General features: G+C 43.4%; 2 protein-coding genes across 2 annotated transcripts; both read left to right on the top strand.

Moving 5' to 3' along the window:
- The first annotated feature begins 846 nt into the window (after positions 1 to 846).
- On the top strand, positions 847 to 31,462 carry LIPA (lipase A, lysosomal acid type). The gene is made up of 10 exons (XM_079794348.1): positions 847 to 1,050; positions 4,093 to 4,204; positions 5,795 to 5,912; positions 13,813 to 14,011; positions 15,128 to 15,237; positions 16,573 to 16,709; positions 22,029 to 22,175; positions 22,866 to 22,937; positions 28,098 to 28,169; positions 29,967 to 31,462. Exons 2-10 carry the CDS (start codon positions 4,094 to 4,096, stop codon positions 30,198 to 30,200), a joined length of 1,200 nt encoding a protein of 399 aa, XP_079650474.1. The 5' UTR covers positions 847 to 1,050; position 4,093; the 3' UTR covers positions 30,201 to 31,462.
- A 7,490-nt stretch (positions 31,463 to 38,952) lies between these two features.
- CH25H (cholesterol 25-hydroxylase) lies at positions 38,953 to 40,341 on the top strand. The gene has a single exon (XM_079794292.1). The coding sequence runs from the start codon at positions 38,970 to 38,972 to the stop codon at positions 39,789 to 39,791; it is 822 nt and encodes a 273-aa protein (XP_079650418.1). The 5' UTR covers positions 38,953 to 38,969; the 3' UTR covers positions 39,792 to 40,341.
- The last annotated feature ends 20,607 nt before the right edge of the window (positions 40,342 to 60,948 follow it).

Genomic DNA, 60,948 nt, shown 5'->3' with positions numbered 1-60,948 from the left:
AATTGGTACAACCATTGAGGGAAATAGTATGGAGGGCCCTCAAAATATTAGAAATAGAACTGCCATATGACCCAGCCAGATTATGTTGCCTTTCTACGGAAAACCTTCCACCAGCTTTTCACCTTGTTCAGAAGAAAAAGCAGTCTTTACCATTGGCCCTTAAGGTGCTAACTACCTCTAGGACTTCATTTTCTACCACTCTCACCACACACATTCTGTTCCAGTGACACTGACCTCATTGCTTTTGCTAGAACCAACCATGGTTATTACTGCCTCAGGGCCTAACATCCTAATTGCACATGCTATTCTCACACCCCAGGATGCTTTTCCTCCGGGATCAACATGGTTCTCAATCACCTTCCTGCTTGTGTTTAGATGCCACTTCATCAGAGAGTCCTTTTCTGATGACCTTATATATAACATTGCATGCTCTTCATTATCCCTTTACTCTGTTGTTCTTCATGGCACTTTCGACTACTTTATATTATATGGTTAGTTACTCATGGTGTGTCTCTTCTCATTCATGAAAGCAGGAGGGCCGGACCTTGTTTGGTTGGCTACTGTACTCCCAGTTTCTCAATAATGCTTGGCATACTTAGTAATAAAAATAAAATGGACAGCAAGATTGCTTTGCATCAGGCACAAAGCTAAATGCTTAATTTGAAGCAGAGGGTGCAGGACCACTGGAGCTCTCGGAGAGACCCGAGGCTGGCTGCCGAGGCCTGGGAGGCGGAGCCTGGCCGCCGCACCTCTAGGGCCCGCCCACAGCGCATGCTCCGCGGGGGCCGCGGCGGGGGCGGGGCCTTCAGCCGGGGCGGGGCCCTCAGCCGGGGCGGAGTCTCCACCGCACTGACCCGCTGCTCCGATTCCCGGCGCTAACAGCCTCAGCTGGTCGTGCACGCCCGCCCTCGGGTCGGCCTGTCTCCGCCCCCGCCCCCGCCGAGCCCCTCCCCGAACCCCTCCCCGAGCCCCTTCCCTACTGCCTTCCCGAGTTACGGGCACTGTGAGCAGTCACTGGGGCTTTGGACTGCGACCGGGAGGACGTCCCAGGTGAGTCCCCGCTGCTCCGCCAGGTGCGGGTGCGGCAGTTCGGGTCCGCCTGGGCCGGTCGGAGGGGAGGGTCGTGCCCGGCTCCCGGGGTCTCAGTGCCGCCATCCCTGAGCCTCTGCAGGCCGGCAGCACCCTCCGCGCTCGGGCCCGGCGCGTCCTGCCTGAGCACCAGCAGGTGGCCTGAGGCACCCCCCAGTGACCAGGAGTGGGGAGCCCTCTGGAGTTGTCCGCCCTCCCCGGGGCCCTCCGACTCCCAGAGCCTCCCGACTGCGGTGATTATTGATTATTGATTCCCAGGCCCCCTTCTTCCTCCTCCTCCTCTGCGCCCCGCTAGCTCCTTCAGGCAGCCTGCCCGACCTAGCTCAGAGCTTGGTCGAGGGTGGACTTTGGCATTGATCCTGGTGAAAATTAAGGCGACACTCCTTAGCCAGTTGTCACTTTGCTCTCAGTACTTAACTTGGGCGAACCTCCGCTTCCTGAGAAAAGGAGGTAAGGGTACTGCATAAAGTTGGTAGAAGAGTAATAATTAACATCGTAAGTCCCAAGACCCTATAGCAAGATATTATTGTTGTTATTATTATTATAAAGCTACACGGCAAGCTGTTTTGGAGCTTTTCTTCAGCCACTGAACTGTTGGACTGCCCCTATTCCATATTGCAAAATTTGTATTGTGCATCTGATATGTTGGTTGGGTCCTAGGGGTTTAAAGTTGAATCAGACACCCACTCTGTCTTCGGGCTGGGGTGAAATGAAGGCAGATCAGCATTTACCTGGATTGCTGCAATATGGAAAGGACTGAGACAAAGGTGCTAAGGGAACCTGGGAAAGCACTCGGTGTCCAGCTCTGGAATGCTCCCTGAAAAGGGCTTTTTTACTCTCCGTTTACACTTGTCAGCCTTCATCCCTGCAAGAGTCACTTGAGAAAGTGATTGAGAAACGTGCTTGGTGTTGTGTTGGCAGGAAAAGTTAGCTGGGCCCCATTTCCTTGAGTGGCTTCAGCTGTTACCTCCTGGGGCCGCCTGTGGACAGCGGGTCCCAGTTTTAGGTGCTGAATGGAGAGCAGCCGCTCCTGCTGGGTGCCGCGCTGTTTTCAATTGCGGTTAGAACCTTTCATTTTTTTCTTTTCAATCTACCCCGTACTCCCTAGTAATAATGGAGTTTGGGGAGGTTGATAAAAGGTAGCCAAGGAGGTACAGCCCTTCTAACCACCACGAAGAAACACAAACTTTTGAGTAAATGCAAGTGGGCTTGCTTTGCCAGTGTAGACCCGGACAGGACATCCCCCCTGTCTACAAGGCGGGGGCCCACCATGGCATGTAGAAATAAGTGCAGCACCGGTAGGAGTTGCATCCACGGAAGGTGTCCGTCCACTTTTGCAATCTCCCGAGAACCAATTTCGTAAGATTCATGGAATACAGGCCTACCTTGAGATACTTCGGGCTTGGTTCCAGACAGCATAAATAAAGCTCTCTTGCCAGACTCACCGAATTGCTGTGGTCTGGAACCAAATGCGCACTGTCACCGAGGTATGCCTGCACTCAAGTTAAGCACAGTCTTTTAAAAGCAGCCGAATGGTATTACTGACATAAAATAAAAAGACATACTTTAAATTATACAATTTAATAAGCTTTGACTATGTACACTCCTGTGAAAAATCAGTACATGCAATATAATAAGCCTATCCATCACTCCCCCTCAAAGCTTCCTTGCCCATAGCCCTTTGTAACCTTTTCTTTCCACCCCCCTTTCCTCACACAGCCATTGATCTGCTTTCTATCAAAATAGGTTAGTTTTATATAAATGGAATCATATGTAGTTTTTTGGGGGGGCCTGGCTTCTTTCACTCACTGTAATTATTTTGAGATGCATCCATGTTATTGTGTTCATTCTTTTGTATTGAATAATATGATTATTCATTCACTCATTTGGGCTTTTCCAGTTTTGGGCTATTATACACAATCTGTTATAAGCATTTTTATACAAGTCTTTGTATGGGCATACACACATAGATCTTTATTATTATTTTTTAATCTTCACCCGAGGATGTTTTCCCATTGATTTTCAGAGAGAGTGGAAGAGAGAGGGAAAGACCGAGAGAAATATCGATGTGAGAGAAACACATCGATTGGTTGCCTCCTGCACAAGCCCCGACCAGGGCCCAGGCTGGGGAGGATCCTGCAACCAAGTATCTGCCCTTCACTGGAATCAAACCTGGGGCCCTTTGGTCTGCAGACTGACGCTCCATCCACTGAGCCAAATCGGCTAGGCCCTAGCTGCTAGGGTGACACATAGATCTTTATAAGTAAGTATATTTATTTTAAAAAAAGCTAGGAGGCCTGGGCCTTGCCTCTAACCATCGGGGTGTCCTTGGGAGAGTCACTTCATGTTGCCTTTAACATCCATCCCCAAGTCTTTGCCATGCTGTGATTTTGTGCCCGTCACCGCCAGAAAGGAGATGGTCTTTGTTGATGGTTGGAGGGTCTCAGAAGGAGAGAGGGGTGGTTTCTTTGCCTCTGCTTCTCTTTCAGGATCTTTTCTTTTACTTCACTTTTTCCCCTGGGGTGACAAATTTGAATGCTGACATATAATTTTGAGCAAGAATGGAAGTGAGTAAATAGGGGTAGGGTGGGGATGAGGGGTGGCAAGAGCTAATATTGGCCAAACTAAAAAATGTTTAAATCACCATTAGGGAGGAAAATGTGGGAGGTTAACAGGCTCGGGACTTTTGAGGATCTTCCTTTTTCTCGGCCTACTTTCTTCCAATTCCTCCATTTCTCCAGGAACAATTTAACCTCATGAAGAAGAGGTGAGTGGGTGTGCTAGGTCACGTATTAACTGGGGGGTAGCTATTGGGGAGGTTTCCTAGTAAAACAGAATTCCTTCTTTTTTTTGGCTTCCAGATATGACTTGTTTCTTATTTACCCTTTACCCAACTTTTACTTGCCCTAAACCTGGTTCTGAACTTTTTATGGGGACATTAATCTATCAGCATAATTATGTGTAATGAAATTTGGACAAATAACAATAGACTGTTTTGTGCAGAATGAAAATGTGGCTCTTGGGTTTGGTGTTCTGTGTGGCCCTTGGGACCCTGCATTCCGAGACATCTAGAGGGAAGCAGGCAATTGTGGATCCTGAAACGAATATGAATGTGGTAAGTTTCTCAAAGTCACCTGCTTTTAAAATGCATGTGACAGATGTTGAATATTTTCCTAAATTCAGTTATGTGGGCTACACGGAGCCACAAACTTGAATCTCTTTCTATCTGATAGTGCTTTTCGTGTTCTCTGAATCTTAGATTCAGTTCACCCCACCTTCCCACCAGGTGATGTGTATTTTGCAGATTGCATCCTATTGTTAAAACTATATACTTCTTACTGAGATAAATGATATTTAAATATCACGCAATTTGCTTAAAGAACAGTAAAAACATGTCAAAACTTTGCAAGAATGTTACTGAGTGCTGCTTTTACAATACACTGAACAAGGATTGTGATCAGCAATGTCCAGGAAGCACAGTTCAATACAAAAATAAAAATGTCTCAAAAACATTTTGTTAGCCCTAACCGGTTTGGCTCATTGGATAGAGCGTCGGCCTGTGGACGGAAGGGTCCCAGGTTCGATTCCGGTCAAGGGCATGTACCTTGGTTGTGGGCACATCCCCAGTAGGGGGTGTGCTGGAGGCAGCTGATCGATGTTTCTCTCTCATCGATGTTTCTAACTCTCTATCCCTCTCCCTTCCTCTCTGTAAAAAATTAATAAAATATATTAAAAACCCCCCACATTTTGTTAGAACAAAAAAGCAAAAATAATCCCTTGAGTAATTAAAACATGTCTAAGTTTTCAATCTTAAGTAAACAATAAAGTCTGGAAATACATATGCATAAAGGATTGGGAAAATAGAGATTCCTAAGCAAAACAAAACAGGATAGGACCTCTTACAATAAGAATAGTGGTAGATCACATAGTTAGAAGGTACATTTATTTCTTTCTTTTTAAAAAATATATTTTTATTGATTTCAGAGAGGAAGGGAGAGGGAGAGAAAGATAGAAACATCAATAAAAAGAGAATCGTTGATCAGCTGCCTCCTGCACATCTCACTCTAGGGATCAAGCCCACAACCTGGGCATGTGCCCTGATTAGCTGGTAGATTTAGAAAAGAAAGAAAGAAGAGTGTTTATTTGTGCCTGGGAGCCAGGATGAAAACAAAGAGGCCCAAAGCTATGATAAAATTAGTCATTGTTGGTGCAGAACATGCCAGAATGATGATGCCAAATTTAACCAAACACCTGTGTGTAGAACACATGGATAAAACAAGTGGAGGATTTACTCTTGTGGTGGGTGTGCTACTAGATTCAGCAGGCTAAAATTTCAATCACAGTTGATTTTGTTACTTAAAAAAATTTTTTTTTTTTAAATTAATTTCAGAGAGGAAAGGAGAGGGAGAGAGAGATAGAAACATCAATGATGAGAGAGAATCATTGATCGGCTGCCTCCTGCATGGCCCCTACTGGGAATCGAGCCCACAACTCGGGCATGTGCCCTTGCCCAGAATCGAACCTGGGACCTTTCAGTCTGCGGTTGGATGCTCTAACCACTGAAACAAACCAGCCAGGGCCACAGGCGGATTTCTTAAGTGATGCCTGGAAAATGTCATTGACATTGTGTCTTCTCCACAATGGGAGATCTTATCAGATTCTGTCCGTAGAATTTCCATTATAATAACTATTTTTTTCTCTGTAGAGTGAAATTATCTCTTACTGGGGATTTCCTAGTGAGGAACACCTAGTTGAGACAGAAGACGGGTACATTCTTTGCCTCCACCGAATCCCTCACGGGAGGAAGAACCATTCTGACGAAGGTATGGGTGTTTTCTGTGTCAAGATAGGAAAGCTTGGAATTTGGCCAGAAATTTAATTTCTACCTCTTGAGATTTTTATGTCTTATGGATACTTACTGTTAATCTTCCTTTTAATAAGCATGCTACAGAAATGAGTAGTGAGCTATAGTGAGGGCTTCTATTTTTTCCTCCTGCTCAAAACACACAAAACATATTTTAATCCAGAGAGATCATATGATCTTGGTTTTCTTCCTTATTTTCTTTTTTAGAAAAGTAGACCCTGTATACTGATTTCAGATTCCATATATAAAGGAAAATATGTGTTCATATGATTTCTCTTAAAAGTGGTGAGTTGACTAATGTAACTAGTAGTGTGAGTCATTGTTAAAAGACCGAGGAATCTTCAGTAAAAACAAGCTTAGAGAATGTGCCTCCTCTTTTTTTTAATCACTACCTCCAGGCCTCTCTGTCCATATGGCAATTAAGCAAGTAGCGCCACATGCCCTACTTGTGTGTATCACGGCTGTTGCGGGGGAAGGTGCTGTGCCCTGGAGTGTGAGGAAAGTGAGCATGATTCTTAATTGCTCCCAGGTGGTAGGAAGTAGAGCTAGGAGACCCCGGTGCCAGGTCTGGGCCAGCCCCTAAGTGCTTGTGTGGTTTCACATCTGTGGGCTTTGGATTCTTCCTCTGTAACAACAGCCGATGGGCTGGAATTATCTCAAAGTACCCCTTCCATCTTTCCCACTCTCTGTTTCTATGGGCTACATGCGATATTCTTTCTGTTTTGTCTTGTTTTGGCAGGTATGTAGAGCAGTGGATACCCTTGGCCTTCTAAATGGGGAACAAAGACGGAAAGTACCCCAAATCTGGCCTTAGCAGGAGGTCCCCAGCTTCTTCCTCTGTTCTGCAGGGGCCTTCCTGTAGGGGATCAGTGGTGTGTACCTAACACCTGCTGTGAGCTAAGCTCAGAGGGCAGGGGAGTTTGGAGGAAATCTGTGGTTTCCCTGAGCACTGCCCCTGCTCCAAGGCCGGGGCTCTTCGTCGTCCTGCAGGAACAATGTGGTCAGTGGTGTTCCTTTGGCTCAGTTAAGCCAAATAGACAAAAAGAATTCATCAGATGCTTCACACAGAGCTTGTTGTCTTCTCATTCATGCAGCTTCCTCTTCCGACTTCCTCCTCTATTAATAACACCATCGCCCTCCTAATGACCTAGACTAGAAACTGCAGAATCATTCCTGACTCCCATCGTCAAGTGGCTGTCAAGTCCTCTCTAGGCTGCTCATGTGATGTGCTTCAGTTTATTCCTTCCTTCGCTTTGGTAGGCTGCCACCCTATCTTCTTTTTTTTTAAAAAAATTTTTATTGATATTTAGAGAGAGAGGAAGAGAGGGGGAGAGAGGAAAAGAGAGATCAATGAGTGAGAGAAACATTGATCGGTTGCCTCCTGTAGGCCTCCAAACTGGGGATTGAAACCACAGCCTGGGTATGTGCCTTGACTTGGCATCAAGGCCACCACCTTTTTGGTGCATGGGATGATGCTCCAGCCAACTGAGCCACCCTTATGTTCTAGTTACCATTTAACTTGACGCCTGAACTAAGTTCAGAACCTGAGAGAGGCTTGAGCCATGTCCATTTTAAAGACTTCCCATATTTTAAAAAAAGAAAGAATTTCGAAACAGGAATATGAAAATTTAGTCTGCTTTATCTTTTAAGAAATCAGTGCTTTTAATACAGAAATAACATCATAGTATAATGACTTATAACATTTATAAGTTGTTACAAGCAACATTGAAACATTCATTTATGGGGCTAAGTGAAACAGTTCCTATTACCCTTTTTAAAGGGTTTTCCCCCCCGTTTTTTTGGCTGTACTGTGGTGCTGCCATGTTTACAGCCATATAGAGACCATCCTTCAGTCCTGTCACAGTGGGCCCCTCTGGTCACATGTAGAGCCTCATCTGGAGATTATTGGAGGTTTTATGATCACAGGGCTTAACCGCTCCTCTACACATGCCACCTGCTCTCTTTTCTGCCAGCCTCTCTATTTTCTCCCCTCTTATGCAGTTTCTCAGGATTAAACATGGTAGAGCCCAGGCATAATTAAGTGATTTTGCCAGTCAGCAATTGACAGGAACCTGCTCAATGAAGATATACACCTTTCCTTCATCCCCTGTCTTGTCTATACTGTTCTCCCCCATTCTGTAAGCAGTAGGCCTTTGACGTTCACCATGGATATGACTCCCCAAATGAGCGAGTGCAGTCCTCAGCTCTGGTGTGTACGGTGGCTTCCCCTGCAGAGCGGGGTAGAATACCTCTTTCACAAGGCTTACGAGGAGTGCTTGAGAACTGTGGGTTGACAGCTGTGTTTACCCATTACTTAAGGAACTTTCATCATTTATCAACTGGACAGGTTTAGATAGGCTTCATAGCCAAATTATGCATGATAACATCGAAGTTGTGATTTTATGTTAAAAGTATCAAAGAACTACTTTTGGACACGCAAATCCAACTGAGTTATTTCCTTTTTTCTAAAGTCCCCTGGAGTTCAGCTGGTGAACACAACCCCTGGAATGCTGCCCACCCTGCCTATTGTCTTCATTTTTATATGTATTTCCAAAGAATTCTTCTCATCCTTCCAAGTCCAGCTTATCTGCCAGCTCTCTGGATTGCTTAAGCAGGAAGGAGACACACACTTGCTCTGGACTGCCAAATGCCTTGCTAACCCCCCTCTGGAGGTGCTTAGCTCATTTTGCTTTGGTTTGACTTAGTTTTGTACCTCTTTCTCCCCATCTTTGCTCCCTCAGCCACTTTCTGAGACTGTGTCTTTGTCATCTTTGTATCCCTCAGAGCAGTGGTCGGCAAACTGCGGCTCACGAGCCACATGCGGCTCTTTGGCCCCTTGAGTTTTTAGCAAAGGCCAGCTTAGGAGTACCCTAATTAAGTTAATAACAATGTACGTACCTATATAGTTTAAGATTAAAAATTTGGCTCTCGAAATAAATTTCAATCGTTGTACTGTTGATATTTGGCTCTGTTGACTAATGAGTTTGCTGACCACTGCCTCAGAGCAACTAGCAGCACCCCAACCGGGGATCAGACCCACAACTAGACGCCTGAATCAACTCTTCACGGTCAGCCTGAGTGGCAGTGATACCAGGGCAGTCTTCAGAATTGGGGTACATAACTGGATGAAGGCGATGGGACTTGTCTCTAGTAAAATAATTTCTGTGTGCACAGAAATTTTGTATGTATTTTTAATGAGTTTATGGACCCAGTAAAGAATCCCCTGGTTTAGACAATCATATGCCTGTCTGGTCAAACCTCTACTAACTAGGCAGCTTGGCACGCTTGTTTAGGAAGCTCTTGGTGATCTGTGAAGTAAGTGCAGGCTGTTGCTCAATGTCTAGCAAACTTCTCTATAGGGTGTTGAGCTCCCCCTGCTTGGCACTAACTCCAGAAGGGAATTGAAATTCAGAAACTCATCATCTATAGGGAAGTGGTTCTGTTTTTATCTGCTCGGCCTTATTTCAGAAGGTCGTGTGGGATGTTAGTGCTGGAAGGATCTCAGAGTCCTGCCTGGGCGAAGGTTTTGGAGAGCCTTCCTGTGGATTCCAAGGTAGAGCCCTGGGGGCTGAGAACCTGTGTTCTAGGTCAGCGTCCTCATTTTACTAGGTGAGACAGCCAAGTTCAAAGAAGGAAAGAGATTTATTTCAGGTCAAAGGGTAGCAGGCCAGCCACTCTGAGATAGTGTTCTTTAAAACTAGAGAACATGGCCTTGTGTAATAAGTCTTGAGCAAGTTAATCTCCTGACAGAATATTTATTTTATTTGGCTAAAAAAAAAGGAAAGACATATAGGCTTTGACTAAAGCAAATAAACAGCAACAAGACATACTTACTCCTTGCCTAATTGGGAAATAAATTGTCCAATAAGGCAATCATCACATGAAGCACCAACAATATCTGAGAAGTTGTGTATCTGATGGTGCCCTGGATATGAACAGCTGCCTTCAGTGGGCACAGACAGGCGCTGTGAACTCTGCCTTGGCAAAGACTCAGGGGCTGCCCTTCGAGGGCTGGACATGTTCCCCTTTAGATGAATCCATTTTGAACACGCCTATGGATGGGCTGTATCAGAAGAGCCGAGAGAATGTATCAAAAATAAATATTTGCAGGCTTCCCTACATCAGAACCAGGGACAGAAATGTGTATCTTCTAAGTCCCGCAGGTGATTTAGATATGCAGGGGAATTAGTGGTTGGCTTGCTTTGAAATGTCAGGAATACATATAAGCATACCTCCTCTCCCCACCATTTTTGGTTTCTGATGAATCTTTAGAAGTTAAAAGCAAGGGCTTTGGAAGGAGACTGACTTGGGTTTCCATTCTGGCTCTCTACTAGGTGAGTCTTCCAAGGTAGGTTTCTTAATTTCTGATTCCAGGAATCAGTTACCTTATCTTTAACATGGGCCGGATCTTATTAGCTCTTTTATAACAGTTTAATTCATGTGAAATGAAGTGCCGTGTGCATAATCGGTAGCTGTTAATCAACCAGGTACCAGAATGTTTGCTAGGATTTATCTCAAGTGGTTGGGCAGGTTCAGGAAGCCCCGAAGCTTTTGGTGAGCTAAAGCCAAAAGGGATGGCTGAACCAGTCCTTGGACTTGGGTTTGTGCAAGCCGAGGACTACTTTGCTGGATGTCGAGCTTCCTTGACTTGTTCAGTCCCAGGGATGACTGCAGAAAGGTCTAAAGTGAGGGGCGGTTCTGACTTTTCATTGCTCACTGTGAAGTGGTGGGAAGGCTTATGTACCATCAGCTAAGTCCTTGGTGCCATTTTGTCTAGAACCTATCTTTGCCAAGGAGAGGGAGCCCTTATGCCACTTACAGCCTATCTTCTAAGAGCTCCTGAAAGGTTGTGGTTACGCAAGCTCCTGCCAGACTAATGAGCCAGGCCTCTCTTCTTTAGGCCCAGGAGGCATACTGCCGCCTCTGAGCCCGAGCTCGGAATTGCTGATTGTGCAACTATGCACAGATTACTTAGTCACACTGTGCCTCAGAGTCCTTATCAGAGAAGTGGGGGTAAAAACTAGTCCCCAACTATATTAGTTCCCTATTGCTGCTGTAGCTAATTCCACAAACATAGTGCCTTAAAACATCACAAACTTATGATCCTATAGTCCTGGAGGTCAGAAGACCTAAGATCAAGGTGTTGGCAGGACTGTGTTCCTTCTGGAGGCTCTAGGGGAGAATCTGTTTTCTTGCCTTTTTCAGCAACTAGAAGCTGCCTGCATTCCTTGGCTTCTGGCCCCATCCTCCATCTTCAAAGCCAGCAGTGCTGCTTCTTCTCCCTTCTTGCTTCCCCCTTCCCCCTTCCCCGTTCCCCCTTCCCCCTCTCCTTTTCCCCTTTCCCCCTCCCCCTCTCCTCCTCCTCCTCCTCCTCCTTCTTCTTCTCCTTCTCTCTCTCTCTCTCTCCCCCCCCTCTTTCCCCCCTTCCCCTTGTGACTTCTGTTCTAATATTATTTTATTAAACCTATACATTCATTATTATTTTTATGAGCCATTATTTATTGAGCTTTACTGTGTATCAGCCACTGTATCATCCCCACTTTAGAAAAGGACCTTGAGTAAATGCTACATGGGTTTCATAGTTAGTAAGAACCAAGGTCTGTTTCACGCCAACGCCTTGATCTTTGTGATTTTCTCCTTGTTCTTCTTTTGGTTCGTCCTTGCACCTCAGCTGATTTCTCACACCATTTTAGAGCCTGACCAGTGGAGCCTGACCAGACACTACCCTGGCAGAGAAGGCCAGTGGCTTGGGAGGCAGGAGGAACTTCCCCATTCACCCGGTCATCTTCCTCTTGGGAGACTGTGGGCTCAGCAGATTGGTTTTTGGAGCCTGAGTAATCCCCTCCTCACTTCCACCCCTGTTTGGGGCTAATCACGGCAGGCAGCACTGTGATGGGTCATCACTGGGCTGCTTCCCTTTGCTGACTCTGTGCTGTTTAGGTGACCATGATAATGTCACCTGCCCTCTCTGGTCCAAGATGCTTTTAGGCCTACCCTTCAGTCCCCAGCCCCCCCAGAGTCGGTTTGGGACAGACAAACTAATTGTAGGGCACAGCTGGGGAAGGCAGCCCTGTTCCGGTCATATTAGTTTGTTGCTCAGACACACCAGGCCTCAGGTGCTGGAGTGCAAGGACCAGGCTGGTCCTTGGAAGCATCGCCTGAGCGGGCAAGGTTGGGTGTCAGGCCCCTGTCTCCCATTCTCTATCTCCTGCACCCACTTCCTTCCAAGCATTTGGTCCAGTTCCCTGCAAAATAGCTTACCCTCTTTGGGCCGTCATCCTCTGAGGGCTTTCTTTGTGGTCTAGAATGACTTCTCTCTGGCTAACCTCCTTTCCCATAGCAAAGAAATGACAGTGATGGACCCTGGTATCAGACACACCTGGGTTCATATCCCAACTCTCCCGCTTACTGGTACTCACTCTCAGTCAACAGCGGTCAAGTTACTTGACTTCTCTTAGCCACAGTTTCCTATCTGCCAAATGGGAATAGTACCAGCGTCACGGGATGTTCACTTAGAGCTTATAAGCACGCAATAGTAGCTAGCTATTATTCCAATGAGCTTTTCTCAGCAAGGTGAAAAGAAATCCAGCTAACAGAAAGAAAAATTTGTCAGTTCACTTCCCATCTGAGTATTCAGTGAATCAGTCTTCTCATTATTCGTTGATATTTTACATTCCTCATTTGCACACATCATTGCTGCAGTACAGAGTAGACTGTAATTTTGTACTTTACTCTTCCCCCCCCACCGCTCTTCAAGGCTATGTTATGAGCTTTCCTGTGCCACCACAGTCCTTGTCGTTGATAGCTTAATTATTGCACCAGTTAGGTTGCAATTAATTATTTGTCCACTCGACCATTAGTTTATTTCAAGTGTTTCACTGTTATAAAGAATGGGCAGAAGGCACAGGGAGTTCTTATGTATTCATTTTGACCCATGTGTCAGTCACTGTACCAGACGCTTAATTATCTAACTTATTCCTCTTAACAGCTCTTTAAGGAACTAAGACTCAGACTGGTTAAGCAACTTAATAATAATTAGAACTAAAGTACCTCATATCTCATTACTCCCTGTAAGGTACATCATACATTGCCGTGCTGCAGGGGTGATATAAATTTCAGGGCGTGTTGAAATGCTGTTCCCAAGCTGCACATCAGAACTAGGAGAGGACAGGTTTGAACCCAGGAGGGTCTGACGCTGAAACTCATGGTCAATATAATGTCAGCTCCATGACAGTGAGGTTTCTCTCTCTCACTTACTTCTCTTCTCTGTAGTGTCCCCAGCATATAGTTGGGTTGCTTGGCACAGAGTTGGTGCTTAATAAATGCTTGTCTAATGAATGACTGGATGCTTTTAACACTGTTAGCAGCCAGAGGTCAGGTTTCTTTGACTCCCAAATCTTTGTTTTTTTTTCTACTATATCACTGTCTCAGTTATGGGTGAGTAGAAGATAAATTTACATATAAATATACATATGTGTTTGTACACACATATGGATATATATGTTTATCTATACTTAGGAATTTGTGTCTGTGTGATATTTTTCTTGCGGTTTGTTTTGTTAGGATGCATTCTGAGAAATCTACTGGAACAAAGTATAGAAACATTACATAAGTTTTTAAAAATACATTAAAAACTTTTTGATGATTAAGTCAATGTGTCTTGTTCCTAGATATGCAAAAATAGTCCCGTGTCACTGTTACCTTGCCAACGCTATTAAAAAAATATTTTTACTAATGTTAATAGGAGTGCATTGCTACCTTAATATTTTAATTTATTTCTATTTCTAATTATTTGCTTTAAGATTCATGCTTGTTTAGAAGCTAGGTGCTGCTAGCTCCCAAACATAAATGTCTTTCAGGTCCCAAACCAGTGGTGTTCCTGCAGCACGGCTTGCTGGCCGATTCAAGTAATTGGGTCACAAACCTACCCAACAGCAGCCTGGGCTTCATTCTGGCAGACGCTGGTTTCGACGTGTGGCTGGGGAACAGCAGGGGAAACACCTGGTCCCGGAAACACAAGACCCTTTCAGTTTTTCAGGATGAATTCTGGGCCTTCAGGTATATTTGGCTTGATTTTGACAGGCATCTAGTTCCTTAGTATCCTTAACGGAGACACCAGGGCGGCTGATAGATGGGTAACTCGAGGTCGTATGAGAGAAGAAACTGGTGGACCGTGAAATAGGTTAAACCTTTCTAGGAATTTAATAAATAGCAGTAAGGTAAATTTTAAATAAGTGATTACATTTAAGAATTAGATTCAAGTAGGAGTATTTAGTTATATTGACATTCCTGGTGGTGTGGGAGCTGCTGGGTAAATTGTGCCCCTGAACCTTCTTCCTCCCTCCAAAAACACACATTCCAAATGTTCACGACTCTATAGCCACACATTTTCCTCTTCTCTCTTTTACTTCTGGCTCTACCAGTTAATCACTGTGTGACACTGGGCATGTGTACTAGCACAAGCTCTCTGTGTCTCAGTTTTCTTCATGTAAAATGGGGATAATAAATACCTATCTTATAAGGTTATTGGGGGATTAAAGGCAAGGATACAGGGAAAGAACCTGGTACATCATAAGCAGTGGCAACAACTGGCTCATCTTTCTCCTGATGACGAACGCTCACATGCCCACGGGTCCCGGCTCTGTGTTGCTACCAGGCACAGAGAAGAGCAGGCTACGGATCCTCCAGACTTGCTTCCCATTTGTAAAACCAGAGCCAACCTAAGGACGTGAAATGCAAGGAGAGCTTTACCAAGGACATGTACAGCAACATGTCACTTTATTTGTAATAAGTGGAAAATTGGAACCTACCAAATGCCCATTCACAATGAATGGACAAATTCCGTGTGGTCTATTTACCTACAACTATGTGCAACAGTTTGGATGTAGCCTAATACAGAAGAATGCATACTGTGGTCCCATTTATAGAAAAGTTCAAAAATGAGTAAAGCTAATTTATGGTGTGAAAAATGAGGATAATGGTTACCCTTAGAGGCACGATTGGCAAAGGGCTCAGGGGATTTCTGCAGTTCTGGTGGTTCTGTGTCCTGTGCTCGGGCATGGTTTCCCAGCTGTGCTCAGTTTGTGATAAGTCGTCAAACTGCACAATTACTATTTGTGTGTGTTGCATTTGTATGTAATGTCTCAATGAAAGAGTTCCATTTTTGGATTACAGTTATGATGAGATGGCAAATTATGACTTACCAGCTTCAATTAACTTCATTCTGAATAAAACTGGCCAAGAACAAGTGTATTATGTGGGTCATTCTCAAGGCACTACGATAGGTATGTATGCAATAAAGAGTGGAAGTTGATATAATGTATTATTACAGAGTTTGCATTTGTTCTGAAAAATGAAATATAAAAAATGTTAGCTTAAGTAGATGTTTATTTATCATTATCATTATTATTATTATTAATATCACCAAGCAGAAATAATGAATAGGGCAAAGAATTTTGGTAATATTTTATCTTCTCTGGAAATTCAGACTTGAATATAAATGCAATAAACCATGCTGTTCACGGTTCTCTTGAATTTAAAGGTATTAAGCCACAGCCTATTACGTATTTTTCTGGTTAAGCAACATGGGGATGTGAGAGGGTAGAAAACAAGTTTCATAAGTCCAGAGACTTTTAAAAAGAAAACAAGAAAGTACACTGACTTAAAGTTAAGTGGAATGAAGCTAACTACAAAGATGTAGTCTTGTTACTAGATATGCAAAAATAGTCCCGTTTCATTGTTACCTTGCCAATGCTGTTACACTTTTATTTATAAATAGTTTTTAAAAGTCATATGCATTTTCATTTGTGGTGATTATAAAAATAATATGTGTTCATTGTAAACAAAAATAGAAAATGAGCAAAGTTTAAAGAAAATGAAAATTGCCCTTAATTCTAGCAAACAAGAGTTCCTCTGATTAGGGACTATGAACCCGTTCCATAATTTGAATAATTCCCTCTTTTAGTGTTTTCTGTGACCAATATCTTTATGTTCATGTCACACGGTCTCATTAGAATACACACTCAAAAAGTAACGTGGATGTCTTTTTGCCTTTCTCATTCATTAAGTTAAGCATTTTCCTTCATTCATATTTCTTGACTTGTCTACTGAATGTCCTTTGCCCCACTGCTCTCTAGAGTAGCTTTCTAAAGCCAAGTTTAAGGCTAGCAGTGACCTGGAAGGACGCTAAGAGGTATTATATCCCTAGGGCACGCTACATGTGCCAGTCATTTCTGAGTCATTGCTAATTTATTTGAATGGCTCTGTAAGTTGTCCTTAGGAATATGGATGTGTTGGGGCCCTCCCAAACTGTTAGGACTACAGTCTTTCAGGAGCTCGGTTTACATTATTAAAGGAACAGGAAACATCTTCTGGTTTTAGCAACGAAGATTTCTTCCAGGGCATAACTAGGTTGAAAAATTGAAACAAGCACTTAAATACTTGATTTACTAGTTTAGTCAAACTCAGTGTTTCTGCACATAGTTCAGAGGACCCCTTTCAAGTGTTTGCCTGCATGTCTCTCAGGTTGTCACTAGAGGGCGTCACACACAACTGCCCTTGCTTTTTCAGAGAAAATTCCAGAGGATCAAATTCCTGTTACCGTCCTTTTGTTCCCACAGGTTTTATAGCATTTTCACGGATCCCGGAGCTGGCCAAAAAGATTAAGATGTTTTTTGCCCTGGGTCCTGTGGCTTCAGTCGAGTTCGCTAGTAGCCCTCTAGCTAAATTAGGACTGTTTCCGGATCATCTCATTAAGGTACTTAACCCACCCCTCCCCCAATTTCCTTTCCAGATCTGAAGAATTGGCCATTAGAGGGAAAATTTGTGCTTTTCTCCATTATGGTTTGCTATCAACGGAAAGTGGGATTTCTCTCTCCAAGGTTTTTCTTCTCTCCCCCTTACCCCTACTTCCAGATCCTGGGGAGTCAGGGAAGGTGTATCATTAATTCTGCACCCGAGGCCCATGTTCATAGTTAACATATCAGTGCAGATATCCACCGATCAAGCAAAGAGAGCACCAGAGAGTCTGGGAGAAGGTAGCTTAATCCTCTTGGACTTGCCTTTTATTCTACGCAGTGAGTGGTGCAGAGGAGTAGGCAGGAGGTGGGAGAAGGAAATGCACCCTTCCCATATACATGCCTGACCCTGACCACAAAGAGGGTGATTTAAACACAAGCCAGTAATCTCGCGGGGGCTTAGCCCTTGAGCTGTGTGACCCCAAGCTCTATTCAAGGAAGAAGCAGTTTTTATGAGGAGTTGAGAGACAGCTGAGGCCAGATGGTCCATTATGCATGCATTATATGTTTTTATGTATGACACGTTTAAACACACACCGATATGAAATCCCTTTCAGGCATATATACTACAAATCAGGAATAGCACATCTACTGGCCATTTAAGAGACTTTCATAAGAAATACAGCCTGTACTCTGAGCTTAGAATCTGACTCTCACATAAGATGGGTTTCTCTGCATAGGTGACCAGATATGCAGATAAGATGTGACTTCCTTAAACCAAATTAGTTTATAATGCCTTGGGTAGTACTATTAAAATTTTCATTATAAACAATTGGAAGATTACAGATAAAGTGTCCTTTACCGTAGCTTCTCTTGGTGCCTTCTTCATAATTAAGCACAGTGCTCAGTTTAGGGTCTCTTCCTATAGACCTTGTGTGTGAATTTCCAGAGAGACATATATTGTTTTGTTTTGATGTAGACAGTATTCAACGGTGTATATTCTGCAGATTACACTTTTCACTCTTGAAGAGCTGTTATGTTAATGCATAAAACTCTATCACATGCTTTTTAACTGCTGCATAGTAACTTTTCCATTTATAAAGAACTGCTACCGTATTAAGCCAGATGCCTGTGGTAGATATTTAGGTTGCTGCTGATTTGCTGTTGCTGCATCCTTGTACCTTTTTTTTTTTTTTTAATGGAGAACTGAAACTGCTGTGTCATATGAATGTATTCAATTTAATTTAGTTCTTGGAGATTGTGAGTTAGTAGCTTTGTGAACATACAAACTCCCCTCCCCACCTTGGAGATGGTGTTTTTAAAAAAATATATTTTATTGACTTTTTTTACAGAGAGGAAGGGAGAGAGATAGAGAGCTAGAAACATCGATGAGAGAGAAACATCGACCAGCTGCCTCCTGCACACCCCCCACCGGGGATGTGCCCGCAACCAATGTACATGCCCTTGACCGGAATCGAACCTGGGACCTTTCAGTCCGCAGACCAACGCTCTATCCACTGAGCCAAACCGGTTTCGGCAAGGAGATGGTGTTTTGTTAAATCTGCAGTGTGGTCCAGGATCTGTACCCTACATGTTTCTAATGCAGGCCAAACAGACTGGTATTTAGGAATTACTGGTCCAGACACCAGTGTTTTATAATATCCTGGAGAGTGACAAAGTGAAAGAGTAAAACCTTTGAATTTGCTGTTCTGGGAAGAATATGTTACTCCCATGAGAGTTCTGTGTCATAACTCTTTCTCAGAATACAAAGGTATGTATTAGAAGACATCAGGGTGGACAGGAGCAGGCCTGTCCATGTCAGGTGAATTTTCCTTTTTCTGTCCTGCTGTCCTGCTTTGCAGTAATTTTCCGTGGAGTTTGCCACGGCAGTGTTTGGGTAACAGTTCTGAAGTGCAAGACAACTTCACCTCCTTTGTCAGTCAAAAGGAGAGCTTGGCTTGTTGATTTAATACACTGATCCTATTAACTCGTTAGTAGAGAACCTCAAACATATATGCATTTATTACATGTGACTATTATGTAGACTCAGAGCCATGAGTTTTAGAAACTGATGTCTTTTCATGACCCTTGACCTTATCTGCATGTGGTGTTTACTTCCTGGTTCTCCTCAGCTAATATTAGCGTGACTAATCTGGAGGAAAGGGAGTTCAAGGAGTCCTGGTATGGGTCTTTAGGTATCCATTGGTTGCCTTGGAGAAGACAGATCGTAGGCTGTAGCAGACCAAAGTTGCCCTAAGAGTTTTGAATACAGCCCATGCCATGCTTTAAGTTAAATTAGTAGTACATTTTTTAAAAGTGGAATATTGAACATGGAAATCTTGATAATTGATTATTAGGGGGGAATAAAAAGGAAGCTGTGTACCACAAAGCAGTTGCACACATTAGGCTGTGCATAGCTTCCCAGGTCACCTAGTCATCACTCAGGGCAGGGTGGCCTGTTGTGCGTGCTGTTTTATCACGTACATTTACACACCTTTGCTGGGACTGTGAGGAAGAATCTGTTCCATGACTCTCTCTGACTTCTGGTGGTTTGCTTGGTGTTCTTTGGCTTGTGGAAACATCACCCCAAGTTCTGCATTTATCTTCACACTAGAGGCCCGGTGCACGAAATTCGTGCATGGGAGTGTGTGTGTCCCTCAGCCCAGCCTGCACCGTCTCCAATCTGGGATCCCTCTCACAATCCAGAACTGCTGGCTCCCAACCGCTTGCCTGGCTGCCTGCCTGATTGCCCCTAACTACTTCTGTCTGCCAGCCTGATCACCCCCTAACCACTCCCCTGCCAACCTGATTGACGCCTAACTGCTCCCCTGCTGGCCGGATCTTTTTCTTATTTCCTGGTGCAGAAATACGTGAAGATCTGCCTTGGGATCATAGTGATTGCCTCTAACTGCCCTCCCCTGCTGGCCTGGTCACCCCAACTGCCCTCCCCTGCTGGCCTGGTCACCCCTAACTGCACTCCCTTGCCAGCCTGGTCGCCCCTAACTGACCTCCCTCGCAGGCCTGGTCCCTTCCTCCCCCCAGCTGCCCTCCCCTGCAGGCCTTGTCCCTCCCAACTGCCCTCCCTTGCAGGCCTGGTCACTCCCAACTGCCCTCTCCTGCAGGCCTGGTCCCCCCAACTGCCCTCCCCTGCAGGCCTGGTCCCCTCCAACTGCCCTCTCCTGCAGGCCTGGTCCTTCCCAACTGCCCTCCCCTGCAGGCCTGGTCCCTCCCAACTGCCCTCCCCTGCAGGCCTGGTCCCCCCCAATTGCCCTCCCCTGCAGGCCTGGTCCCCCCAACTGTCCTCTTCTGCTGGCCATTTTGTGGCGGCCATCTTGTGGCCACTTGGAGGTGGCCATCTTGTGTTGGAGTGACAGTCAATTTGCATATTACCCTTCTATTAGATAGGATGGCACTTTCCCTGTGTGTGTTCAGACCTCCCTCTGTGTCTATGTCCAAATTACCCCTTTCTATAAGAACACCGGTCAGATTGCCTAGAACCCACCTAATGACTTAATGTTAACTTGATTTCCTCTGTAAAGACCCTCTCTCCAAATAAGGCCACATGCTGAGGTACTGGGGATTAGGACTTCAGTGGATTTGCCGGGGGGGGGGGGGAGGGGGGGACGGGAGGGGGGCGGGCACAATTCAACCCATAAAACTGCTTTTGTTGGGTTTGAATTTCTCACTCCTGCTTGACCTTCCAGAGCAGTGTCGCCAACCTTTTGGACCTCACGGACCACCAGTGGTCCGCAGACCACTGGTTGGTGACTGCTGTTCCAGAGGGTAGGCATCAGCAAAAGTGTAAGTTATAAGGGAACAAATTTGGGTTCAATGTAAGGAAGATCTTTTTCTTATTTCCTGGTGCAGAAATACGTGAAGATCTGCCTTGGGATCATAGTGATTGCCCCAGAAATACTTGAGCCAGGTTCGGCGGCCGTTGGTCAACGCTGATATAGACTAGGAGTCGGCAGGCTTTTTTCTGTAAAGATCATGAGAGTAAATATTTTTGGCTTTGTGGGCCATAATGGTCTCTGTTGGCAACCACTCAACTCTGCCCTTATGGTATAAAATCAGCCAGAGAAACATTTGAGTGTAAAGAAATGAGTGTGACAGTGTTGCAATAATTTTTATTTACAGAAGTGGGCGTGTTAGCAGAGGAGTAGTGGGGAGTCATTGTTTAATGGGGACAGAGTTTCAGTTTGAGATGTCGAGGGAGTTCTGGAGATGGAGAGTGGTGCTGGTTGTACAACGTGAGGGTATTTAATGCCATTGAACTGAATACTAGAAAATGGATAAAATGGTAAATCTTGTGTTATGTGTTCTACCACAATAAAAAAAGTATGGCTCTGGCCGGTTTGGCTTAGTAGATAGAGCATTGGACTGCGGATTGAAGGGTCCCAGGTTTGATTCCGGTCAAGGGCATGTGCCTTGGTTATAGGCTCAGTCCCCAGCCCTGGTTGGGACCCGTGTGGGAGGCAATCAATTGATGTGTCTCTCTCACATTGATCTGTCTCTCTCCCTCCCCCTCTCCCTCCCCCTCCCTCTCCCATTCTCCCTTCCACTCTCTAAAAATCAATGGAAAAATTTCCTCAGGTGAGGATTAAAAAAATAAAAAAGAATTAAAAAAAGTATGAAAGAAGACAATAGGCAGTGGGCAACCATTGGCCAGTGGAATCAGATTAGATGTATGTGCCCATTGCTGATCAATCACAGTTTTGACTCTTTCTCGGAAGTCACTACCAATCCATCGAAGTCAAGTGAAACTTGAGATGGCCCTGGGATGAGTGATCATTGAGGCCCCTTTCCACTGTAAAAGTCTGCTGCGAATTTACTGGATTTTCTGCCTCCCTGTCTTTATTTGAAACGTTAAATGCATATCTATAACATCTGCTGTTGCCTTAGTAAACAGATTGCTAAGGTACCCTAAGTTTGAACGCCCACTGGTTACCATTTCTCTTCTTGTTGAACATTTATCTTTATTGTTGAAAGTATTACATATGTCTCCCCTCATTGACCCCCTCCCCCCTCTCGCATTGCCTCCCCCTTCCCCGCTCCCCCCAGGCCTTCACCACACTATTGTCTGTGTCCATGGGTTATGCATATATGCATATAAGTTCTTTGGTTAATCTCTTCTCCACCCCTTTCTCCTTTCTTTCTGAGATTCATCAGTCTGTTCCATACTTCCATGTCTCTGGTTCTATTTTGTTCATCAGTTTATTTTGTTCATTAGATTCCCACTGGTTACCACTTCTCTCCTATCTCTGCTTCTGAGGTGGTCACGGAGGCCCGTGTAGCAGAATGAAATGCTGAGTTGTTCTTGGGTTTCTTTTTCTTTGCAGGATTTATTTGGGGAGAGAGAATTTCTCCCCCAGAATGAATTTTTGAAGTGGTTGAGTCTGCATGTCTGCAATCGTGTCATTCTGGAGGAGCTTTGTGGAAATTTCTTTTTCCTTCTGTGTGGATTTAATGAGAGAAATTTAAATATGGTATGTATGTTTATAATGAGACTTGCTTTAACTTTCAATGATTTTATTTTATCTGTGAATATGCTTAATTGTGTTGGAGCATGCTGGAGAGGTAGGAATGACATTTATATTTATTCTAGTGATTTGTTTCTTTTAAAAATTATATAATTGTTTAAGTTTGGGATGGTCATTCACACACATTCTAGTGTGTGTGTGTGTGTGTGTGTGTGTACATTTATTTATTTATTTTAGAAAATATAACCTCTTGGCCAGCAATCTGCTGGTGTTTCTAAATATATTTGTAATGTTGCCTTTCGAAAAACAGGTTTTAATATTCTAGAATGAAGGTTCTAGGGAATTTTTTAAAGTGATAGTAAATGTTCTTGTTTCTGATGATAAATGTAAGGTATAATTGTCATATAAAATTTTGGAAATTCAGAAAAGCATGAAGAAGAATATAAAAATGAGCAGTTATCTAAACCCATACAGCCCCACGGTTACCCTCTTGCCATGTACTCTGTGTGTGTGTGTTTATACATATTTTTCTATGACATATTTGTAGTCAAAGAATATTTTCCTGCTCTTAATATCATATCATTGAGATTGTGGCCCTGTGGTTTTTAAATGCTTTGAAGTGCAAAATTTGTGTATTATCAATGCCTCCTTAACACTGTTTTTTTAAAATGCTTTATTTCAACATTCTTTTTGCAGTCTAGAATGTCTGTGTATGTGACACACTCTCCCGCTGGGACTTCCGTGCAAAACATGATACACTGGAGCCAGGTAGGCATTCCAGGAGGGCCGTGGGATTTGTGTCAAATCAGCGTCAGGAAGATCCGTGCATCCCATGTCGTACCTCTCTGCCACGTTTCTGTTGATGGTCACTTGTTTTCTTTATGTACCCTGTCACCAAATACCCCTGCCTTTTGGAACATGTTCTACCCTCTTACCTAATGGACAATTTCTAAAAAGGCCCAGTTCTTGTCACCTCTGGGGTTAGTGCACTTTTGAGGGGAGGATGACCCGCCGAGTTGAAGGCAGTTGCTGAACTACCCAGCTTAGTGACCACCGCAGGCCACGTGTGCTGTGTCATGCACCTCCGCCAAGCACAGCTGACGCCCAGGCCCCACGGCTCAGGGGCACCTGGGAAGGAGGCAGCCTCGACTGTCAGACCACCTGCCTTTTATCACAGGACAGGGTCGCTCCTCCCCTGCGGGTGGCCGGCCTCCCCCACGCGCCGGGTCTGCAGAAGGGCTCTTGGATCGGCTGCGCTCCAGGCTTCTGTTCTTGTCCCAGCCCCTTTCATCTAGCAGCTGGCCGGGGTCGAAGGCCGCAGACTGAGGCTCAGAGCTCGGCTCTGGGGCCCCATTGTGGTTTTAGGTTCTAACCACATGGGAATGTGTCTCATGAACGTTTCCGAAGTCCAGATGCACTGCGGAGGGCAGTCCTGCCCTCTGCCCTTCTGCTTGCTGAGTCATCTTGGTCAAGAAGAATTGCTTTGTGCAGCTGTTCCGTAGGACCTTCTCCTTGATCCTCCCTCTTTGGGCTGTTGGCCAGGGGCTGCCACTCTCTGCCTGCCGGGGTGCCTGCTGGCAAAGGCTCCTGCTGAAGGCGTGGGGGCTGGGCACTGGCAGGCTGAGGGCTATGATTCAAGTGTGAAGTTTGGGGGCTCCTATGGTGGGAGTTTGAGCGTGCCCTACAAGGTCATTTTATTCATAGTACATTCAGAAGTTTACTTCTTGTTTAAATAATTAGCATTCCATTTTATAAAAACAGTTCCAAAACATAGTTTGTTTGCTTGTTTTTTTTTTGCATGGAACTCTATTTTTTTATGTATCCTATTTTGTAAAAAATATGTTTTTTAAATTAAAAGAAATTTTCAATTACAGTTTATATTCAATATTAGTTTGTACTAGTTTCAGGTGTACAGCATAGTAGTTGACAATCCAAAACCTAGTTCTTTACTGGGCTTTTAAATTTAGTTTACAGATATTATTCTCTTTATAAATCTGACAAGTCTTGGAGACCCCTCGTCCCCCCGCCCCGCGCCAAGCCTCCTTTAACCCCCTCACTGACCATGCCCAGAGCCCAGGAACTCGGTCCAATTTGAAGAAGGCTGGTCCTAACCTATCTTTACAGTGCTGTCCGGAAATACTTAGGGTGCTATAAAAAATTCGGGTTCTTGGGCCTACCCATGACCTGTTGAGAATTCAAATTCCTGGAGGTATGTCTCTGGGATCTGCATTTTAGGAAGTTCCTCATGTGATTCTGATGTCCTCTATCGTTTGAAACCTAGAGCTTAAAAAGTAATGTACATTAGGTAGGGTCTTTAAAACATTGTAAAAAGACATTTAGTATAATTTAAATTATACAAGTAGTATGTATTCATTATGAAGTTTAAAAATACATGTGAGTACAAAGAAGAAAATAAATTACCCACATGTCCCTTACCCGGGATAACTACAAGTAGTAGGTTGGTATATTAGGGGAAGTTAATATTTTCCTTTACCCTCTTAGGGTTTCTGACTGGGGCTGACATAAGACATTAACGGGAGAAAAGAATACAGATTTTATTTACATGTACATGGGAGCCCTCACAAGAAAAATGAAGATCCACAGAAGTGACTAGGCCTAAGTGCTTATATACTAGGTTGAACAAAGTAGCAACTGTGGAAAAGTAACTAAAATAAATACAGGACACTAAAGGAAATTAGAGTTATTTTAGCCATTTTTTTTTTTTTTTTTTTTTAAAGAAAAGGAGAGGGAGCCTTAACCGGTTTGACTCAGTGGATAGAGCATCGGCCTTCGGACTGAAAGGTCCCAGGTTCGATTCCGGTCAAGGGCATGTACCTTGGTTGCAGGCACATCTCCAGTAGGAGGTGTGCAGGAGGCAGCTGATCGATGTTTCTTTCTCATCAATGTTTCTAACTATCCCCTCTCCTTTCCTCTCTGTTAAAAAAAAAAATCAATAAAATATATTTTAAAAAAAGAAAGAAAGGGAGAGGGAGAGGGAGACAGATAGAAGCACTGATGGGGGGGAAACATTGATTGGCTGCCTCTTGCATGCCCCCTACTGGGGATCAAGCCCACAGTGGGGGCTGAACCTGTGACCTCTTGGTGCACGGGATGATGTTCAACCAACTGAGCAACACCAGCAGGGCTTACCCAGGACTTCTTGTACAGATTTCTCTAGGCCTCCCCTCTATCTCTGATAATAAAAACAGTTCTTCCTTCTGGTATAGGGATGGCTTCTTTCCCATGGGAATTTTATATCTTGCTTCAGAGGAAGGTCAGAGTACCTTCCTTGCATCTGCTGTTTCGCACATTCCTTTAAATCAGTCATTAAAATGGCCAAAGCAACATATTTTGTGGGGGCAGGTCCTGAACTCTCTCACTGCCATCTTCTATTATTTTTTCTGTAAAATGGTTTTCATTACAAAAGGAGGATTACACGCCGCACGCGTTAAACGTTTTTAATTAAATAGCTTTATATTTGCTAAGTTGCTGAATCAGAGATGCCATCATACAGCCTTGAAACAGTTTTGTTTCTCACGATACAGTGCAGACATCCGTGGCACGGGATCGGGGTGGAGGGGGTGTGACAGTCTCCCGGAAGTCACGCAGGGTCCCAGCTCCCTCTGCTGGCGTGCTGCCCCTTCTCCCCCGTGGAAGCCGGGTTGCCTCCGTGTGTGTTCCAGCCCCCAGGAAGGAAGCGTCTAAGGGATGTGGTTCCTCCCCTGGCGGCCATGTGCTTAGCAAAAGCTTTAGGGATTAAGGAAGCAAGCAAGAATGGGCAATTAGCTGTCTCTGCTGTAATCAAAAATACCTTTCCAGGTCAAGAACTAAAATTTAAAATATTTGCAACATCAGTTTTCCTTTGCTTAAATTATTATCATTAATATTTTCATTATTATTATAATTGTTACTGCTATTTTTGCTACAATAGCTTCTCTTTTTTTTTTTTTTTGCATTAGTAAACCATTCTGGGACAAATATTCTTGAATTAAAGATCTTTCATTACTTCCTTAGGGTGCAGTTGTAGAAGTAGACTTAGTGGTCAGAGGAAGGCATACCTTTAAGATTTCTGATACAGATTGTACTTTAGAAGGTTGAACCTATTGACCATTCAAGACATAAAAATAACTTTTAAAATGTCACTTTAAAATCCATCTATCCTAATATCCTAATAGTATAAGTATTTCCTCATGATCTTTGGTCATATTTGATTATCATATAAGTGTAACCATAGAGCTTGCTCACTTTCATTTTCTGACCTTTCCCCCACTTAATATTATTTATAAATATTATTCATATTTCTCTTTCTAGTTTATTATCTTTATATTTACAAAAGTGACATCCTGTTGTGTCTATTGATATAACATGATGTATTTAACCAAATAGTTATGATTGGATTTGAGCTTATTTCCATGTTTTTGCTACTACAAATAATCATCTTCGCATTTCTCTTCTGAGATTTCCTATGACGCTAAGCCTCAAAGTCAAGTTTATAAGTTCAGTCTGAGCCCTAGGCAAGTTTTCCCTGTGTGTTCCAGACTCACTAGGGTGCTTTCTGTAAATGCTGAAAGACATATGTGAGGAAGCGATACACTGTCTACAGTGGTGAACAGCTTGCGCTGGTATGTTTTCACTGACAGCCAGAGCTAGAGCACAGACGCCCTAGCAGGTGCTGTACATCCATACTTTGTTCTGCTTGTTAAATGTGCCACAGGTATGTAAACTCTGTCCTTTGCAATGGTCAAAAGCAGATGCTAGCGTTTCTCCTGTGGAAATCCCCTGTGGCTTCTAATCTCACGCCGTCTTTTATTATATCAGACAGTAGAATTTTAGGCAATGGATAAGACCTGGAACCTCACATGAATCAACAGCAGTTCCGGCAGAGGATGTTTTTCCTCTTTACCAGACGCCACCCTCTGGCCAAAGCTTGAACAGTTTCCAGTTCATTTGGGTTGCCGATTTTGGATTTAAGTCTTGACATATTTTTAATTTGGGGATACATATAGAGGAGGTGTGAATTTGAATTATTTAAAAGTTTAAAAATAAGTGCCTTTTAAAATACTTTCATATCATGCTATCTATGCATAATTTAAATTTTATATACAATATTATTTCATGACTCTAGTTAGAATTGTGCTGGTGTGCAGTACAATTTGGTGATTATACTGATACTGGTACTTGAGAAAAAGTGTCAAAACAATAAAATCATTAAAATATTAAGTAATATAACTAGTCAAATAGAATAGATATATAGAAAATATGGAGATTATATATGGAGTTTATATAGAAGCATACAGAAGTATGTTAGCCCATATATAAATATACAGTGATTATATTTATTCATAGTTATGTGATTTATAATTAATATATTCTAATCCACATACACATATATTAATCTATATATTGTATGTAATCTATGTACATATATATATATATAAAACTTCCCTAAGTAAGATAGTTAACTTTTTGAAAAGTTTAAGATTTACATTTCAGTAAAAAATGTCAGCATAAAGTTTATCCAATGAGTGTGACCATTGATCTAGGGTGGGGTAAAAGTAGATTTATAGTTGTTTGCATAGAAAATAATACAACAATTAATAAATAACATAAGAATAAGCTCTGTGTTTGCATACTCACAGCTGTAAACCTACTTTTGCCCCAATCCTGTATAATTTATAGCATGTCTATAGCTGCTTTATTGTGTCCTACAATAGCTGTTTTCAAATCATACAACAAGAAATTGAGTCACTTAGTAAAGGACAGCCAAGTAATGCCACCTATTTTGAATTACAGTTTGGAAATGAAGAGTAAACCTGAGTATTGGTATAAAATTGATTTCTGAGGGTGTGGCTAACTCTAGCAACCTGTGATGATGATCTCAAACATCTGTGTCAGATAAACTTTTTGTCCACATTATCTTCTTTCTAGACTTTTAAGTTGCAAAAGTTCCAAGCCTTTGACTGGGGAAGCAGAGCCAGGAATTATGTTCATTACAACCAGGTAAAGTCTTCAGAGTCTTTAGAAACAGTGGGCCCTGCAAACTCATCAGGGAGCCAGCCCGCGTTGTCAGGATTCTGGGCTCCGGGCTGCGGAAATGTCTGGGAGAGCTGACTAGATAGTGTCTCAATCCCAGAACAACCCGAGCTTTGTGGTTGGCGTAGTGGCCTGGGCGTTCCCTCTGCATTATTTCCTTGGCCCTGTGTAACAATTGTCACTCTCACTGTTGACATATGTGACTCATTGTGATCAGGAACACAGACGTAGAGTCAGACAAGCCTAGGTGTGTGATCTGGTAGCTGGAGGGCCTTGGCCAAATGACATTACCTAAGCCTTTGCTCCCATATGCAATTAACTTACCATTGTTTTCATTTTTAAATATATATTTTATTATTGATAGCATTACAGATATCTCTCATTCCACACACACCCCCTCCCCCCACTTATACTCCCTCCTCCCTGCCCTGACGCAGCCCCCCAGGTCTTCACTACCCTATTGACTGTGTCCATAGGCTATACATATCCTATATAATAAAAGCATAGTATGCAAATTGTCCCCTTGACCAGGAGTTCATCCGGGAGTTCGACCAGGGGTCGGGGCCGGCCTGGGGAAGGGAGGAAGTACTGGCCAGCAGCCAGCAGCTGCTAGGGACCTTACCAGTGCATGAATTTCATGCACTGAGCCTCTAGTAAGTATATAAGTTCTTTAGTTTATCTCTTCTCATCCCCCAACCCCTCATGGAGGTATGTCAGTCTGTTCCATGCCTCCCTGCTTCGGGTCTTATTTTGCCCAACTTACCATTTTTGAGTGCTGAGTACTCTGAAGTGTAAGGCACTTTGCCATGTTTTACTTACTTAATTCTCACAAATCCCCTACGGTTATTATTATTATTAAAGACTAGAGGCCCAGTGCACGGGGGTGTGTGTCCCTTAGCCCAGCCTGCACCCTCTCCTATCTGGGATCCCTCTCACAATCCAGGACTGCTGGCTCCCAAATGCTTGCTTGCCTGCCTTCCTGATTGCCCCTAACCACTTCTGCCTGCCAGCCTGATCACCTGATAACCACTCCCCTGCCAGCCTGATTGATGCCTAACTGCTCCCTTGCCAGCCTGATTGTCCCAAACTGCCCTCCCCTGCAGGCCTGGTCCCCCAACTGCCCCTCCCTGCAGGCCTGAGTCCCCCCCCCCCCCCCAAACTGTCCTCCCCTGCAGGCCTGGTCCCCCCAACTGCCCTTCCCTGCTGGCCTGGTCTCCCCCAACTGCCCTCCCCTGCTGGCCTGATCTCCCACAACTGCCCTCCCCTGCTGGCCATCTTCTGGTGGCCATCTTGTGTCCACATGGGGGCAGCCATCTTTGACCACATGGGGCGGCCACCTTGTGTGTTGGAGTGATGGTCAATTTGCATATTACTCTTTTATTAGATAGGATGAGGAAACTGAGGCTTCAGTGACTTGTGTTACACCCCAGAGGGAAGAAAAGAATAGAAAGCTATGGACTCCAAAGCCCCTTCCTGACCACTGAGTTCTGTTGCTTTGAATCAACGACTTGGGAGAACACCTTCCTCCCATCGGATTTAAGCACTTGGTACCAGCCCACCAGGATCCTGTACTAACTGTGCTTTCATTGTGGGTTAGGTATATGTTTGTTCCGGTAGCAGTGACTTGAAAAGTAAACAGAGTGATTTTCAAAATTTAGTCTTTAACACTCAATGAATGAATCAGTGTTTAATGGAGATTGCCGGCTGTGGTTTTGTAAATTAAAGCAACCGTGACAAAACTTTCTGTGGGTTTTTCCTTTATAGACTTACCCTCCTGCTTACCATGTGAAGGACATGCTCGTGCCGACTGCCATTTGGAGCGGCGGTCAGGACTGGCTTGCGGACGTCAAGGACGTCAGTGTCTTACTGACCGAGATCACCAACTTGGTGTACGACGAGTGCATTCCGGAATGGGAGCACCTCGACTTCATCTGGGGCTTGGATGCCCCTGGGCGGCTCTATGAGAAAATGATAAATCTAATGAGAAAGTATCAGTGAACGCCAGACAGAGAAATGTACCGTGAATACCACGATCAAATCATGTTAAAAATTTGCCGGCTTAATTTTTCTAAAGTACTTATTTTTCTTTCCCAGGCTTTTTATTTTTTCATATCTAAGAAACTTATGATGTTGAAGATGCCCAGTGTTCTCCAGTTAGGGTAGAAGCACACTTGCTTTTTTTAAAAAAAAAATTGTTTAATCATAGCCAAATATGCAGCTCGTGTCTTAACAATAACATAGTTTCTTTAAGTCTTCTAAAAATATCACTGACTTGTGAAAGGTCATAGCCATTCTGCTTATCCATACCATTTAAAATATACTATATTGCTTTTTTTTTTTTTTTACTCCACACAGGACACATTGACCTCTGTGTTGGACTTTTTAAACTGTGTTGTTCGTTGGTAAATAGCCTGACACTGCCTCGAGGAAAGCTCAGGGTGTAAGTATCCTGTTCTCATCGCTTGGCCTTAAAAGGCTCTCCAGAGGAATGGCCCTGAGTTTAGGGATCTAGTGACACTTTCTCATGTGGTCACTCCGTGGGTGCTGCGTCAAAGCCAGTGACACCCCAGCCGTGTCAATAATAAAACTCCTATAATGCATTTTTATCATCTCTATCTGTGATAGCCGTTATTTAGCAAGTGTTTACATTAATTTCAAAAACAAATTCTGCTCATTAAAGCACAACAGCTGTATTTCAAATACTTGAAGACGGACGCACACAACCTTCGATATCCTTGAACTCTCCATTGTGAGGCGGGTCATAAACCCACTTGTTTGAGAAGAAAAGTCCTGTGGAGAGACGATGCCACTAGTTTTCCTCAAATGAAGGGACTCCCTCAGCCAGTGGCTGTAGCTCAGCAGTGACGCGTGTGAAACGAAAGCCCCGAGGCCGCCCCTGAGAAGTGTCCTCCTGCATTTGACGCGAGAGGAACGTGACCATGAATGCTTTCAGACCTCAGCGCAGGGAATCGCTTTGTTCTTAGTTTTGTGTGTGTCCATGTTTTCGCTACTGATCTGCATCCCTGTGTCAGGAAGCCCAGGTTCAGCTGCTTTTCTCACCGCCTTGTTTCCTACAGTTCTGTCCGGTGGGCAGAATAACACTGATACCTGTTTCTGATATAGTTACTTCAGCTGCAATGATCAACAATTCGTGGTATTGGCTAATATGTGGAGACAGCATCATACTTCCTTGTAACATATAACAAGTCTTTATTTAAACTTTTCAATAAAACTCAGTGAGTCTCAGAGGCTTGACGGATTTAGTGTGTGTGTGTGTGTCTTCTTTATTTAATAGCCCTTCTCTGCTTCCCTTTCTCTTCCGGTAAGACTTGTGCTTTTCTTTCTCATCTTCTCCCCCTCTTCCTTACTCCGTGTAAACCTCACTGATACTGCCCGTGAATGCTTGATGCTCTCCAAGGGGCAGCAGAGAGTGTCTCAAACACAAGGGATATTGGGGATAGTTTGGAAACACTGGTCTTCAGTGTCATCTTGCAGGGTCCACGGAGGGAGGCTGAGTGGACACTGGGTAGTGATTAACCCCATCTGCATTTAGTGGTCTGTTAAAGGCAGGACAATGGGTTCAAGGACTGTCCATCCAACGTCCTCCATGAACAAATGAAGCAACCAGAGCTGGCAGAGATGAGTCATGTTTCAAGGATCATAAATCTAGATTTTAGGGTCTAATGTGATCTCTCCTATTACTCTGAGCTTGAGGGCAGACGATATATCTTACCCCAAATCTAACACACAGCCTAGAGTATAGCGAGTCAATAAAAATGTGTGGACTGACAAAAGGTGTGAAAAATGATGAACTTTGTCATTTAGCGAAATAAAATTAGGTGCACAGGTAACATCTGGGACTGCACATTTGTGGAATCTGTGTTTCCATGGCAACCACAGAAAAAGAGTAAAACTGTATTAGATGCAAAGGAGGATGCCACTCTCCTTTGACCAAGGCCAATCAGGTACAAGACTCGTTGCTAGGGCTGGAAAGAGAGGACCGGTGAGCAGGTGTTTTTGTTTGTTGTTTTACACCAGTAGTGGCAGAGAGCTCATTGGAGAATGGCTTCAGTGCCATTGGTGACCTGCTTTCTCTTGCTTTGGCTGCAGCCATGGAGGCCCCCCTTGAAATCCTGTGGTCATTAAAGCACCAACACACCAGGCCATAGTAATAAGCGGGGGCTCCATTCTATGGCGCCTACCTTTTATTGGGGTGTTTTTCTTTCACCCCCTTTCCAAATCCCTGGGGATTTTCTTCAGTATGTGGGTCAGTCTGGAGGTGGAGATGCTGCATAGCCATTCTTGCCCCCGTTTTATATCTTTGTAACGGGACTGCACTAATGTAGCTTTGTTTCATCCGTGGCTGATAGTGCAGAACAAGGTTGGAGCATGAGCCTCAAGAAGTTTGGTAACGAGTTTGTAGGAGTTCTGATTACCTTATCCACCAGGGCTGACTGGCAGACCTTGAATGATAGGTGGCACACATTTATGTGAAAGAGAAGGCTAAGGGGCTGTTTTGCCTTAGGAGCAAAAAAGCCCTGTTTGCCTGTCTCCTTAGGCTTTTATTGTCACAACAGCTTGACCTAAAATTAACCACTAGATACAACCAGCAGGGTAAGCATCCTTGAGAAAGTACCTGCACCTGTAGTGTCTTTCAAGCAAGGGCATTTTGAAGTCTAAACATAGAGATTCTAGTAAAACACCCAGGACTCAGACTTGTTTGGAAAAGTCAAGGCAGGGTCTGCCACCTTCGGCAAGGTCCCCCAGCGGCCTCTGGCCTCCCAGGTAATCCTCCCCACAGACTTCCCAACCAAGCACCATGCTCCCCCACACGTACCAACTGCATTTAATATATTTCTAATGCCTGGCTGGTGTGGCTCAGTGGTTGAGCGTCAACCTACGAACCAGGAGGTCATGGTTCTGTTCCCAGTCAGGGCACATGACCAGGTTGCAGGCTCCATCTCCAGTGTGGGGCATGCAGGAGGCAGCCAATCAATGATTCCCATCATTGATGCTTCTGTCTCTCTCTCCCTCTCCCTTCCTCTCTGAATTCAATAAAAGTATATTTTAAAAATATATATGTATTACTATTGAGCAGATCACAAAGATGTCCACAGACCTGTGTGGCAAGAAAAAGACTAGTTAATATTTGCCCACTCGGAACTCTTAGATACTGTACTGTACTTACATGGGCAAAGCCACCAAATGAAGTCACAACTGAGAACAAAATTATTATTTTTCATTTGCCACAAGAGGGCACTCTTGGCTTTGCTTCCAAACCTTTTCAGAAGGAGGTTTTCTCTAGTCCAGTGATGGTGAACCTATGACACGTGTGTCAGCACTGACACGTGTAGCCATTTCTGATGACACGCGGCCGCTGAGGCGGCTGCATGCCGAGGATGAAACATTTGCGAAATAATGTTTTTTTCCTCAAAGTGACACACTACCCGAGTTATGCTCAGTTTTTTGGCGAAGTTTGACACACCAAGCTCAAAAGGTTGCCCATCACTGCGAGTCTAGTCCCTTCCTCTGGGGAGAGGCAGAGAACTGTTGATTTATGAGCCAGTTTGCCATGGGAGGACTGGTAAGATCAACCATGTCTGCGGTCATTTCTAGGATTATGACTAATCCTGTCTAATGCATAACATCTGAAAAATGTTCTCAAAAGAACAGCGGTGTCTGGAATGTGACATGAAAATGACAATTTGCCTGATAGAGTGGTCAGAACCTCAGACTTGGGGGGAGGAACTGGAAATGTCTTTAACCTTAGGCCTCACACTTAAAAAGGACCAACAGTTAGACTGTTGGTATTATCTCCAAATGATGCAGATTATTCTGTGTTTGTGGGTATTAAAGGCCTTACTTTGTTCAATGTAAACATGTAAAATACACCAATTTTAACTCTTGTCGTTCATTTTTTAACATATGGAGAGATTTTCAAAATGTGACCCCCCTGAAAGGCAACGTCAGGTTGTAATAATTCTGATTTAGAAAATAATTGTCAGTAATTAATTCAAGAGTATTTATTGTATTGTTTTAGGTGCAGATTTCAAGTTCAATTCCAAACTAAGCAGAAAACTCTCTGCCCACATGTTTTAGTAGTACAAACACAAATACTTCTGCATTTTACATTGTGCCTTCTGGATTTTTAAAGCCTTCTCATAAGGCTTTGATCTTTGCAACAACCCCTTTGACAGGTGAGGTATTTTCTCTGTAAATCATTCCCATTAAAAGAAATCTTATTTCTTTTAATGGGAATGATTTTATATGCCATATATATATATATATATATATATATATATATATATATATAGCTTATTTTAAATAGGTCGATGAGAGTTCCAGTATCAGTAGAAGCACCCACACATATGTGACCCAGAAGAATCACAAATATAAAGAGAAAGTGTTTAAAACCAAATATGCACCAGCATCTGTGCCATATTCTTCATCATTCCCCCTGTTTTGGCGTGGATAATTAATGTTTTCCCAGTCTTTTGTAAACTTTCCTATAAATGCAGCTTCAATGCCCCATCCCGACACCACTTTTGATGTAGGGGCACGTGTCTTGAAGCTGGCACTGACCAGGTTTCGCTCTCAGATTGGCTGTACCTTGCTATTTAACTCTAGCTAGTCTTGACCTTTCTGAGGCTGAGTCTTCACTTTTACCACCAGGGATTAGATTATCCACTCTCTATGAGTCTTGATGTTTTACAGTTGTAAAACATTACAACACTTTTCATCTCTCCTATCCAGGAATAATTGTTTTAGTTAGATGGATAATTTTTTCGGTTAGATAGATGCTAAGACAGTTTCACTTTATTTTGGAAGGAAACAAACATGAAGGTCACACACAAGAAGAGCTTATGTCATAGGTAATGCATGTTGCCAACTACATGTTCTATTTTTATGGGAGGGGGCAGTACCCGAAGTCTTTTGGTAAGTTGGTACCAAATAGCATCTAGATTGTATTAAACATGCATAGACTTGGTTGCTGTACTCTCAGAGAAGTGATTTGATCTCTGGGATAGCTAGAGAGGAAAGGATTCCTGTACTCTAGCCCTGTCAGAAAGACCTTGCCGAGATAAAAATAATACACAGGAAGTCAAAATCAAAAGGAGAAGCACAAGAAACAGTGTGGCTGAAGTCCTAATACCATTTGAAATAAATAAATGCCACATTTTATGAAAAACCATTCCAGGGGATAAGTAGACCTAAACTACATACCCAATGCTAAAAAAAAAAAAGATTCAAATTTTTTAGCCTCAATTTAGAGCCAATATCTTTTAAACTGTACATTGAGTCCACAAATGACGCTTCTTCAACACTTACTATGTAATGCTTGGTGTAATGCTTGGCACTGTGGGGAAGAAATCTCGGAGACAGAATCTGTGCCCTAAAAAGACCCATCATCTAGCAAAGCTGTTAAATCAATTTTGTGTAAGTGGAAGTGTTTAAAGATGCATGTTTGCCAATTCAAGAAACGATGCCACTTCAGTCAAGACTACATAGGGCTCAATTTTATATGGCTCCAACATCCTGTGCCTATGTTTGCAGCATCCTCTGTGGCCTGGAATGGACAACTGATGATATCTGAACCGACCACTTGCCCTGCGATGGTTGCACTTGTGTATTGGACACAAACTTTTGTCCTGGTGGCTGCACGGAATGCAAAGGCAGAGAAGCTGGTGGCTATTCTTCAAAGTGCCGCGAGCAACATGGGGGGAGCCTGGAACAACCAGGGGCAAGCCAGGGCTTCCAGGTCTTGCTGCGCAGGGCTTTATGGGAAATATTCTAACAAGCTTGGTGATAGAGGATGGAAGAACCAAAGAAGAAGAATGGGTTGGATGGAGCTACGGGCTCAAAGGGGGCAGTCCTGAGAACCATCTAATAGCTAAGTCTAAATTAAACAAACCTGCCAATGCCACCCACTTAAAAAACCTGTGAGAGCATCCATCCAAAGCATCCAAGCATGATAAATAACTGAAACTGCAAGAAATGAACAGCATGTACCGGACAGAGATTTGAAGGTTGACTTAATTTCAGTTGAGGGCAAATCTGAGTAATATTTGACTTCTGAGCAGAGTTCAATCGTAATTCTGAGAAAATGAGTTTTGATGGACCCTTTGGAACTCTGAGGAGCCCAAGAATGAACTCTGAGTAAATGGCATATGCTACATTCAGTAGAGTGGTGTGATTCTCAAATAAAGCTTTTTATTTGTATTATTTTAAAATCATAAATAAAGACCAAGGACAAGAAGCCCTCCCTCTTCTCTCTGAGATGAGCCATATACCATTCAAAGGCAGGGTGATCCTTCCCAGGAATGGAAAAGAAGCAAGTTCCTGGGAGGCACAAAAAGCGAATTGGGAAGAGCACTGGAGGATGGGGAACACTGAAGAGACCAGAAAGGACAGGTTTTCTAACCGGAAGAAACCCCCCAGCAGGGAGGCCAAGGGCCTGCGTTGTGCCTGCCCCTGCTACCATCCAGATACCAGGACAAGAGAAAACACCACTTTCTTTCCTTTCTGGCGTTGGCTGTCAGGAAGCTCAAAGCTGCTTCTGAAGCTTTATCTCCTCAAGACACAAGCAGAATATCATAATGATCTCAGGGCACACGGAGCCCTGAGGCTTCAGAGAATGTGCTGCTAAGGAATGTCCAGGATCCATCAGTGGCAGTTCAGGGACACACACTAGTTGGGAGGTTCTGAGTGACGAATTGGCCTAGTATGGGTGTGTGTGTGTGTGTGTGTGTGTGTGTGTGTGTGTGTGTGTAACTTCCTATACACCCTATATATATCTTTTGTTATTATACATTAATATATAATTATATATTATAAACTGGCATATTTTATACAATGTGTCTAACATATAGATACACATATTAGGGTATGTACTAGTACATAGGCTATATATCATATTTCTAGGCCCAGATATTGGTCTATATTTTCATTGTACTTATTCTTTCCTCACAATATACAGCTTTATATCTTTTTACATAATTTTATTTAATTTTCATTGCAAATGTCCTCCATTATGATTTAGGTAAAATGTGAAATGAAAATGTAAAATAATGTGTCTTGGGCGGGGGTGAAGGTGGAAGAGGGCATAGAAGGGATAAATGGTGATAAAAAAAAACAAAAAAATAGTGTGTCTTTCTTATTTTGTATGTTTATTATGTTTACCAGGCACTATGCTTTTACTTCTGTAAGACCACAGCAATAATGATAATGCCTACTTCCACGGATTGAGTGAAATCCCCTCAAATAAAACATTTAGTTAGTGCCTCACAGATGTTACATGGCAGCCTTATTATTATTATTATTATTTTCCTATTTAATGCTCGAAATAGACTGGTGAGATAGCTACTATTATCATATCCCTTGGGGTGGGGGTAGATCTGAAAATACAAAGCTTGGAGGAGCGAAGTGCTGGCTATAACCTCACAGACATCAGAGGCAAAGCGGCGTCCCTGGCTTCCAAGTTTTCGTCCAAACCGGTCTTCTAGGCGTTCCTGTGTTTCAGCTACCCGGGTCAAATGAGGCTTTGTTGGTGGTCTTGGGGGGGGGGGGGAGAGGACGGTCTCCCCAGAGCTCTTGTAGTACCCACCTCCTCACACTCGGTCCTGGGCCAGCCAGCCCCCGTTTGCTGGCAGAGAAGCGCAGGTGTGGAGCGAGCCTCGCCGTCCGGCGCTGCGCCTTGGGGGGTTGGAGGAATGGGGGCGAAGGCGAAGGGCCAGTTGGCGCCGCGAAGCCAGCCCAGGGAAAGGGCCAGACAGGCGCGACCTGTGTTCAGCCGGCAGCTCCGCGAGGCTTCGGGAACACGCAAACATTCCCTCTGGGAGCCAAGTGGGTGCTGTACTGATTGTATTGCTTCCTGAGATGCAGCGTCCTTTTCGCCAGTTCTGGGCCGGCGCTAGAAGTTAAAGCCAGAATGTGTGTACGTATATATGTTTGCATGCATGCATGTATATGTGCGTATGTATGTAAAGCGAAGAACAGTCGCGGTCCCCTCTTTTGCCGCGGAGTCTCGCCGTCTCTCCGCTCCCGTCGCCGGTCTGCGCGCTTCGGCGGCGTCGCGGAGGGGTGACCAGCGGCCGGGGCTGGCGAGCTCCTCTGCGCAGACTGTGTGCGGGGTGCGGGGGAGTGGCGGGGAGCCGGGAAGGGCAGGATCTGGAGCTCCGGGCGAACCCGCGGGGCTACATCTCTCTGAAGACCGGAACTGGAGCGGTTCCGGTCCCGCCACCCGGTCGCAGCTGATTTCCTGCGCCGATCGCCGCGGCGTGCGGCCGGGGACCCGCGATTCCCTCCGAGAGAAAGGGTAGTGTGCCACTCGCTCCAGGTCACGTCGTTACAGGGTGTGCAGACAGCAAAGATGACAAGTACAGAAGGCGCGTCGCTTTAAAAAGTTCTTAAAAATGCAACTGTCCTCGGCGTTTTTATGGACCCGCACGGGCAATTCTATGTGAGCTTTTAAAGGCAAGTAGGTCTGCAGTGGTTACAAAGGAGCCCTTCCGGGGGTGATGGAAGGATCCCCTGACTTGTTTGAGGGTGGTGAGGACTCCTGGATTGAGTTCCCCAAACTCGGAATGCAGCCGCAGAGGTGCAGTTTGGCAACTACACGCGCCTCTGTGGAGCTGGCTCCCGGTGCCAGCTCCGCGGAGCGGGGAAAGGGGGCGCGGCGGCCGCCGACGTCACTCCGGGCGGGGCCCGAGTCCGAATAAAGCGGGTGGGACCCCGGCCGCGGCAGCGGCGGCCCAGCAGCGCCTCGCCATGAGCAGCCACAACTCCTCCGGGCTCCACGCCGCCGCCGCCGGGTGCAGCTCCGGCCAGCTGTTCCTGCAGCCCGTCTGGGACCGCCTGCGGACCCGGGAGGCCCTCACGCAGTCGCCCTTCTTCCCGGTCATCTTCTCCATCACCACCTACGTGAGCTTCTGCCTGCCCTTCGCGGCGCTGGACCTCCTGTGCCCCTGGGTGCCCGCGCTGCGGCGCTGCAAGATCCAGCCCCACAGCGCGCCGACGGCGCGGCAGCTGCTGTCCTGCCTGGGGCAGACGCTCTTCCAGCACCTGGTGTTCGTGTTCCCGCTGACGCTGCTGCACTGGGCCCGCGGCCCGGCCCTCCTGCCCCCCGACGCCCCCGCGCTGCCCCAGCTGCTGGGCCACGTCGCGCTCTGCCTGCTGCTCTTCGACGCCGAGTTCTTCGTGTGGCACGTGCTGCACCACCGGGTGCCCTGGCTGTACCGGACCTTCCACAAGGTGCACCACCAGAACGCGCCCTCCTTCGCGCTGGCCACGCAGTACGTGAGCGTGTGGGAGCTGTTCTCCCTGGGCTTCTTCGACATGGTGAACATCGCGCTGCTGCAGTGCCACCCGCTCACCGTCCTGGTCTTCCACACCGTCAACATCTGGCTGTCGGTGGAGGACCACTCCGGCTACGACTTCCCCTGGTCCACGCACAGGCTGGTGCCGTTCGGCTGGTACGGGGGCGTGGTGCACCACGACGTGCATCACTCTCACTTTAACTACAACTTCGCCCCGTACTTCACTCACTGGGACAGACTATTGGGGACTCTGCGGCACCCTCACGCCCAGTAGCCCGCACCCCTCCCGTGTGTGTGTGGGGGGTGGTGGTGGTGGCTGCAGTGGGCAGGGGGTGCCCCTCGGAACCAGGACTGTTTGTGCGTTTCACACTTGAATCAGAAGAAACACGCCTGAGCTCTCTTATTTTTATATGTTAGTAAGTAATTTATTACCTGCTGGAAATTTCTAGAGAAAAATCGGATGAATTAATTTATATATATAAATTTTTTGTATATCAATAATTGTATACTGGGTGTTGCGTTCTAGCTCACTCCAGTAGCCTTGATTCCTGGATCAATGTAGACATTTATCACTGGCATATTTAAATCATTTCTAAACGGATTTGTTTGTAGGACAAGGAGTTTCCTATGTTTGAAAGGGTCCTAGAACGAGACTAAAAAACGTATTTTTTAAAATGGAGAACCTGATGTCTGATGCTATCAACAATGCACCATGTTCCTGCTGGACAGTAACTAAGATGATCATACTTTTTTCCTATTTTTTTTCACAGAATTTTATATTTATATGGAAACAAATGTTATTTATGCTTTAAAAAAAAAGAATATGAACCAAATAAGTACTGGCTCCTGTTTCACTGGCATTTTGAGTAAAAAAACTAAAACAGAGCGAGGGAGCGGGGATGGCAGGTGTCTGTCCCAGCCTCCCTCTGCCCCTCCTTGGGATGAGAGGAATCTGGTGGTGGGGTGTGCACGGGGGTTCCAGGAGAAGGAGCCTGTCTGTTTTGGCTTAGACATTTCAAAGAGAAAAAAACACTATTGTCCTAAATGTGCTTTAACTGATTTCTGCCTAACAGGCAACTGAAAAAATTACCTTGTGAAGATTTAGAGAGATTAACACTAAGCAACCATTTGCTTATTTGGGGAGAGGGCGGTGTTGGGGGATGAATAGAATTATTGGGGTGCCTTGCTTTACAAAACTGGTGAGTCAAATGTGTACATTCGAGATGCTGGTAGATACAGAAAGGGGTTCAGAGTGCACCCCCCTTTTTCATGAAGCCATCTAGTACAAATGACGATCATACGCATCGTCTCGGCTATCTGGGAATTTTGTATATTCACTTTTCTTAACTAAACAAACATGCAAACTGCATGTCCATTTCTCAAAGGAAAAAAGTGAAATTTGATCCTACATCCCCAGTTCCTCACCTTAAAAGGAGATTGTGCCTCCGATGTTCTTGAAGATTATTTGTGACAGTAAGTGTCCCTATTACTGCCCATCATGTTCTCCATCCAGCTGCTGCCTAATTGTTTTAATTTTATCTTTGGAGTGTAGTTACATAGGGCAAAGTTAAAAGTCAAGACAAATTGAGACAGAAATTATAAAGAATGGCAGCTTTGCATTTACTGTAATTTTAGGCTCACTACATATATGAACCAAACTATGTTGTTTAAAGGTGAAAAATCCATCTAAAGACCTGGTCTCCACAGTCTGCCAAATGAGATTCCTCCAAATCTTTGGCAAAATGCAATTAGAATGCCTGGCAACTAACCCAGAGGCATTTTCTCATGTTCCTCCCCAATGTGTGTGCTCTATTGGCTTCTTCGCTAAAGTTATCTCCTCCGCTGTCCTTAGCAAGACCAGATTGGGACTTAAAGACTATATTGATGTATAAAAGGGACATCCACGAAAACAGATAGTGAGATGTAAGGGGAAAGTGCTGATTGGAGGTCGAATGTTAATATCATGATTAACAAAGCAAAGGAGGATGAAGGGGCAGGTGTGGAACATCTGATACAAGTATTTGTTGTTTTGAGCACCTCCAGTCTCCCCAGAGCTGCCTGCAAATCTTGGATCATGACAATTAGTTACAGCTCACTCTCTGAGAATTTTTAACATTGTGTCATGTTGCCTCACCGTATAAGGGAATTTTACAGGGGAATTTTACACTTGGGGCAAATTGTCCACATAGAAATTATTTGTGCTTAGAAAGACTTTCTCAAAATCGAATGTCTTATCAGTTTATAATACCTTGAGAGGTGGAAGTGGGGGAGTGGAGAGGATGAGCAATTTTTCAGATAGCTTGAGGGCCTAATAGTTATAACAATAATAATGATGGTGATGAAGTAGTTCACATTTGCATTCACTGTCACACACATTGCTCCTTACATTACTCTAAGGGAGGTAGGATAGTTATCATTTTTAAAAATTATTATTATTATTATCAAACGTTCTGGATAGAGAATTGGTACCTCCAAGGTTAAGTGACTTACTCCAGATTCTGAAACACTAGAAGTTGGAGCCAGTTCTCGAACTTAGGTCTGGTAGTGTATACTATCCCTCTCCTCTGATGAAGCTTAAGATAATCTCCATCTTACCAAACGCTAGAAAGTTGCAAACTCTGCAACACCAACAAGTGGCCGCTCTTCACTATTCCTCCCCAGCCACTGCCCCTCGACACAGTGCCCCCGGGCCCACTGTTTCGATGTGGATGTCCCTGGGTTCCAAGCCTCTGCTGGGCAGGAGGGAAATCTAGGGAAAGTAGGCCTAGGCCATTCTAAGCGGGGCTTGGGAAAGCATGAGGTCAGGGCTCTGTTTTCCGAGTCCCTCACGGCACTCATGCTAGCACTGATGCTGAAGTCAGATTGCCTGGGGCAACCTTGACTCTGAGACTTAAAAGCTGACGGACTCTGGAAAAGTTAATCTCTCCATACCTTGCTTCCTTTCCTATAAAATGTAGATAATCATAGAACCTACCTCACAGAGTTGTTGTGAGAGATTTTGAGCTACTTCTAGGTGGATTGGAGGTCTTGGCCGTGTTTGCTATGAGGGATGTTTCATGATGTGAATACCAGGACTTGGGCTTTTGTCCATAAACACGTTCCAGCTCTCTCCTCTTACGGGGAACCAAAGAAAGCCATTTTTTATTTTGCTTCCAAGAAAGCTGCTTTTCTTGTCATCTTTCAAGGCCAAAGTGTTGGAAAGAGACAGACTGGAAAGTGTCTGACTACTTCGTCACCGTGAGTCATCCCACCTCTTCCTGAAACTTTCACATCTGTTCACTGCCATCTTCCTAACTATCAGATCCATTAATTCCCCACCCCCTGCCCTCGCTTTTCCATTGCCTTGGATTTGTTTTTTAAGGTCTTTCTTTTGCTAACTAGCCTCATGTTGGAATTCGGTTCTTACTTGGTTTTAATACGATTCTCTATTTTCCTTCCTAATTCTGTTTCTTTTTGCTTCAGGGGCTGCTTTTCTCAGAGGGAGGCAAGCCTCAAGGTGCTTCTATTTTATTAAAAAATATCTATATAGCCGAGGCCGGTTTGGCTCAGTGGATGGAGCGTCGGCCTGCGGACTCAAGGGTCCCGGGTTTGATTCCGGTCGGGGGCATGTGCCTTGGTTGTGGGCACATCCCCAGTGCGGGGGTGTGCGGGAGGCGGCTGATTGATGTTTCTCTCTCATCGATGTTTCTGACTCTCTGTCCCTCTCTCTTCCTCTCTGTGGAAAATCAATAAAATATATTTTTAAAAAAAGAAAAAAAAGAAAAAAAAATCTATATAGTGTGTAATAAATGTCCTTCCTACCATTTTCAAGTGCACCCTCTAAGTCTCTGCTTTCATTGTGTTCTAGTACACACACAGATGAGGTATATGCACACATATACCATGCATATGTGTGAATAGACACTATATATATATATGCATACTATTTATATACTATTTATGTACATGCCACATACAAACTATATATCCACACACTATAAGGTAAGCTTAATATCTATAATAATAAAAGCATAATATGCTAATTAGACCAGATGTCCTTCCAGATGACCTTCCAGAGGAAGCTGGGACTGTGAGGGAAGCCCAGATCCCTGGTGCCAGAGGGTAGCGGGTGCCGGCAGCCGGGGGAAGGAAGGCCTCCTCTTGCACAAATTTTGTGCATTGGGCCTCTAGTATATATATAAACTATATGTGTATGTACTCTATATGTACTTATACACTTTATACACACTACATATATGTGTGCACATATTATATATACACACTTTATGTATGTGTGCCAACATTTTCTATATATATAGAGAAACTATATATGTATATCTACTATATACATACTCCCTTCCCCTCTCTTTCTACACACACACATACACACACACATATACACACACACCTAACACACCACCATTTCTCTCTGCCCCTACTACCATGCCTCATTTTTGATAATTATTGGTTTAGTATTGCATGACTCCTGGAAGCAGGAGAAACACACCTTTGCCATTAATCATGTCTTTCTTCATCCATTCCATCCTCCATCACTAGTTTATCCTAGCTTCCTAAATAAGGCCATGTTCGCAACCCATAATCCCTGTTCTAGAGAGGTACACAGTCTACTGCAAAAGAGAGTCAAGCAAACAAATGCATCTACTCTAATGTAGCCAGTGTGATCATGCAGAGTAATGACGGGCTGTTGAGGAAGCCCAAAGAAACATGGGTCAGTTGAGCCCCAGAAATCATGAAGGGTTTGTATGTGTTTCCAGGTGTGCCCACCAGAAAAAACACAGTGTGGCAGAATCAGAGAGGGATGGCGGAACTTGACATACTTAAAACATGGTGGGAAGCTCAGATCACTGTGAGGACAAGGGAGGAAAGTCAAGGCATGTCGTCTTGCCTCTTGACAAGCCATTGAAACTGCTTAGGACTGTTTGCTCCCTTGCCTATGCCACATGGTTTTGGGGAGGTTGTATGTAAAACTGCTTTGAAACAAATGTTAGGGCTGGCTATTATCTATTGATTTATGATGAGTACATGAATAAATGAATTGAAAACTGGACTTGGAAGTGTCATGTTAAGAAGCATAGGTTATGTTCTCTGGGGAATGGAGGGAAGGGGTGGGGGTGCCACAGATTTTAAGCAAAGAAGTGATGGGATTCCATCTGGTTTAAGAAGATAACGAGTGGCTGTGAAGGGCGGTAGGGATTCCAGTTCTGCCTGGATTCCAAACCTGGCTCCATACCTATGAACTTTGTGACCTTGAGCAAATCACTTAATCTCTCAGAGGTTCAATTTCCTCATCTGTAAAAAGAGGGTGGTAGTACCTACCCTTAGAATTGTGGTAAGAAATAAGTAAAATATTTAGAGAATTTAGCACTCTGCCTCACATACAACAAACACTCTGTAAATAGAATCTCTTTTGCTACCGGTTGTTACAAAAGGGTTATGGTTACAGGTGAGAGACAATACGTTTGTCCCCAAAACAAGTGGAGATGAGGTGTAGAGGAAGAAATGGATTTCTCTTTGATCATAAAAGTAACGCATGCTTATGGAAAAATTTCAAATGCGAGAGAACAGTGTAAAATAAAAAGTAATTTCTATCCCCATTCAATGAATTCATTTCCATTGCAGATAAAATCAAAGGTAACCCTTTTTTTTTGGTGCCAAACCAGAAATCAGTTGTTCAGTGTGTCTTTCTTCCTTTCAGTTGTGATACATTCATTTCCTTTTAAAAGTGAAAAAAAAAAAAGGCAAGTTAGTGTGAACAGAAGTTCTTTAGACAAAGGCCCAAGGCCTCTCTAAATAGTTTTTGCTTATTTCCTTTTTCTGATGTCTTTTGATCACTACTCAAAACAAGAAGAGAAACTTAAGTTGTCTGTCTTCCACAGCGTCCACGAATAGATCGCTTGGTACTGTGACTGTTTTTTACCGGAAACAGCAGGTGAACGGCAAAGCAAAGCTTTCCTTGCTCCCTGTAGCTGGAGGTCCCTTTCTCTCATCGGCTCACTCCTACGTCATTGGCAGCTCTTACAGGAACTTCACTCTCTGCCTTCTCCACCAGAGAAGGAGCTCTCTGAAAGACAAGGCCATGTCTTACAGATCGTTGATTCCTTCAAGGACCTTACAACTTGGGAAGTGCTCAGTCACTGTTTCTGGAGTGTAGGCTCTTAGATCTGGAGCCTGAAGCAGCTGGGGTTGAGCTGCCCGATTTTTATTTGGGGGAAATCTTTGAATTACTCTGAACATCAGTTTTCCTCTCTGTGAAATGGTGGAGGTAAGGGTGATTATAATTGGCCTTCCCTGCTTCCTCAGGCTGCCGTGAAGGTCGAGTGAGATAGAGCAGCAGGATGCTGAGTGGATGAGTGTTACTCTGTCAATGAGCGCGACAGTGTGGAGCTCAGGCATCTATGAAGGCACGAAGGTGCAATGGCTCCCGTATCCCTCCATCTCTGCCATGATGATGCTCCTTCGTGGCTTCCTTCATAGCTTCCTCAATCCACCCACTGCCTCTCACTCCATACAGCTTCCTTGCCTCGTAGTCATCTACTCTGCACTCCCTGGTTCCTGCTTCCCTGCGGACTCTCAGAAGAACATAGGGGTGGAAGGATGCCTCAGAGGGACTAGAGTTAGGGGAAACTGACCCTGGGGCAGCACAATTTGCAGAGGCAGCCTGAGCAGTAGTATTTGTGTCAGAGTCAGAAGTAGTGTTAATCTGAGGACAGACGCCAAGCCAAGAGCTGCAGCCTGCTGCGTAACTAGAATTTGGCAGCGAGGAAGGGCTTTTGAAAGAAGGAGCCTCTTGCAGTTGGACACTAACTAGAAAAAAGTGACTCCCTTACTAGGTAGATTGAGTCCCCAGTTAGGTGGAGGGAGAAAGCGTGGCTCATGCTTGGCAGTGGGTTGTTTAGCCTGAGATATGGCATTGCCAAGGAAAGTTAGCTCACATGGCTGACACTTGTCAAGGTCAGAGATTCTACGAATGCTAAGGCTGAGACACCACGGTCCAGTTTCCCTATTTTACGAATAGGGAAACCGAGGTTCACATGAAAAGCGACTTTTCCTTAATCAGACAGCTGAGTTGGAACTCAAAGGCCTGCATCCTTCCTGCCTCTCCCAGCTGCTTCCTTCCCTAGAACCACCGGAGTCTGTCTGGGTCCTAGAACCGCTGGAGGCTGTCTCTTGCTGACTAGCAGAAATGTGGTTATGGGACACTCTTAGAAATAACCCATATGTTTTAAAAAGTCATTTGCATGAGCACCACATAAACAGCTCTGCTCATTTGAGAGAAGTGTTTATTTCAAAATTTGCTAAGATCGATCCTGCCATATAACTTGTGGGTTATTGGTGTGGACTTGTATTTTATTCCTGCGAACTCTGAAACTCTCCGTTTAGAAAACATTTTAAGAAGCATCCATACGATGAAATACAATTCAGCAACAAGAAGGAATGAACTATTGATATAAGCAACAACAAAGATGAATCTTAAAATAATTATGTTGAGTAAAGGAAGCCAGACCAAAAAAAAAAAAATGCACTATATGGTCTGTTGATATAGTGTGTGCTGTATGATTCCATTTATATGAGATTCCAGAAAATGCAAATGAATTCATTGCGACAGAGAGTAGATGGGCAGTTGTTTGGGGGAGGGGGAGGGCAGAAAGATGGATCACAATGGGATCACAATGGGGCATGAGAAGACTTCCATGGATGATGGATATGTTCATGTCTTGACTGTAGTGTTGGTTTAATAGGTGGATACATGTGTCAAAATTTATCGAATTGTGCACTTAAAATAGGTGTAGTGTATAGTCTATCAATTATACTAGATAGTGATGATGATGATGATAAATTAATTCAGGACCTTATGTTCTAAATTTTAGTTTTGGGCTATTATAACCAAGTACCATAGACTGGGACATTTATTTCTCACAGTTCTGGAGTCTGAGAGATCCAAAGTTAAGGGGCTGCTAGATTCAGCTCCTAATGAGGGTCCCCTTCTTGGTTTATAGAGAGCCTTCTTATGTCCTCACATGATAGGGAGAGAGAAAGCTCTGATCTCTCTTTTTATAAGAACACTAATCTCATCATGGGACCCTCACCATCATGATCTCATTTAATCCTAATTACCTTCCTAAGGCCCCACCTCCACCATAGGGGTTAGGGGATCGACATATGAATGGTGGGGGGGGGGGCGGGTAAGACAAACATTCATTCAGTACTTGTAAAGAATAGGTATTATGTTGGGTGAAGTGTTTTGTAATTGTCAATTACATCAAGTTGATCAAAGTGGGATCCAAGTCTTCTATATCTTTACTAGAGGCCCGATGCATGAAATTCGTGCAAGGGGCGGCCCTCGCAGCCACGGCAGCTGCCTTGGCCCTTGCAGCCATGGTGGCTGCCGCTGCCTCTGCTTCACCTGGAAGGTCACCTGGAAGGTCGTTTGTCTGGTCTAATTAGCATATTATGCTTTTATTACGATAGATTATCTTTTTACTTGGTCTATCAATGATCGAATGTGGGTGTTTTAAATCTCTGATTATAATTGTGGATGTGTCTGCCTGTTTCTTCTTTAGTTTTATCAGTTTTGTTTCATGTATTTTGAACTCTGTTACCTGAGCTATAGGAACATTTAGGATTATTATGCACTCCTAATTTATTGAATACCTACTGTGTGACAAGCATTCTTGTACATGCTTTCCATACATAAGCCCCTTCATTGTTAAGAGTTTATTCGGTATTTACTATCTCAGTTTTAGAGAGGAGAAGAAAACCGGTGCATAAAGTGATGAAGAACCTTACACAAAGTTTTACATAGTAGGATAAAACCCCAAGCAGTTAGATTTCAGTCTTCAGTTTTGACTAGTATGCTATTTTAGATGTGGAAGCGGGATTCAAACTTTGGGCAGGGTAAGGAATGTGATTAGATTATAAGTTCCTTTGAAAATTCTGCTTTTTGTTGTGTTGTTGAACTGGTTCATATCTTGGCAAATTACACACATCTATTATCAGATGAGAAAACAAGACACATGTCCTACCAAAATAGAAGTAATTTATGTTAGAGCCAACATTTAAATTCCACACGTTTCTGTTCTTTTCTCTTAGTGCTTTGTGTGTGGCCCGAGAGCTGATTGCTCTCTTCTGCCTCTGAGTTGTACAAAAGCACTCTCAAGGTGGCTGATGGAGAAAAAAGGAAGTCTCTTAAATACATTTTCAGGAGTTTATAAAAGCCATTGCCAAAGAAGCTCAGTAGCCAACCCCACTCTGCCAATGGAGCTCCATTCAAGTGCCTCCACTCACCCCTCTTTGTTTCTTGCTCAGTGACTCAGAGATTGGGCATTGGGCTTCTAATCAAAAGAAATAATGTGAGTTTGGCTTTTCCACTTACTAACTTTGTGATTTTGGTAAAGTGACTTAACTAATCTATAAAATGGATCTACTCATGGTCCTAAAAAAAGGTTATTTTGATAGTAATACATAGACACCACTTAAAGGGGCTTTATTATAGCAATTTTTATCTCTCTTTATAAATAAAGGGGGCTTCCTTCTGCTAGTATCTGCTTGGCCATGTAGTCAATGCTAATACAGCCACGTGCTGCATGATGACATTTCAGTCAACAACAGACCACATATACGATGGTGGTACCATCCTATATAACAAAAGTCTAATCGACCGAACTGCGGAATGACTGGTTATTATGATGCACACTGACCACCAGGGGGCAGATGCTCAACGCAGGAGCTGCCCCCTGGTGGTCAGTTCACTCCCACAGGGCGAGCGCCGCTCAGCCAGAAGCCGGGCTCATGGCTGGTGAGCACAGCAGTGGTGGCGGGAGCCTCTTCTGCCTCCACTGCAGGTGGGCGGTAAGGAGCGAGGGGTCCAGGACTGTGAGAGCCCTGGACTGCGAGAGGGATGTCTGATTGCTGGCCTAAAGGGATGTCTGATCAGGCCTAAGCTGGCAGGTGGACATCCCCAAAGGGGTCCAGGACTGCGAGAGGGCACAGGCCGGGCTGAGGGACCCTTATCCCCCAGTGCACAAATCTCGTGGCTCTGGGCTTCCAGTGAGATTATAATGGAGCTGAAATTTTTCTATTGTCTGTGGTTGTCACAGCCATCCTAACATCATAGCCATCCTAAAGGTGTAGCCATTGTAATGTCATAGCCATGGTAATACTGCATCCATCATAATGTGGTAGCTGTCCTAATGTGGCCGCAATCCTAACATGGTAGCACATTACTCACATGTTTCTGGTGATGCTGGTGTAAAAAACATGCTGCACTGCCAGCTGTGAGAAGGATAGCACATAGGAGGCTATACCACTAGCCCCGTGCAAGTACACTCTCAGATGTTTGCACAATGACGAAATCGACTAATGACGCATATTTCAGAATGCATTTCCATTGTTAAGTGGTGCATAATTGTCATGGTCATTTACGAGTCCCTTCTGTATTTCAGGCACTTTTATCTCCATGATCTCACTTAGCCCTCATTTACCCTGGTAACCTTGTAGAAACTTTTTATTATTACTTCTTTACAGAGGAGGGAATTGAGACTCGGAGAGGTTAAATGACTTGCCCCTGGTGATGTCTATAGTGATATGAAAACCAGGATATGAGTAAAGCCTCTTTCTTCCACAGACCTCCCCTCTTTATTCTACTCCCTTTTTCAAATGCTAGAGAGGCTCTCCTGGGCCTGCCATGTATACCCATGAGGTTGTACATAGAACAACTCCAGGAGTGTCATTTTCATATGTATCAATGTCATACACCCCTTGGAGCCATGCAGAGCACAACTTGCAGACATGTGTGAGGAGGCCCTGGAGCAGTTAATGTGTTTTATTCAGGGAGGAGAGAAGATTTTGTTGACAGCCACATTGATACCCTTGCATTCCTCTTTTCAATCATTCTTGGAAGTGCTTTCCATGCTTTTATAATTCTGAGTACATTACCCAGAGAAACCTGACCACACCACCCCTCACCCTGTGGGTATGCCTGCATTTGTACTATTCTTTGAGTATTTACCTTCCATATGCCCCTCTGTGCCTGCCACCTTCCAAAGCATGCTGTGAAAGAAATTGTGTTCGTAGCTCGATTTGGCAGTCTGATGCCAAAACACAGGCAAAGACGAGCTATTTTCTTTTAGTTCATCTTGGAAGATTTTTCTTCATGTACTTGTGTATGCTTAAGCCACTAAATGTCTTAGAGGCAGTCTTCCATGAAATAAACCCTTTCATGTCTAATTTTCCAGAAGATGCAGCTTAGCATTGTTCTATGCCTTTGGCTGTGCCTTTATGCATATGTGAGAGGAAATATACATTTAAGAATAAGTTAGAAGAGATAAAATAGTTTTCATCCAGGCATATTTTCTTCTCTAGGCCAACTTCCCAAAGGCTATGGTCCGCCGAGATCCTTCCCTACCAGCTAAGCTCTCATAATGGTGTTTGCACTAAGGGAGCTGGAGGCAGCAGACACACTAGCTTTCAGTGGCTCTGAGAAAGGTCTATGGTCTGGGCTGGGTCCACTTAATGACTTTATTTAATGACCTCAGTAATAATTACAGATAGTTTATTTTATTTCCCTTACACTTATACAGGATTTTATAGAATGCTCTTACAGGCAAGAACTTAGATTCATATCATAATCTTGCAAGGTCAGGTGGATAGGTAATTTTATGTCTTGCAAGAGAGAAATCTGGACTATTAAGCTAGTGATGACAAAAAAGATGTCCAAATTCACAAAGCAAATCAGAGTCCAGAACCATATTGGAGCTTTTCATCCCAGAAGGCCCACAGCAATCACTGCATCTATTTGGAGGTTGCTTCTTTTTGGAGATATTTTAAAATATCTCCAAATTATTATAGTGATTTTAGACTAATTAGAGTTGAGTGAATATTCTAGTAGAATAAATCCATGTCTTTGTAAACTGCCTTCTCCAGAAATAGCCCTTTCTGTAACCCTAATCAGCTACAAGTGCCAAGATAAACAGTAAAAGGCAGAACTCCAATTGCTGTCTATTAAGAATTGCTTCAACAAGAACTACCCCGAAGACCAAGCAGATATTCGTACCCCCATGTAAACATGTGGTCCCTATTGACCTACAGAGGTATAGGCAGGTAGAGAGCACAAACAACCAAGCATATTTGATTATCACTCAGGCAGATTACGATGCTATATTCATTCTCAAGGATTGGCAATACCTTTGTCCCCTCAGAAACCCACGCTTACACCCCCTAAATGGTCCTTTCTACTTCCGAGCTTAACATGTGGTCTGGCGGGCATGATTTCTTGTATTTAAACATGCATGCTGATAGAAGCACATGCCTTAACGTATATCATTAATCGGTGACAAATAAAAGGCCCTCCTTGTTCCCTTTTAACATCTAGGCTCCTGTGAACAATTGAACTAACTCTTGATGTGAAAAGCAAATATTATTTAGAAAATGGAAGTATCTTCTAATTCAGCGGAAGCAGGCGCTAATACACATCTCAATGGGGAGTTTAGCAAAGAGAGCAGATTGGAATGAGAATGCAGGAAACGGGAGAGTTAAGGTTTGTGGTTTTGAATTTCCTTGTGTGGCTTGACATGCTTTCAAAAACATCTTTTTCCAAGTGAAATGCCAAGGCAGTAGTTTCAGAGAAAGTTAATGTTTCTAACTGCCTCCAGTCCCCTTGAGGGCAAACACCTTTATCAAATTACAGCTGGTGGGAAGTTTATGACTTGTCAGCACCAATTTGAGGTATCCTCGCTGATTAACCAGAAGCAACAAAAAGGGGAGCGTGGAATACAGCATTAAAACGATTTGTCAGAGATAAATACTTGAAAATATATGTATTCTAGGGTGATATTTTATAAAGTTCCTTGTCTTAGAATGTCATGTGAACATGTAATAAAAAATAAGCAGGAAAAACTGGACCTTTTACGGTTGAACGGCAGGTAGTTGTACGGAGCCTGCTTGGTCGGCCATCCACACATCCCCTGGGGAACATCGGAGACACTTCAGAGCTCTAAGGAACACAGTGCAAGACCAGGGGACTAGGGCATTTCTGAGTTTCTTTGTGAGGAATGTGGTGGCTGTTCTATCGCAACTGCTAGAAAGAAAGGATCGGACTGTGAACTCTTGGATGGGCAGGATCCTAACATATTTATTTGTATATTGTTGATGGCAAGCGCAAGACCTGTCTCATGGCAGGTACTGATTAATTTAGAAATTTGTTAAATAGACAACTATATTTAAAAAAAATCTATGTTTGAGTGACAAAAGTACCTAAAACCAAGGGAGTACAAGGAAGTAAGTATATTAAGGAGAATGAATGTGGGCCTATGTGTCTTGATGTTCTCATAATTGCTGACCTGGACAGGTACTTCTTGCTATTTGGTCCTAACAAAGAATGACATACATAACACTAATGAATCTTTCAGCTCAATGAAGTTTTGCTTTGATATATTGTCAGACCTAATTTATAAGCATCCTGGATGTAGGCTTTAATAACTTGTAAAACCATGGTGCTCAAATTTTAGACTACATAAGAATCACTCCCAGAAATTGTAAAAAGAAAAAACACCAAAACAAAACATAGATTCCTGAGCTATACTCTAGATATTCTAGATATTCTGATTCAGCAGACCTGGGATAGGCACTAGGAGTCCTTTTACAAATGGTTCATGAGCCACATTTTGAGGAATCCTGGTGCCCTGGATGAAAGATGCAGGGGAGAAAAGGTAATTGCTTGTTCTTGGAGGTGACAACTACACTTCTAGATTTTGTGAATTCTAGGCAAACTAAGAATCTCAGCACCAATCTTAAAGACAATCTTAGAACCATCCCTATTCTCCAGAAGTCCCCAGAATGATAGCTTCCACCTTGCAAACTTTCCAGCTCATCCCCAGCTGTGGGGCTTGCAGGGATCAAGGCCTGGAAGATGACCCCAACTGCAGCTGTAGCCTGAATTTGGTCTTTGGACACATTTTTAAATTTCCCACCCCCCATCCCCACCCCTTTGGCAACCATCTACTTGTTCTCTTTATCTATGGGTCTGTTTCTGTTTTGTTTGTTTATTTGTGTGATTTTTCAGATTCTACATATAAGTGAAGTCATATGTTGTCTTTCTCTGTCTGACTACTTTCACTTTGTATAATACCCTCTATGTCCATCCATGTTGTTGCAAATGGTAAAATTTCATTCTTTTTTATTGCTGAGTAATATTCCATTATACATACACCACATCTTCTTTATTCATTCTTATTTATTTATCTTTATTGTTGAGATTATTACAGATGCCCCTCTTTTTTCACCCCATAGCTCCCCTCCACCCAGTTTCTACCCGACCCCAGACCCTCACCACCCTACTGTCTGTGTCCATAGGTGCTGCATACATGCATATAAGATCTTTGTCTAATCTCTTCCTGCACCCCCCCATTCTCTCCCCTCTGAGAACTGTCAGTCTGTTCCATTTTCATGTCCTTGATTCTATTCTATTCACCAGTTTATTCTGTTCATCAGATTTTTTATTCATTTGACTTTTAGATTCAATTGTTCATAGATATGTATTTGTTGCCACTTTGTTGTTCATATTTTTTATCTTACCTTTTTCTTCTTCTTACTCTTCTTAAAGAATACCCTTCAGCATTTCATAAAATACTGGTTTGGTGGTGATGAACTCCTTTTGCTTTTCCTTGTCTGTGAAGCTCTTTATCTGACCTTCAATTCTAAATGAGAGCTTTGCTGGGTAGAGTAATCTTGGTTATAGGTTCTTACTATTCATCACTTTGAGTATTTCTTGCCACTCCCTTCTGGCCTGCATAGTTTCTGTTGAGAAATCAGCCGACAGTCATATGGGCACTCCCTTGTAGGTAACTACTGCTTTTCTCTTGCTACTTTTAAGATTCTCTCTGTCTTTTGCCCTTGGCATTTTAATTATGATGTATCTTGGTGTGGTCCTCTTGGGGTTCCTTTTGTTTGGGGTTCTCTGTACTTGCTGGACTTGTAAGTCTATTTCTTTCACCAGGTGGGGGAAGTTTTCTGTCATTATTTCTTCCAATAGGTTTTCAGTATCTTGCTCTCTCTCTTCTTCTGGCACCCCCATAATTCGGATGTTGGTATGCTTGAAGTTGTCCCAGAGCCTCCTTACACTATCTTCATATTTTTGGATTCTTTTTTTGTTTTGCTCTTCTGGTTGGGTGTCTTTTGCTGCCTCATATTTCAAATCATTGATTTGATTCTTGGGATATTCTAGTCTACTGTTGAATCCCTGTATATTATTCTTTTTTTCAGTCAGTGTATGCTTAATTTCTGACTGGTCCTTTTCCTTTTTTTTTTTTTTTGGCATTCTCACTAAGATCCTTGAAAGTCTAAGTTCCTTGGAGGTTTCTAGAAGATTCTTGAGTAATCTTATAACTGTGGTTTTGAACTCTATATCCAGGAGTTTGCTTTCTTCCATTTCTGTCATTTGTGACATTTTTGTCTCTGCATTTTGGCTACTTCCCTGTGTTTGTTTCTATGTATTGGGTAGAGCTGCTAAGTCTCCTTGAGTTGATAGAGTAGCCTTGTGTAGTAGGTGTCCCATAGGGCCCAGTGCCTCAGTCTCCCCAGTCACCTGAGGTAGATACTCTAGGTGTACCCCTTTGTGGGCTGTGTGCACAGTCTTGTTGTAGTTGAGCCTTGATTGGTGTCACTGGGAGGAATTGACCTCTAGCCAATTAGCTGTGGGGACCAGCTGTGACTACAGTGGGAGAGCTACTGTGCAGGAGACACCCTTATGGAGCAGGACTTGCTTCAGTGGGGCTTTGGTGCTCACTGAGTCTGCCCCTTGAGTGTGTCACTTATGGATATGTAGAGTTGTAATCTGGTATGGTCTCACACTGACCACTGGATACACTGGCTCTTGGGTTTCCAGGGAGGTGCAAAGTCAGCCACTGCCTGGGGCTACCCAGCAGGAGCTACAGAGAGATCTGCAGATTCCTTCTGTTTATATTGGGCTTGGAAGTGCCCAGATGAGGCCCAGCTGTGAAGCAAGGCAGGCTGGTGCTAGTGCTGGGCCTTGGGCCTTTTATTGATAGGTTTGGAGCTCCCTGACCCAGCTGCAGCTTGTTTGACAGGTTTTTAGCCTGAGAAAGCTGTGTGCACAGCTTGGGTGGGTTGTAAATTGAGTGGGGTGGGATCTCAGGGAATCACCAGGGCAGAGCAAACAGAAATGGCTGCCAGTCAGCCCTGCAACCTGGCAGGTCCCAGCACAGGAACAATTACCACTGCAAGCACCTCCATCTGGAAGAAAGCTGCCTTGCGTTCCTGCCCTGATGCCAGACAGTCCAGTTGCTCCTCGTATGAGTCTGGGTCCCCCAGAGCCTCGCCCGGTACTGAAGCTCAGAGGAAACGGGAGCTTGTAAGTTCAGTTAGTGGTGCTGGCCTTTTAAGAGGAGCCGCTGGTTCTCCAGCAGCTGGTGTGTCACTGAGCCCCAATCCACACTGGCTTTTACAGCCTGTAGTTCTTACAGCCTGTAGGGACTTCTTTTCCCAGCTCTGGGACCCTGGGCTGGGCGTCTGGTGTGGGACTGGGATCCCTTGCTTCTCTGGGCGGCCTCCGCAGAGGCAATCTCCCTCCCGATAAAAAAGGAAGCCCAAGTGAGTGCCGGACCAGCCCGTTCTGTGCCTCCACACCTCCCACCAGTCTCAGTGTGCTTTCTTCTTTACCTCTCCTGTTGTAGGGCATCCATTAAGCCAGCTTTCCAGCTGTTCTGGATGATGGTTGTTCTGTATTTTAGTTGTAATTTTGATGTGGTTGTGGGAGGCAGTGAGTACGCTGCCATCTTGGTTCCCTCAATTCCTCTATTCATCCATCTCTTGATGCACATCATGTTTTCCATATCTTGGCTACTGCTAGTAATGCTGCAACAAACATAGTGTGACATATATCTTTTTGAATTAGTGTTTTTTTTTTCTTCAGATAAATACTCAGACGTAGTATTGCTGGATCATATGGATGTTCTATTTTTAACTTCTTGAGGACTCTTCATACTGTTTTCCATAGTGTATGCTCTAATTTGCAATCACATCAACATTGTATGAAGGTTCATTTTCTCCCACATCCTCTCTAGCACTTGTTATTTGTTGCTTTATTGATGATAGCCATTCTGATAGGTATGAGGAGATATCTCATCGTGGTTTTAATTTGCATTTTCAGGATGATTAGTAATATTGAGCATCTTTTCATGTCTGTTGACCATCTGTATGTCCTCTTTGGAGAAATGTCTATTTAGGTCCTCTGCCCATTTTTACCCTTGACTGGAATCGAACCTGGGACCCTTGAGTCCGCAGGCCGACGCTCTATCCACTGAGCTAAACCGGTTTCGGCTCTGCCCATTTTTAATTGAAATTTTTTTTTTGGTGTTAAGTTGTATGAGTTTCGTATACATTTTGGATATTAATCCTTTATCAGATGTATGATTGCTAATATTCTCTCCCATTCAATAAGCTGTCTTTTCATTTTGTTGATTGGTTCCTTTGCTCTGCAAAAAACTTTTTAGTTTGATGCAGTCTCATTTCCTTATTTTTACTTATGTTTCCTTTGGCTGAGGAGACATATCTAAGAAGATACTGCTATGAGAAACATCTGAGATTTTACTGCCTATGTTTTCTTTAGGAATTTTATGGTTTCAGGTCTTATATTTAATTCATTTTGAATTTATTTTGTATATAGTGTAAGAAAGTGGTCCTATTTCATTTTTTTTTTGCATGTATCTGTCCAGTTTCCCAACACCACTATGACGATACTGTATTTACCTCATTGTACATTCTTGTCTCCTTTGTAATAGATTAATTGACCATGTAAGTGAGGATTCATTTCTGGGCTCTCTATTCTATTCCATTGATTTATATATCTGTTGTATGTCAGTACCACACTGTTTTGATTATTGTAGCTTTAAAGTATAGTTTTATATCAGGGAGTGTTATACTATTCACTTCATTCTCAAGACTTCTTTGGCTATTCAGAGTCTTTTGTGGTTCCATATAATTTTTAGAATTAGTTGCTCTAATTCTGGGAAGAATGCATTGGTATTTTAATAGGAATTGCATTGAGCTGAATATTGCTTTACTAGTAAGTATTTAGGCACATTTTTTTAAAAGCCTGAAATAGCCCCCAAAGTATCAAGTAGTAGTCAAAAATGTGTTCAAAATAATGTGGAAAGAATGACAGAACAACATAATGCAAATCTCTGTAACCACATTATTTAGAAGAAAGTCAGCTTATTAGCAATGTCTATTGAAATCTATCATCAGGACAGAATGGAAAAACCAAATTCCTTTGTGATTATGATATTTTGATAGTTGCTAAATATTATGACTAAAAGGCATGAGATTTAGATGATAGTAACAACTGACATTTGTATATAATAAGTGTTTACAAAGGGTTCTTCTAACCAATTAGTCCACAAAGAAGGCTTAGAGGTAGGTATGACAGATTTGATTTTAGAATATTAAGTAATTTTTTTAAACAAAGAAGCATCATTATAAATGATGTTGGTTTCATAATCAGTTCCAATGTCAAAAAAAGGTTTTTAACACCAGAGGATGGTTGAAATAATATGTACTAGACAAAAACGCATGAAGGCAGGTTAAAAGAGAGCTCCCCACCCCCTGCCTCACCCCTCCAGAATGTTCTGAGCAACAGTGGTATCTTTACAGGAGGTGTAAATTAGTCCCATAATGTCTCATTGAGATGAACCAGTTATGGTATTCTTGTTTTAACAAATCAGTTTTTTTATGGCCAAGATATCCCCAGATTATTGATGAGGTCTGTCATCCCAGCTACCCCTCAATCTTGTCAGCTCTTACCTAGAAATAGCTGAATGGGAAACACTACAACAAAATTTATAAAATCTGTTAACATAATTTACACAGATTTCTAAGGGAACTGAAGATGCCTTTTAAGAAGCCTTTTGGTATTTAACTAGAGTTCTCTTACTGAAACAATATATTTTGTTAACTTTTGGGGACAAACAACTGACTCCATTTTAATTAACATTTAAATTTCAAATTCCATCTTGCCCCAATTAAGTGCCTCTTCCCTTTGTCTTTGAGAATCACTCTTATTCATGGATGAAATCTGTTAACAGGTATCCTTAAAAGTAACATTCTGAATGTAGGGAATAGAATACAGCTGTTTGATAAAGAACTCTGGAGTAAAAGTTAAAAATATCATGGGTTTTATTCATCTCCATGGTCCTACCCCACCACGTATAGCCTAGCACAGTTCACTTCCCTTGTTGGTTTTCTTCATTTTTAATTTATGAACTTCAGCTGCTAATCTCCTTTCCAGCTCTGATGAGTTGTAATCAGAAATACAACAGAGTTCTAAGTTGTGATCCTGACTGATGGGGAATGTAAAGTAGCTGCCTTGTTCCCCAGCCAGATGATTTTTCTCAGATGGCTCTGGAGAACAAAACACTGCATGGGAAGGAGTGGAGAAAAGTATCAAGAGTCATGATCAGTGCTAGTCTGTTACCTAGATAAGATCTGGTACAGAGAATACAGATGAAAGCATATCTAGATGACTATACAGCCAAGTTGGAACACACATCGGTTATGGCAGTTTGTAGCAGTACTTGTGGAAGAAAATGAATGAGTGTGTGTGTGTGTGTGTGTGTGTGTGTGTGTGTGTGTGTGTTCCAGGAGGGATGGAGTGGTTCTTGCCTTTCTGGGAATGCCAGCTAGACTGACATCTGCAGCTGTCTGATACGATAAATTGGAATTAAGCATTGAGAGTATAGCCTGTGGACTCCGTGGAGACAGGAAAATGGCAGGAAGAGTCATAGCGCTAGAAGTTCCTTTCAGATAATTGTTGACTTTTGTATGAAATCTGGCCTTGACTGCATCTGCCTTTCAACTTTCCTCATCATTACTCCACAGATAAACACTTTTAAAAATAAAATCTCTACAATAGGAAGTCACTAGGAAACCAATCATTTTCCTCATCAAATAATTTTGTTATATGCTTTTTACCACTAAAATTACATACATTTATAGATACTTTAAAAAAGGATACAGTTTGTCATATATGAAGTCTAAAATATATACACCAAATTTTTACAGAAATAATCTCTGGGTGATAAGATTAGAATTATTTTTTTCCTATGTCCTTTTCTTTTCTGTTCAATTTTTCAAAAACATAAGATTTTATAATTTCTATGTTAAGAGAAATATAAATGTTATTCCAAAAAACAATGTCATGATCATTGCTAACAATTATGAAGCAAGGGAAGGGTTGTAATAATTGACTATTGCATTTCACCTGGGGAAAGAGGAAAGTGAGACTGACTTGGTGAGGTACTGAAAAGTGGGAGGAATATGGATTAAAGGTCTGGGTGGGGTCAAAGGATTGATGGAGGGAGTTGCAAATATAGGCTGTGGTGTAGTCAAAACGAAATGGTGAAATTAAATTTTGGTGGGAAAAGTTATTGGTAATGACAACATCTAGGTTATGACTATAGAAGTGAATGACTAAGGTAGTGTGGTGGACAAGATCATTGTAGGACAGGAGATCATGAAATTCAGAGATCAGGGAATTGGAAAGACTTTTTTTTTTGGAGAGATTTGGAGAGAAAACAGCGAGCCAGGAGCTAAAATCTTCCAGAAATGAGAAGAAATATCCCAGGGATCTTTGTTTGTTTGTTGTTGTTGTTTTTAATACTCACCTGAGGATATTTCTCCATTGATTTTTAGGGAGAGTAGAAGAGAGAGGGAAAGGCAGAGAGAAACATCAATGTGAGGAAAACACATTGAATGGTTGCCTCCTGCACAAGCCCCAACCAGGGCCCAGACCAGGGAGGATCCTGTAACCAAGGTACATGCCCTTTGGTCTGCAGGCCAACTCTCTATCCACTGAGCAAAACTGGCCAGGGCTATCGAAGGGGTTTTTAGATAAAAGTAACAAGGTTGGATAGAGGATGACACAATCTGCTGACATGAGAATCAAAGCTAGGTGATTTTTAGGGAGGAAGGAGGGAAAATGGTTGAAAGTAGCTTTGAAGAGCAAGAAAGGCACCCACACACCCGTCATCATTTCCACTCTACACTATACAGGGCTGGGAGGGCCGCATTTAAGAATGCTGCCGGAGAAGCTGTGTTCTCAGGGGGTAGCCAGGCTTCAGTGAGAACACAGAGGTGGATGGTTGTGGAAAGGAGATTTTACTGATGATGATGATGAGTTTTAGCTGATTTGCATATTGGCTTACCTGGGATGAGAGGGGTAGGAGACAGGCTCAGAACAGGTGGTGAGGATTAAAGCACAGCAAAATGAAGACATGAATATGTTGTCTTTTTAAAATTACAAATTCTCCTTTTGTAACAAATCATTTGGTCCCATTTTAATACACAAAGCTAGAACCTCAATCTCCACATAGATGATGTAGCCGTCAGAAACAGCATGAGAGATTCCAGATCCAGAAGCT

The sequence above is a fragment of the Cnephaeus nilssonii genome (genome assembly GCF_951640355.1).
Source record: "Cnephaeus nilssonii genome assembly, chromosome: 16".
NCBI classification, from domain to species: Eukaryota; Metazoa; Chordata; class Mammalia; order Chiroptera; family Vespertilionidae; genus Cnephaeus; species Cnephaeus nilssonii.
Note: the sequence above shows the minus strand (reverse complement) of the source record. Positions and strands in the feature narration are given on the sequence as shown.

Excerpts from the sequence above, each read along its gene's own strand:
- CH25H (XM_079794292.1), top strand. The coding sequence starts at position 38,970 with ATGAGCAGCCACAACTCCTCCGGGCTCCACGCCGCCGCCGCCGGGTGC.
- LIPA (XM_079794348.1), top strand. The coding sequence starts at position 4,094 with ATGAAAATGTGGCTCTTGGGTTTGGTGTTCTGTGTGGCCCTTGGGACC. Across the intron at positions 5,913-13,812 it reads GAAGAACCATTCTGACGAAG|GTCCCAAACCAGTGGTGTTC; the intron begins GTATGGGTGTTT and ends AATGTCTTTCAG. Across the intron at positions 28,170-29,966 it reads ATTATGTTCATTACAACCAG|ACTTACCCTCCTGCTTACCA; the intron begins GTAAAGTCTTCA and ends TTTCCTTTATAG.